Raw genomic sequence first — 72,089 nt, 5'->3', positions numbered from 1 at the left:
TTTAAGAACTTCAAATTTTAGCCTACACATATTTTTAACACACTGTAAATCACTTAAAAATTTTCTTTGTCTTTGTATCTCTGTTTACTCTATGTCTCTCTCTGTTTTTCTGACCACATGAGTCTTTCATTTACAAAGCAATCTCAGTAGGCCTAAAGCCGTGGCTTTGCTGGCCAGATGTAGCCCATTCCTTAGCTTTCTGCCATTCCAACCTTGTGGCTGAGGTACCGAACAGAGCCGCATTCAGTGCCACAAGTCTACAGTGTTTCAAGGTCCTTGCCATCAAAGAGGCTGCAACAGACAACACTCAAGCCCTCTTTCTGTAGCTGGCCCTCCTTCCTCAAACAGTCAGAGTTTGCCCAGGCAGGATGGCCCAGAAACCCGGCATTTTAAAACAACACAGTTTGCTTTCCTGCTACTGCTGAAAACATACAAGCATTCAGTTGGCTTTTATCAACACCATTTAAATGTTTTGTGACAGGACCTCTTAAGGGCTGCAGGGTTTTGCAGCTGAAGCTGAGTCAGCAAGCCTCTTTTAGATGAGAGCCCTTGCTTTCTTCTAGCAAGCAGAGCAGACCGAGAAATCGCTGCTACCAAGAAAACATGCTTTACTCTTTCCCAAGCTTTCTCAGGCTTTCAGTGGTTTCAGTTGTCCACAAGGCTGCAAGCCATTCTGTAGTTATTTGAGCAGCGAGGCTGTGTCCCCAGCACCATGGACGCATGAAGGTTAAGCCTGAAATAAATACACAAAAACTGTATTCTTTTAAATACTTCTGGCCCATTAGATTCAGCATTTTAACCCATTTCTAATAATCAGTGTAGTATAACGAGGTGCACTTACCAGGAAAAATTCAGCATGTCTGACATTGTGGCTGGCTGCATCAACATCTGCCTCAGAGAGCAGAGCTATGGCATCTGCCGGGGAGAGGGGAGCATGGCTTCTCTGAGCTCACTACCTCTTCCTCCCGGCATTCTATTTGGTTTTCTACACCTACCTATGTTCTAACCTATCAGCTGAAGCGGATTCTTTCTTTAATTAATCAATAAACTTCTTCTGTCACTTTATCCTTTCAACAGCTTGCCCATATAAATCTCCCATGTGTCTTCTGTTGTATAATCTTTCATTTGTAAAGAACTTGCACTCTCAGTGGAGGATTTTTCTGACATCTCTGTGGATGGAGATCATATGAGGAAGATCAGATGAGCAACCATGACAACTCTAATGCTGTAGAGTTAGGTGGACCAGAGATTGATGGCTGACATTCCTGTGCTATGCATCAGATGCCCTTGAACTCTGGCCCTGTTGACAGACAGGCAGACATCAAGTTGGTCACACATACTTATCTCATTCGGGTCCACAGATACTGTAAATGGAGTTTTAATTCTTCTCCTAAACTAATAAAGAAACAAAGATTAGGAGAAGAGAAGAGCCTGAAGTAAGGCCTCAAAATGGGTCATTTTGCAAAGGAAAGGTTACCTGCCTCCATGTATGCTGTCTCCCTTTCTTAGTCAATCCATCCTTCCAGTGTCTAGCTAACAGCTAACCATAGGATTGAACCCAACTGCCTTTGATTTCTGAAATAAGTGCTGTCCCCTTAAGGTCTCATAACAGCACAGGAAGGTTTGTAAGACTGTCCCAGCAACAATTTAAAGCAATTCTAGGACACCAAAGATGCAGCAAATTTGGTTAATTGGTAATATAGATCGTTCTGATGGGACAAAATAATTTAGAATTAAAAAAAAAAAACAGATTGGTGTACTCACGATGAATTTATGTGATATGGCACACACAGGCTTCTGGTTCTGAATACTTCATGCTCGGTGGGTTTTGGAGATTGTCGTGACCCTGAACCTAGCTGGAGGCTTTGGGGCCTTGAAAGGACAAGACTTAATATTTCAGGACATCCTTGTACTTGGTCCCCACTGTTTACTGATTTCCTTACAGATAATGACCAGCCATCTACTCTTGCTGCCATGCCTTCCCCACATGAACAGAGAGAAGACCCTATACACACAGGTCGCTTGTATCACATGTGAAGGCAAAAGTCACAAACAAACTCCCACAGCAGTATAGAATTGTGATTAATAGAATGATTAGTTCTTGAAAGGGGAAAAACTTAGAGATCACAATCCCTTACAAAAGCCCTCTGCAGGATCAGAAAAGGAGCCTAGTAGCCGGAAGGGAAGCTCAAGCAAGAGATCAAGCTGAAGGTAGAAGTTGCTTTTTAAAAGAGAGAGAGACCACAACTCAATGGGCTGGTATCTCAGTGGCTATTCAGGAAACATCACAGAGAAAGGATCTGCTTCATGCATGAGAGTCACCGATGATTTCCCTTTAAGAAAAAAACCCATCAAAACTCCCAATAACATCATCAGCATTCAACAACATGTCTATGATTTCTTTGCCTTGCCTTTGATTGTGCAGTAAATGATGCTGATAGTTAATCTGTGCAATTAATGCAAATTTCCTTGTAACTGACTAGACAGAATTGACAGGTTATCTTAAACACAGCAGGGACTTACTCTACGAAGGAACTGGTTCATCATCACCTGTGTGACAGTGACATAATTGAGATCTTTCCTTTGTCTATAAATCTCATTAAGTTCAACATGATATGTTGTCATACAGATTTCTTAGGGTTTTGTCCCACTGGTGGTTTCCTTGGTATGCTTACATAATTTTTGCCAGATCCAATCAGTTTTGGCATGCACTCTCAGCTCCACATCATTGTGTTCCCCTTATGTTCCAGTCCAGGCATTTTAGACCTCTTGTAACTGTTGTAAGAGTATCTCATGTTCCACCTAAATGATTTAGGGTTTAATTTAGGCTGGGTTTTATCTTCCATCACTGAGTTCATTGACTTTCCTTGGGCGTAATTCCTGGGACACTGAGCCTAACTCCTGGGGGATTCCTCCAGTTATTTCTCCTTTCTTAGATAGTTTACATTCTCACTATTACTGTGAGAGTGTTTCTGTAGCAAATATTCTTCTCAAGATGAGAAGAAACTTCAATATTACAATCCATTTGTTATTGTGATTTAAATACACACACATAAACACACACAAGTTAATGCACATACACTGATGATATCTCAATTTATGGGGCCATTCTGGGGATGTCAAGATCGATATCTCTCGAGTGGTTCTCAGAAGGCCATAGGGTGACCCTCTCTAGGTACTTAAGCAGGGAGGAGAAGTTGACCGCACTGTGACATGTCCCTAGGAACTATGTGTGCCTTGTCCCATAGTCAGACTGATGACTGACTATCTTGAAAACCACCATGGAACTTTTGTTTGGCAAATGATGGAGATCAAGTCAGGGTCAAAATCAGAAAACTAGATGGAGCTTCCAAGCTCCAGTGGAAGAGCAGATGGATGGAGAAAAAGAGCAAGGATGTCAGGAATATAAGGGCTTGGTCCACACTATGAGACACTGTGCCTGAACTAAGGGGATTTCAACTAATCCAGTGACCTGGGAATGAAAGAACATGGGAACAAACTGGAAGCTCTGAATGTGGCTGACAATTGGGGCAGACGGAGAAGCCAAAGATAATGGCACTTGCAATTGTCTGCATATCATACACTGGCTTTTTGTGATCATAATTTTTGTGGATGCATACCTTGCTAAATCTGGATGGATGAAGGGTGGGCTTGGACTTCCCACAGCTCTAAGTACCCTGCCCTCTATTTGGACTGGTGTTTGAGTGGAGAGGTTTATTTGCGGAGCAAGAAGAATGTGGGAGGAGGAAGAGAATTGGAAAGTTTGATAATTATTATTATGAAGTAATGGAAAAATCAATAGAAAATAACCAATGAGGACATTGGAGCTAGGAAAAAAAAACATTCATGTGTGTTGTTGACTCAGACCAAAAATTATTTTACAGAAAAAAAAAAAAAACACATAAAGGGGTTGAGTTACTTGGAAAATATGACTCAAGTAATTGGGAAGAAGATTGGGGTTTTTATTTTGGGTCTTCATGGGGCTGTATGAACAGCATTTTAGGACCTGTATGCTGGATATTTCTGGGGGTTAGTAGGGAAGAAACCTGGCTAGGAGGAGTTTTATGACATAAGTAGTGCCTTGATGATGTCACAAAGCTTTGGTTGGGGGTGGCAACTCTGTTCCACATGAAGCACTGGTCTTCTGTGAAGGTGGGCTTACTATCTTCACGGTGGCTGAGGAGGTCAGTTCAGCTATTGGGCTCCACAACTGTTCAACCGAATTTCCAGAAGTTGGAATCTAGAGAGCCAAGATATTTTCTTTTGGTAAATATGTTTAGGAAGCAACTAGGACCTCTGTAGTCAAAGAAAGGTTTCTTTCAAATCTACTCTGGGTCCAAAATTTATGTCGTTAACAGCTCCTATATTTGATAGCTGGGGGACGGTTAATGTCAGGTATTCTCCCCACTCTATCTTTGCTAAAAATGTCCAATTCCTCAGTCCACTTAAATGGCAAAGATCCTCTTTGTCCATATGTGTTTTTAAAGGTAATTATTTCTAATAGGTGCTGTTGCACAGATTAATGTTTCTTTCTTTTTGCAGTTTGACTCACAGTACTCACTTCTCTAATGAAGATACAGAATATCTTTATGTCATCAACCTGGATCTGGATCAGGAGACACAATAGAGAGAGCCAGTGGACTGGAGTGCCATGACCTTGGGCAGGTGGTTATAGATCAGCCAACTAACCAGTAGCTTGAGTGGTAAGGAGAGGAGTGGCTGTTCTTTGAATTCTTTGCCATCTGTTCAGATATTTCTTTCTCACTTTAGGTATAGGCATAGCTTCCTCTCTCATTGATATAGTAAGTCAGGAAGTAGGTTTCTCAGTAGAGGTCAATTGCATTTTGCAGCAGGAATATGTCTCTGATACACATATACTGAGCTGTAGACAAGAGTTTGATAATTTTCCTATTAATTTCTTAAGAACATATTCCATTTAGGTATGCAAATCTATTCAGCCCTGACTTTTTCACCTGGTCCAAAGTTATTCCTAAAAAGAGTCTTGACCTCACATGCTCACCCTCTTATCCTTGCAGGCACTTATGGTGGAGGAAACCACTTTGTGTCTGATTTAAACTGAAGAGTTCTTCCTATGCAGAGATTGGCAGCTATGAAGCCCAAGCACAGAAACAGAGCCAAGAGACAGTGGAACAGGAGTGCTGTGGCCTATCTCAGAAAGTCTCCCGCCATGATGAAGATGTCTCTTAGTATGAGTTGCATGCCACATCTCCAGAAGAAGAATGGGCCATCGCTACAGAAGCAAAATCTTAGTAAGCCTTTTGAGGCCCTGGAGAATATTGTTGGCCGCAGAATTTCTCATGGCTGGAAGGAAGCCAATGAACCAGTCACCCATTGGAAAGCCATCATTCTAGATCAACTGCCAACATATCCCTCTCTCTATTTGTTGAAATATGATGGGATTGATTGTGTCTATGGCTTGGAGCTTCATAGTGATGAAAGGATTTTAAACCTGAAGATCCTGCCTAATAATGTGCCATTTCCTCAGGTGACAGACACTCATCTCTCAAACACCATAGTTGGCAGAGCAGTGAAACATACATTCATGGGCACAAATGGCTCTAAGAATGACTGGAACGGGATGGTCCTAGAAGAGGTGCCAATCATGAAGACCTGGTTTTATATTACCTACAAGAAAGATCCGGTCTTGTACATTTACCACCTCCTGGATGACTACCTGGAAGGCAACCTCCACATCATGCCAGGCTCTAAGGAAGAGTGGAGTGGCGTGGTCTCAGGTGAGGTGCAGACAATAACGACCAGTTTCTACATTGTCAACGAGAATGATCCGGTCCTCTACCTTTACCACCATCATGATGATTCCATTGAAGGCAACCTCCACATCACGCCTGAATGTCCTCCAGTAGAGGTGACTTTGGAATTAGGCAGGGATTCCTTGGAGGGCAAAAGAGTGCAGTACAACAAAAAAGATGGAACCCAAGAGATAGGTAAAATTATTTGCCAAGTTCCCAACAAACCTTCTGTGTATTTCATCAAGTTTGATAATGACTTCCATATCTATGTCTATGATTTGGTGAAGATCTGTTAAAGTGAAATTCTCAAATTTTGAGGGGCAGACTTAATGCTCTCTTTGGGAATGTGTTTTTTCAGAGATACCTCAGGTCTTCTATGAATCCTGGTATCTTTTCCAATGGATTATTCTTTGTCAAAGAATAAAAATTTGTTAACATGTTGTGTTATTTGGTCAATGATGGATTGTGTTTGGTGGATGGGGCATCACAGAAATACATGCCTCAAAACAAAGCAGGATTTATGGTCTTTTCCCCTTGGAGAGTAAAGGACTGGGGATGCGTGGTGTGATATAGGACAAAATGGATGTCAAGGAAGCAGTGGAGAGGGGACAAAAAGTTGTATGATCTCGGGGCGGTATGAAGCTTGAGGGAAAACCATGTCAAATGAAAAGATGTGACCGCTATCAGCGTGAGGTATTGGGACTTAAGAGGATAAAGAGTAGATTAATCAGGAAGGGACACAAATGTATACTCCAAATCAGAGAAAATTAGGTTTCATTTGATGAATGGTTTAATTCATACTGGCTGTAAGTCAAAGGATGTTTGATCTCCACTAGAGCATGTTGCTTAGTGAAAAGTGTCTCCGCTCAGTTGCTCTTCTCCAGTAAGTTGGACATCAAGCTACCTACTTAGTTTTGCCAGAATTCTGTCTGCCACCTACTTTGTCATGCCTGGATTCGGTATGCCTTGAACTCTCATAGGTCTTATCCATGCCATCCAACCCTTGTCAGTTCATTTAAATAATTGCCCTGCCATATCTGGAAAACAGTGTTCCCATTCATTGATCATGTTCTGTAGTACTTGGGCTATAAAACTCATGAACACACTCACCCACACACAGGATAAACATGTACATATGATGCCCACTAGTGTGTGACATGCACACATATGATGAATGCACCGAACTCCATAATATCAGTAAAGTAGGGAATCCATGATGCTAGGTGGAGTCTGGCAAAGACCCCACACACTCATCAAATCGCCAAATACCAGTATGGTACTGATGTCTGACTCCCATCTTGTAAGGAACCTGCCATCCTATAACTGGGCTATTTTTGGTTCCTTCATCTTCACAAACTTGGTTAAAATGTTAGAGTTGTCAAACTGGGAGTTAGGGTCCAGCATGTAGATCAGCTGTCCCAGGTCAGGTGATTTGGCTACAATTTGGGTGAGAAATTGTACCAGGGAACTCTGGTACACCTTCTCCTCTTTTTCTCCCTGTCCTCATCATCACTCTTGTGGGTGGGCCTGGAGCACAAAGAAGGTAAAACGGAATAAGCCTCCTCCTTAGTGGAAAACCTTGTCAATCCTTAATTTGATCTGACTCTCTGAGGGAATGCAGCACATTTTTTCCTACTAGATCTCCTCATTCATTGGTTCACTCATTTTTCCAATGAATGATTGAATTCATCCTTTCTTCCCTGTCTCTCTCTCTTCTTTCTTCCCCTCTTCCATGTCCCCCTTGATTGTAGAAATTTGAGCAGCAGGGCTGCATCCCCATGGGGCCGCCTTGTAAGGTTATGCTCCGAAATAACAACACAAAACTATTTATTTCAACACTGCCTGCCCCATTATTTTCAGCCTCTTAACCCATGTCTAATAATGTATGTTGCAGCACGAGGTGCGCTTAGAAGGAAAGATTTAGCATGTCTGACCTGGTGGCTGGCTGTATCGCCATCTGCCTCAGAGTGCAGAGCTACCATTTCTGCCCATGGCAGAGGTGCATGGCATCTCTAAGCTCAATTCCTATTCCTCCCAGCATTCTCTTATGTTTATTCCACCCACCTATGTTCTAACCTTTCAGGCCAAACAGTTTCTTATTTAATTAACCAATGACCTATACTCCATCATTACTCCTATTTCTGTTTAAACAAGAACGGAATCTTTAACTTTAACATAGCAAAATTACATATAACAAAACAGTTATCAAGCAAGAATTACAGTTACAATATTTATATCTATTTTATCTTTTATCATAACAATGGAAAACTATAACTGTCTATCTATTCTTCAACTCCATCAGAGACTCCAGAATAATACAGTATTACCTAAGCAAACAAAAAGTAAGCCATTTTCAAACTCTAGAAATGACAGAGACATCTCGCTGCCTGGACAGTCACCCAAAGTTCCTCTGTACCGTTGGTGTTTCCATCCTCAGCCTACAGGCCCATAGTTTCCAGCAGACATTTCCATGAAGCAGGAAATTTCAAAGGCAGTCACTATCTGCTTGTCTTGAAGAATGTTTTGCTGACCCTTTCCTGAATCAGGAACACGAAAAGATCATCTCACCTTTAGGCAAGTTCAGTAGTCCTCTCTCTGAGTGTTTTCTGTGTACAGTTTATGCAACAATCCAGGCAAGAGCAGTTTCTTCCCCAAATGGCTATCAAACTCCATAAGGATCCTCTTTGATGCCCATCTTCTTCCTGAAGTAGATATGTGCTGCCAAGAGTAGAGTGTCTCACTGTCATGAAAAACCCTAAGGTACTAAAACATTAAATAGCCTATTTTGTAGTCTAGAGAGATATGAATAATGCCAATCTAACTGAAATATATATATATATATATATATATATATATATATATATATATATATATGTAGCTAGAAAATCTAACTAACATGACTACAAACTTGACTATTATGAATGATTATCCATTAATAACCTATATACATTATATTTTTAAATGAACTACACAATCACAATACCTTAATGAAGATCAAAATTGCATATACATATAACACAATTGACCTAAAATCTCTATCAGTAAAGCAAAATCTATACTAATGCAAATATTCATATCTACATCACATCCCACTTTAAATGTAAAAGAACGTTTATAAGCCATATTTGGGAACGTGGGTGCAGTTTTTTCTCTCCAAAATGCTTCCTGCTGAATGGTGGCATCATTATTGATTTATCTCAGTTGGCAGTTGAGCGAAGCAAATTTTTAAAGTTGTTCACAGCAACCTTTAAGTAGGGCGTGGTCCATCCTACCATATTAGGATAGAGGCATCCACAGACTATCACCCTCTGTGAAAACAAAATAGAAACTCCTTTCCAAAGCATCATGTCCTTAGATCCAAATTTCAAAGTCAAGGCATTTTCAAAATATCTATGTTGGATTATTTCAGCAGCTTTTATAAAGAAACATCTTTTAGCAGCTATTGCTACTGCCTCAAAATTCAAATGATTCAAAAAGAGCATAATAGCATACAATATCAAAATTCGCTGTGAATTTTCCATCTTTGTGCGCTTCCTTTAACCTCTATTTTGTTTATTTTTCCTTTTTATTTTTTGCCTTTTGAGACAGGTTCTCTGTATCTTTGACCTGGAATAACTCTGTATACCTGTCTGTCCTTGAAGTCTCAGAGATCTGCCTCTCTCTGCCTTTCAGGCATTGGGATTAAAGGTGTATGCTACTACACATTGAACTCACAAAGATCTGTTTGTCTCTGCCTTCAAGGCACTGGGATTAAAGGCGTGTGCTACCTCACCTTGAAGGTACAGAGGTCAATCTCCCTCTTCCTCCCATGTGTTGGGTTGACAGGTGTGTACTACCACACCCAACAACTCTCTTCCTTTTTTTAACCTTAAGAACTTCAAATTTTAGCCTGCACATATTTTTAACACACTGTAAATCATTTAAAAATTTTCTTTGTTGGGTATATTCCCAAGAGTGGTATTGCTGGGTCCAGGGGTAATTTGATCCCGAATTTCCTGAGAAACCGCCATACTGCCTTCCAAAGTGGTTGCACAAGTTTGCATTCCCACCAGCAATGGATGAGTGTACCCCTTTCTCCACAACCTCTCCAACAAAGGCTATCATTGGTATTTTTGATTTTAGCCATTCTGACAGGTGTAAGATGGTATCTTAAAGTTGTCTTGATTTGCATTTCCCTGATCGCTAAGGAGAGGCCTTATCATACAACAAAAGTATATGCTCTACAATGTTCATAGCAGCATTGTTTGTGATAGCCAGAACCTGGAAACAACCTAGATGCCCTTCAATGGAAGAATGGATGAAGAAAGTATGGAATTTATACATATTAGAGTACTACTCAGCAATAAAAAACAAGGACTTCATGAATTTTGCATACAAATGGATGGAAATAGAAAACACTATCCTGAGTGAGGTAAGCCAGACCCAAAAAGAGGAACATGGGATGTACTCACTCATATTTGGTTTCTAGCCATAAACCAAGGACATTGAGCTTATAACTAGTGATCCTAGAGAAGCTAAATAAGGAGAACCCAAAGAAAAACATATAGGCATCCTCCTGAATATTAACCTTCAGCAAGCGATGAAAGGAGACAGAGACCCAAATTGGAGCACAGGACTGAAATCTCAAGGTCCAAATCAGGAGCAGAAAGAGAGAGAGCACGAGCATGGAACTCAGGACCGCGAGGGGTGCACCCACACATTGAGACAATGGGGATGTTCTATTGGGAACTCACCAGGGCCAGCTAGCCTGGGTCTGGAAAAGCCTGGGATAAAACCAGACTCTCTGAACATAGCGGACAATGAGGACTACTGAGAACTCAAGAACAATGGCAATGGGTTTCTGATCCTACTGCACGCACTGGCTTTGTGGGAGCCTAGGCAGTTTGGATGCTCAACTTACTAGACCTGGATGGAGGTGGGGGTTCCTTGGACTTCCCACAGGACAGGGAACCCTGATTGCTTTTCGGGCTGGGGGGAATACTTAATTGGGGGAGGGGGAGGAAAATGGGAGGCGGTGGCGGGGAAGAGACAGAAATCTTTAATAAATAAATAAATTAAAAAAAATTTTTCTTTGTCTTTGAATCTCTCTTTACTCTATTTCTCTCTCTGTTTTTCTGACCACATGAGTCTTTCATTTACCAAGCAATCTCAGTAGGACTAAAGCCGTGGCTTTGCTGGCCAGATGTAGCCCATTCCTTAGCTTTCTGCCATTCCAACCTTGTGGCTGAGGTACCGAACAGAGCCGCATTCAGTGCCACAAGTCTACAGTGTTTCAAGGTCCTTGCCATCAAAGAGGCTGCAACAGACGACACTCAAGCCCTCTTTCTGTAGCTGGCCCTCCTTCCTCAAACAGTCAGAGTTTGCCCAGGCAGGATGGCCCAGAAAGCCGGCATTTTAAAACAACACAGTTTGTTTTCCTGCTACTGCTGAAAACATACAAGCATTCAGTTGGCTTTTATCAACACCATTTAAATGTTTTTTGGCAGGACCTCTTAAGGGCTGCAGGGTTTTGCAGCTGAAGCTGAGTCAGCAAGCCTCTTTTAGATGAGAGCCCTTGCTTTCTTCTAGCAAGCAGAGCAGACCGAGAAATCGCTGCTACCAAGAAAACATGCTTTACTCTTTCCCAAGCTTTCTCAGGCTTTCAGTGGATTCAGTTGTCCACAAGGCTGCAAGATCATTCTGTAGTTATTTGAGCAGCGAGGCTGTGTCCCCATCACCACGGCTGCATGAAGGTTATGCCTGAAATAAATACACCAAAACTGTATTCTTTTAAATACTGCTGGCCCATTAGATTCAGCATTTTAACCCATTTCTAATAATCAGTGTAGTATAACGAGTTGCACTTACCAGGAAAAATTCAGCATGTCTGACATGGTGGCTGGCTGCATCGACAACTGACTCAGAGAGCAGAGCTATGGCATCTGCCGGGGAGAGGGGAGCATGGCTTCTCTGAGCTCACTACCTCTTCCTCCCGGCATTCTATTTTGTTTACTCCACCTACCTATGTTCTAACCTATCAGCTGAAGCGGATTCTTTCTTTAATTAATCAATTAACTTCTTCTGTCACTTTATCCTTTCAACAGCTTGCCCATATAAATCTCCCATGTGTCTTCTGTTGTATAATCTTTCATTTGTAAAGAACTTGCACTCTCAGGGGAGGATTTTTCTGACATATATTTGGATGGAGGTCATATGAGGAAGATCAGATGAGCAACCATGACAACTCTAATGCTGTAGAGTTAGGTGGACCAGAGATTGATGGCTGACATCCCTGTGCTATGTATCAGATGCCCCTGAACTCTGGCCCTGTTGACAGACAGGCAGACATCCAGTTGGTCACACATACTTAACTCATTCAGGTTCACAGATACTGTAAATGGAGTTTTAATTCTTCTCCTAAACTAATAAAAAAAACCAAGATTAGGAGAAGAAAAGAGCCTGAAGTAAGGCCTCAAAATGGGTCATTTTGCAAAGGAAAGGTTACCTGCCTCCATGTATGCTGTCTCCCTTTCTTAGTCAAATCCATCCTTCCAGTGTCTAGCTAACAGCTAACCATAGGATTGAACCCAACTGCCTTTGATTTCTGAAATAAGTGCTCTCCCCTTAAGGTCTCATAACAGCACAGGAAGTTTTGTAAGACTGTCAGCCACAATTTAAAGCAATTCTGGGACACCAAAGATGCAGCAAATTTGGTTAATTGGTAATATAGATCGTTCTGATGGGACAAAATAATTTAGAATTGAAAAAAAAACAGATTGGTGTACTCACGATGAATTTATGTGATATGGCACACACAGGCTTCTGGTTCTGAATACTTCATGCTCGGTGGGTTTTGGAGATTGTCGTGACCCTGAACCTAGCTGGAGGCTTTGGGGCCTTGAAAGGACAAGACTTAATATTTCAGGACATCCTTGTACTTGGTCCCCACTGTTTACTGATTTCCTTACAGAGAATGAGCAGCCATCTACTCCTGCTGCCATGCCTTCCCCACATGAACAGAGAGAAGACCCTATACACACAGGTCGCTTGTATCACATGTGAAGGCATAAGTCACAAACAAACTCCCACAGCAGTTTAGAATTGTGATTAATAGAATGATTAGTTCTTGAAAGGGGAAAAACTTAGAGATCACAATCCCTTACAAAAGCCCTCTGCAGGATCAGAAAAGGAGCCTAGTAGCCGGAAGGGAAGCTCAAGCAAGAGATCAAGCTGAAGGTAGAAGTTGCTTTGTAAAAGAGAGAGAGACCACAACTCAATGGGCTGGTATCTCAGTGGCTATTCAGGAAACATCACAGAGAAAGGATCTGCTTCATGCAAGAGTCACCGATGATTTCCCTTTAAGAAAAAAACCAATCAAAACTCCCAATAACATCATCAGCATTCAACAACATGTCTATGATTTCTTTGCCTTGCCTTTGATTGTGCAGTAAATGATGCTGATAGTTAATCAGTGCAATTAATGCAAATTTCCTTGTAACCGACTAGACAGAATTGACAGGTTATTTTAAGCACAGCAGGGAGTCACTCTACGATGGAACTGTTTCATCATCACCTGTGTGACAGTGACATAATTGAGATCTTTCCTTTGTCTATAAATCTCATTATATTCAACGTGATATGTTGTCATACAGATTTCTTAGGGTTTTGTCCCACTGGTGGTTTCCTTGGTATGCTTACATAATTTTTGCCAGATCCAATCAGTTTTGCCATGCACTCTCAGCTCCACGTCATTGTGTTCCCCTTATGTTCCAGTCCAGGCTTTTTAGACCTCTTGTAACTGTTGTAAGAGTATCTCATGTTCCACCTAAATGATTTAGGGTTTTATTTAGGCTGGGTTTTATCTTCCATCACTGAGTTCATTGACTTTCCTTGGGCGTAATTCCTGGGACACTGAGCCTAACTCCTGGGGGATTCCTCCAGTTATTTCTCCTTTCTTAGATAGTTTACACTCTCACTATTACTGTGAGAGTGTTTCTGTAGCAATATTCTTCTCAAGATGAGAAGAAACTTCAATATTACAATCCATTTGTTATTGTGATTTAAATACACACACAAACACACACAAGTTAATGCATATACACTGATGATATCTCAATTTATGGGGCCATTCTGGGGATGTCAAGATCGATATCTCTCGAGTGGTTCTCAGAAGGCCATAGGGTGACCCTCTCTAGGTACTTAAGCAGGGAGGAGAAGTTGACCGCACTGTGACATGTCCCTAGGAACTATGTGTGCCTTGTCCCATAGTCAGACTGATGACTGACTATCTTGAAAACCACCATGGAACTTTTGTTTGGCAAATGATGGAGATCAAGTCAGGGTCAAAATCAGAAAACTAGATGGAGCTTCCAAGCTCCAGTGGAAGAGCAGATGGATGGAGAAAAAGAGCAAGGATGTCAGGAATATAAGTGCTTGGTCCACACTATGAGATACTGTGCCTGAACTAAGGGCATTTCAACTAATCCAGTGACCTGGGAATGAAAGAACATGGGATCAAACTGGAAGCTGTGAATGTGGCTGACAATTGGGGCAGACGGAGAAGCCAAAGATAATGGCACTTGCAATTGTCTGCATATCACTGGCTTTTTGTGATCATATTTTTTGTGGATGCATACCTTGCTAAATCTGGATGGATGAAGGGTGGGCTTGGACTTCCCACAGCTCAAAGTACCCTGCCCTCTATTTGGACTGGTGTTTGAGTGGAGAGGTTTATTTGCGGAGCAAGAAGAATGTGGGAGGAGGAAGAGAAGTGGAAAGTTTGATAATTATTATTATGAAGTAATGGAAAAATCAATAGAAAATAACCAATGAGGACATTGGAGCTAGGGAAAAAAAAACATTCATGTGAGTTGTTGACTCAGACCAAAAATTATTTTACAGAAGAAAAAAAAAAACACATAAAGGGGTTGAGTTACTTGGAAAATATGACTCAAGTAATTGGGAAGAAGATTGGGGTTTTTATTTTGGGTCTTCATGGGGCTGTATCAGCAGCATTTTAGGACCTGTATGCTGGATATTTCTGGGGGTTAGTAGGGAAGAAACCTGGCTAGGAAGAGTTTTATGACATAAGTAGAGCCTTGATGATGTCACAAAGCTTTGGTTGGGGTGGCAACTCTGTTCCACATGAAGCACTAGTCTTCTGTGAAGGTGGGCTTACTATCTTCACGGTGGCTGAGGAGGTCAGTTCAGCTCTTGGGCTCCACAACTGTTCAATCGAATTTCCAGAAGTGAGAATCTAGAGAGCCAAGATATTTTCTTTTGATACATATGTTTAGGAAGCAACTAGGACCTCTGTAGTCAAAGAAAGGTTTCTTTCAAATCTGCTCTGGGTCCAAAATTTATGTCGTTAACAGCTCCTATATTTGATAGCTGGGGGACGGTTAATGTCAGGTATTCTCCCCACTCTATCTTTGCTAAAAATGTCCAATTCCTCAGTCCACTTAAATGGCAAAGATCCTCTTTGTCCATATGTGTTTTAAAAGATAATTATTTCTAATAGGTGCTGTTGCACAGATTAATGTTTCTTTCTTTTTGCAGTTTGACTCACAGTACTCACTTCTCTAATGAAGATACAGAATATCTTTATGTAATCAACCTGGATCTGGATCAGGAGACACAATAGAGAGAGCCAGTGGACTGGAGTGCCATGACCTTGGGCAGGTGGTTATAGATCAGCCAACTAACCAGTAGCTTGAGTGGTAAGGAGAGGAGTGGCTGTTCTTTGAATTCTTTGCCATCTGTTCAGATATTTCTTTCTCACTTTAGGTATAGGCATAGCTTCCTCTCTCATTGATATAGTAAGTCAGGAAGTAGGTTTCTCAGTAGAGGTCAATTGCATTTTGCAGCAGGAATATGTCTCTGATACACATATACTGAGCTGTAGACAAGAGTTTGATAATTTTCTTATTAATTTCTTAAGAACATATTCCATTTAGGTATCCAAATCTATTCAGCCCTGCCTTTTTCACCTGCTCCAAAGTTATTCCTAAAAAGAGCCTTGACCTCACATCCTCACCTTCTTATCCTTGCAGGCACTTATGGTGGAGGAAACCACTTTGGGTCTGATTTAAACTGAAGAGATCTTCCTATGCAGAGATTGGCAGCTATGAAGCCCAAGCACAGAAACAGAGCCAAGAGACAGTGGAACAGGAGTGCTGTGGCCTATCTCAGAATGTCTCCCGCCATGATGAAGATGCCTCTTAGTATGAGTGGCATGCCACCTCTCCAGAAGAAGAATGGGCCATCGCTCCAGAAGCAAAAACTTAGTAAGCCTTTTGAGGCCCTGGAGAATATTGTTGGCCGCAGAATTTCTCATGGCTGGAAGGAAGCCAATGAACCTGTCACCCATTGGAAAGCCATCATTCTAGATCAACTGCCAACATATCCCTCTCTCTATTTGTTGAAATATGATGGGATTGATTGTGTCTATGGCTTGGAGCTTCATAGTGATGAAAGGATTTTAAACCTGAAGATCCTGCCTAATAATGTGCCATTTCCTCAGGTGACAGACACTCATCTCTCAAACACCATAGTTGGCAGAGCAGTGAAACATACATTCATGGGCACAAATGGCTCTAAGAATGACTGGAACGGGATGGTCCTAGAAGAGGTGCCAATCATGAAGACCTGGTTTTATATTACCTACAAGAATGATCCGGTCTTGTACATTTACCACCTCCTGGATGACTACCTGGAAGGCAACCTCCACATCATGCCAGGCTCTAAGGAAGAGTGGAGTGGCGTGGTCCCAGATGAGGTGCAGACCATAACGACCTGTTTCTTCATTGTCAACGAGAATGATCCGGTCCTGTACCTTTACCACCATCATGATGATTCCATTGAAGGCAACCTCCACATCACGCCTGAATGTCCTCCAGTAGAGGTGACTTTGGAATTAGGCAGGGATTCCTTGGAGGGCAAAAGAGTGCAGTACAACAAAAAAGATGGAACCCAAGAGATAGGTAAAATTATTTGCCAAGTTCCCAACAAACCTTCTGTGTATTTCATCAAGTTGATAATGACTTCCATATCTATGTCTATGATTTGGTGAAGATCTGTTAAAGTGAAATTCTCAAATTTTGAGGGGCAGACTTAATTCTCTCTTTGGGAATGTGTTTTTTCAGAGATACCTCAGGTCTTCTATGAATCCTGGTATCTTTTCCAATGGATTATTCTTTGTCAAAGAATAAAAATTTGTTAACATGTTGTGTTATTTGGTCAATGATGGATTGTGTTTGGTGGATGGGGCATCACAGAAATACATGCCTCAAAACAAAGCAGGATTTATGGTCTTTTCCCCTTGGAGAGTAAAGGACTGGGGATGCGTGGTGTTTTAAAGGACAAGATGGCTGTCAAGGAAGCAGTGGAGAGGGGACAAAAATTTGTATGATCTCGGGGTGGTATGAAGCTTGAGGGAAAACCATGTCAAATGGAAAGATGTGACCGCTATCAGCGTGAGGTATTGGGACTTAAGAGGATAAAGAGTAGATTAATCAGGAAGGGACACAAATGTATACTCAAAATCAGAGAAAATTAGGTTTCATTTGATGAATGGTTTAATTCGTACTGGCTGTAAGTCAAAGGATGTTTGATCTCCACTAGAGCATGTTGCTTAGTGAAAAGTGTCTCCGCTCAGTTGCTTTTCTCCAGTAAGTTGGACATCAAGCTACCTACTTAGTTTTGCCAGAATTCTGTCTGCCACCTACTTTGTCATGCCTGGATTCGGTATGCCTTGAACTCTCATAGGTCTTATCCATGCCATCCAACCCTTGTCAGTTCATTTAAATAATTGCCCTGCCATATCTGGAAAACAGTGTTCCCTTTCATTGATCATGTTCTGTAGTACTTGGGCTATAAAACTCATGAACACACTCACCCACACACAGGATAAACATGTACATATGATGCCCACTAGTGTGTGACATGCACACATATGATGAATGCACCGAACTCCATAATATCAGTAAAGTAGGGAATCCATGATGCTAGGTGGAGTCTGGCAAAGACCCCACACACCCATCAAACCGCCAAACACCAGTATGGTACTGATGTCTGACTCCCATCCTGTAAGGAACCTGCCATCCTGTAACTGGGCTATTTTTGGTTCCTTCATCTTCACAAACTTGGTTAAAATGTTAGAGTTGTCAAACTGGCAGTTAGGGTCCAGCATGTAGATCAGCTGTCCCAGGTCAGATGATTTGGCTACAATTTGGGTGAGAAATTGTACCAGGGAATTCTGGTACACACTCTCCTCTTCTTCTCCCTGTCCTCATCATCACTCTTGTGGGTGGGCCTGGAGCACAAAGAAGGTAAAATGAAATAAGCCTCCTCCTTAGTGGAAAACCTTGTCAATCCTTAATTTGACCCGACTCTCTGAGGGAATGCAGCACATTTTTTCCTACTAGGTCTCCTCATTCATTGGTTCACTCATTTATCCAAGGAATGATTGAATTCATCCATTCTTCCTTGTCTCTCTCTCTTCTTTCTTCCCTTCTTCCATTTCCCCCTTGATTGTAGAAATTTGAGCAGCAGGGCTGCATCCCCATGGGGCCGCCTTGTAAGGTTATGCTCCGAAATAACAACACAAAACTATTCATTTCAACACTGCCTGCCCCATTATTTTCAGCCTCTTAACCCATGTCTAATAATGTATGTTGCAGCACGAGGTGCGCTTAGAAGGAAAGATTTAGCATGTCTGACCTGGTGGCTGGCTGTATCGCCATCTGCCTCAGAGTGCAGAGCTACCATTTTTGCCCATGGGAGAGGTGCATGGCATCTCTATGCTCAATTCCTATTCCTCCCAGCATTCTCTTATGTTTATTCCACCCACCTATGTTCTAACCTTTCCGACCAAGCAGTTTCTTTATTTAATTAACCAATGACCTATACTCCATTATTACTCCTATTTCTGTTTAAACAAGAACGGAATCTTTAACTTTAACATAGCAAAATTACATATAACAAAACAGTTATCAAGCAAGAATTACAGTTACAATATTTATATCTATTTTATCTTTTATCATAACAATGGAAAACTATAACTGTCTATCTATTCTTCAACTCCATCAGAGACTCCAGAATAATACAGTATTACCTAAGCAAACAAAAAGTAAGCCATTTTCAAACTCTAGAAATGACAGAGACATCTCGCTGCCTGGACAGTCACCCAAAGTTCCTCTGTACCGTTGGTGTTTCCATCCTCAGCCTACAGGCCCATAGTTTCCAGCAGATATTTCCATGAAGCAGGAAATTTCAAAGGCAGTCACTATCTGCTTGTCTTGAAGAATGTTTTGCTGACCCTTTCCTGAATCAGGAACACGAAAAGATCATCTCGCCTTTAGGCAAGTTCAGTAGTCCTCTCTCTGAGTTTTTTCTGTGTACAGTTTATGCAAAAATCCAGGCAAGAGCAGTTTCTTCCCCAAATGGCTATCAAACTCCATAAGGATCCTGTTTGATGCCCATCTTCTTCCTGAAGTAGATATGTGCTGCCAAGAGTAGAGTGTCTCACTGTCATGAAAAACCCTAAGGTACTAAAACATTAAATAGCCTATTTTGTAGTCTAGAGAGATATGAATAATGCCTATCTAACTGAAATATATATATCTATGTAGCTAGAAAATCTAACTAACATGACTACAAACTTTACTATTATTAATGATTATCCATTAATAACCTATATACATTATATTTTTAAATGAACTACACAATCACAATACCTTAATTAAGATCAAAAATGCATATACATATAAGAAAATTGACCTAAAATCTCTATCAGTAAAGCAAAATCTATACTAATGCAAATATTCATATCTATATCACATCCCTCTTTAAATGTAAAAGAACGTTTATAAGCCATATTTGGGAACGTGGGTGCAGTTTTTTCTCTCCAAAATGCTTCCTCCTGAATGGTGGCATCATTATTGATTTATCTCAGTTGGCAGTTGAGCGAAGCAATTTTTTAAAGGTGTTCACAGCAACCTTTAAGTAGGGCATGGTCCATCCTACCATATTAGGATAGAGGCATCCACAGACTATCACCCTCTGTGAAAACAAAATAGAAACTCCTTTCCAAAGCATCATGTCCTTAGATCCAAATTTCAAAGTCAAGGCATTTTCAAAATATCTCTGTTGGATTATTTCAGCAGCTTTTATAAAGAAACATCTTTTAGCAGCTATTGCTACTGCCTCAAAATTCAAATGATTCAAAAAGAGCATAAGAGCATACAATATCAAAATTCGCTGTGAATTTTCCATCTTTGTGCGCTTCCTTTAACCTCTATTTTGTTTATTTTTCCTTTTTATTTTTTGCCTTTTGAGACAGGTTCTCTGTATCTTTGACCTGGAATAACTCTGTATACCTGTCTGTCCTTGAAGTCTCAGAGATCTGCCTCTCTCTGCCTTTCAGGCATTGGGATTAAAGGTGTATTCTACTACACATTGAACTCACAAAGATCTGTTTGTCTCTGCCTTCAAGGCACTGGGATTAAAGGCGTGTGCTACCTCACCTTGAAGGTACAGAGGTCAATCTCCCTCTGCCTCCCATGTGTTGGGTTGACAGGTGTGTACTACCACACCCAACAACTCTCTTCCTTTTTTTAACTTTAAGAACTTCAAATTTTAGCCTGCACATATTTTTAACACACTGTAAATCATTTAAAAATTTTCTTTGTCTTTGAATCTCTCTTTACTCTATTTCTCTCTGTGTTTTTCTGATCACATGAGTCTTTCATTTACCAAGCAATCTCAGTAGGACTAAAGCCGTGGCTTTGCTGGCCAGATGTAGCCCATTCCTTAGCTTTCTGCCATTCCAACCTTGTGGCTGAGGTACCGGACAGAGCCGCATTCAGTGCCACAAGTCTACAGTGTTTCAAGGTCCTTGCCATCAAAGAGGCTGCAACAGACAACACTCAAGCCCTCTTTCTGTAGCTGGCCCTCCTTCCTCAAACAGTCAGAGTTTGCCCAGGCATGATGGCCCAGAAAGCCGGCATTTTAAAACAACACAGTTTTTTTTCCTGCTACTGCTGAAAACATACAAGCATTCAGTTGGCTTTTATCAACACCATTTAAATGTTTTGTGGCAGGACCTCTTAAGGGCTGCAGGGTTTTGCAGCTGAAGCTGAGTCAGCAAGCCTCTTTTAGATGAGAGCCCTTGCTTTCTTCTAGCAAGCAGAGCAGACCGAGAAATCGCTGCTACCAAGAAAACATGCTTTACTCTTTCCCAAGCTTTCTCAGGATTTCAGTGGATTCAGTTGTCCACAAGGCTGCAAGCCATTCTGTAGTTATTTGAGCAGCGAGGCTGTGTCCCCAGCACCATGGCCGCATGAAGGTTATGTCTGAAAAAATACACTAAAAATGTATTCTTTTAAACACTGCTGGCCCATTAGATTCAGCATTTTAACCCATTTCTATTAATCAGTGTAGTATAACGAGGTGCACTTACCAGGAATAATTCAGCATGTCTGACATGGTGGCTGGCTGCATCGACATCTGCCTCAGAGAGCAGAGCTATGGCATCTGCCGGGGAGAGGGGAGCATGGCTTCTCTGAGCTCACTACCTCTTCCTCCCGGCATTCTATTTTGTTTACTCCACCTACCTATGTTCTAACCTATCAGCTGAAGCGGATTCTTTCTTTAATTAATCAATAAACTTCTTCTGTCACTGTATCCTTTCAACAGCTTGCCCATATAAATCTCCCATGTGTCTTCTGTTGTATAATCTTTCATTTGTAAAGAACTTGCACTCTCAGGGGAGGATTTTTCTGACATCTCTGTGGATGGAGATCATATGAGGAAGATCAGATGAGCAACCATGACAACTCTAATGCTGTAGAGTTAGGTGGACCAGAGATTGATGGCTGACATTCCTGTGCTATGCATCAGATGCCCCTGAACTCTGGCCCTGTTGACAGACAGGCAGACATCCAGTTGGTCACACATACTTAACTCATTCAGGTTCACAGATACTGTAAATGGTGTTTTAATTCTTCTCCTAAACTAATAAAAAAACCAAGATTAGGAGAAGAGAAGAGCCCGAAGTAAGGCCTCAAAATGGGTCATTTTGCAAAGGAAAGGTTACCTGCCTCCATGTATGCTGTCTCCCTTTCTTAGTCAAATCCATCCTTCCAGTGTCTAGCTAACAGCTAACCATAGGATTGAACCCAACTGCCTTTGATTTCTGAAATAAGTGCTGTCCCCTTAAGGTCTCATAACAGCACAGGAAGGTTTGTAAGACTGTCCCAGCAACAATTTAAAGCAATTCTAGGACACCAAAGATGCAGCAAATTTGGTTAATTGGTAATATAGACCATTCTGATGGGACAAAATAATTTAGAATTAAAAAAAAAACAGATTGGTGTACTCACGATGAATTTATGTGATATGGCACACACAGGCTTCTGGTTCTGAATACTTCATGCTCGGTGGGTTTTGGAGATTGTCGTGACCCTGAACCTAGCTGGAGGCTTTGGGGCCTTGAAAGGACAAGACTTAATATTTCAGGACATCCTTGTACTTGGTGCCCACTGTTTACTGATTTCCTTACAGAGAATGAGCAGCCATCTACTCCTGCTGCCATGCCTTCCCCACATGAACAGAGAGAAGACCCTATACACACAGGTCGCTTGTATCACATGTGAAGGCATAAGTCACAAACAAACTCCCACAGCAGTTTAGAATTGTGATTAATAGAATGATTAGTTCTTGAAAGGGGAAAAACTTAGAGATCACAATCCCTTACAAAAGCCCTCTGCAGGATCAGAAAAGGAGCCTAGTAGCCGGAAGGGAAGCTCAAGCAAGAGATCAAGCTGAAGGTAGAAGTTGCTTTGTAAAAGAGAGAGAGACCACAACTCAATGGGCTGGTATCTCAGTGGCTATTCAGGAAACATCACAGAGAAAGGATCTGCTTCATGCATGAGAGTCACCGATGATTTCCCTTTAAGAAAAAAACCCATCAAAACTCCCAATAACATCATAAGCATTAACAACATGTCTATGATTTCTTTGCCTTGCCTTTGATTGTGCAGTAAATGATGCTGATAGTTAATCTGTGCAATTAATGCAAATTTCCTCGTAACTGACTAGACAGAATTGACAGGTTATCTTAAACACAGCAGGGAGTCACTCTACGATGGAACTGGTTCATCATCACCTGTGTGACAGTGACATAATTAAGATCTTTCCTTTGTCTATAAATCTCATTATGTTCAACATGATATGTTGTCATACAGATTTCTTAGGGTTTTGTCCCACTGGTGGTTTCCTTGGTATGCTTACACAATTTTTGCCAGATCCAATCAGTTTTGCCATGCACTCTCAGCTCCACGTCATTGTGTTCCCCTTATGTTCCTGTCCAGGCATTTTAGACCTCTTGTAACTGTTGTAAGAGTATCTCATGTTCCACCTAAATGATTTAGGGTTTTATTTAGGCTGGGTTTTATCTTCCATCACTGAGTTCATTGACTTTCCTTGGGCGTAATTCCTGGGACACTGAGCCTAACTCCTGGGGGATTCCTCCAGTTATTTCTCCTTTCTTAGATAGTTTACACTCTCACTATTACTGTGAGAGTGTTTCTGTAGCAAATATTCTTCTCAAGATGAGAAGAAACTTCAATTTCCAACCCATTTGTTATTGTGATTTAAATACACACACACAAACACACACAAGTTAATGCACATACACGGGTGATATCTCAATTTATGGGGCCATTCTGGGGAAGCCAAGAACGATATCTCTCGAGTGGTTCTCAGAAGGCCATAGGGTGACCCTCTCTAGGTCCTTAAGCTGGGAGGAGAATTTGACCGCACTGTGACATGTCTCTAGGAACTATGTGTGCCTTGTCCCATAATCAGACTGATGACTGACTATCTTGAAAACCACCATGGAACTTTTGTTTGGCAAATGATGGAGATCAAGTCAGGGTCAAAATCAGAACCTAGATGGAGCTTCCAAGCTCCAGTGGAAGAGCAGATGGATGGAGAAAAAGAGCCAGGATGTCAGGAATATAAGGGCTTGGTCCACACTATGAGACACTGTGCCTGAACTAAGGGGATTTCAACTAATCCAGTGACCTGGGAATGAAAGAACCTGGGATCAACCTGGAAGCTCTGAATGTGGCTGACAATTGGGGTAGACAGAGAAGCCAAAGATAATGGCACTTACAATTGTCTGCATATCATACACTGGCTTTTTGTGATCATATTTTTTGTGGATGCATACCTTGCTAAATCTGGATGGATGAAGGGTGGGCTTGGATTTCCCACAGCTCAAAGTACCCTGCCCTCTATTTGTACTGGTGATTGAGTGAAGAGTTTTATTTGCGGAGCAAGAAGAATGTGGGAGGAGGAAGAGAAGTGGAACGTTTGATAATTATCATTATGAAGTAATGGAAAAATCAATAGAAAAAAACCAATGAGGACATTGGAGCTGGGAAGAAAAAACATTCATGTGAGTTGTTGACTCAGACCAAAAATTATTTTACAGAAAAAAAAACACATATAGGCGTTGAGTTACTTGGAAAATATGACTCAAGTAATTGGGAAGAAGATTGAGGTTTTTATTTTGGGTCTTCATGGGGCTGTATGAGCAGCATTTTAGGACCTGTATGCTGGATATTTCTGGGGGTTAGTAGGGAAGAAACCTGGCTAGGAGGAGTTTTATGACATAAGTAGAGCCTTGATGATGTCACAAAGCTTTGGTTGGGGGTGGCAACTCTGTTCCACATGAAGCACTAGTCTTCTGTGAAGGTGGGATTACTATCTTCACGGTGGCTGAGGAGGTCATTTCAGCTCTTGGGCTCCACAACTGTTCAACCGAATTTCCAGAAGTTGGAATCTAGAGAGCCAAGATATTTTCTTTTGGTAAATATGTTTAGGAAGCAACTAGGACCTCTGTAGTCAAAGAAAGGTTTCTTTCATATCTGCTCTGGGTCCAAAATTTATGTCGTTAACAGCTCTTATATTTGATAGCTGGGGGACGGTTAATGTCGGGTATTCTCCCCACTCTGTCTTTGCTAAAAATGTCCAATTCCTCAGTCCACTTAAATGGCAAAGATCCTCTTTGTCCATATGTGTTTTAAAAGATAATTATTTCTAATAGGTGCTGTTGCACAGATTAAGGTTTCTTTCTTTTGGCAGTTTGACTCACAGTACTCACTTCTCTAATGAAGATACAGAATATCTTTATGTAATCAACCTGGATCTGGATCAGGAGACACAATAGAGAGAGCCAGTGGACTGGAGTGCCATGACCTTGGGCAGGTGGTTATAGATCAGCCAACTAACCAGTAGCTTGAGTGGTAAGGAGAGGAGTGGCTGTTCTTTGAATTCTTTGCCATCTGTTCAGATATTTCTTTCTCACTTTAGGTATAGGCATAGCTTCCTCTCTCATTGATATAGTAAGTCAGGAAGTAGGTTTCTCAGTAGAGGTCAATTGCATTTTGCAGCAGGAATATGTCTCTGATACACATATACTGAGCTGTAGACAAGAGTTTGATAATTTTCTTATTAATTTCTTAAGAACATATTCCATTTAGGTATCCAAATCTATTCAGCCCTGCCTTTTTCACCTGCTCCAAAGTTATTCCTAAAAAGAGCCTTGACCTCACATGCTCACCTTCTTATCCTTGCAGGCAATTATGGTGGAGGAAACCACTTTGTGTCTGATTTAAACTGAAGAGTTCTTCCTATGCAGAGATTGGCAGCTATGAAGCCCAAGCACAGAAACAGAGCCAAGAGACAGTGGAACAGGAGTGCTGTGGCCTATCTCAGAAAGTCTCCCGCCATGATGAAGATGCCTCTTAGTATGAGTTGCATGCCACCTCTCCAGAAGAAGAATGGGCCATTGCTCCAGAAGCAAAAACTTAGTAAGCCTTTTGAGGCCCTGGAGAATATTGTTGGCCGCAGAATTTCTCATGGCTGGAAGGAAGCCAATGAACCAGTCACCCATTGGAAAGCCATCATTCTAGATCAACTGCCAACATATCCCTCTCTCTATTTGTTGAAATATGATGGGATTGATTGTGTCTATGGCTTGGAGCTTCATAGTGATGAAAGGATTTTAAACCTGAAGATCCTGCCTAATAATGTGCCATTTCCTCAGGTGACAGACACTCATCTCTCAAACACCATAGTTGGCAGAGCAGTGAAACATACATTCATGGGCACAAATGGCTCTAAGAATGACTGGAACGAGATGGTCCTAGAAGAGGTGCCAATCATGAAGACCTGGTTTTATATTACCTACAAGAAAGATCCCGTCTTGTACATTTACCACCTCCTGGATGACTACCTGGAAGGCAACCTCCACATCATGCCAGGCTCTAAGGAAGAGTGGAGTGGCGTGGTACCAGATGAGGTGCAGACCATAACGACCTGTTTCTACATTGTCAACGAGAATGATCCGGTCCTGTACCTTTACAACCATCATGATGATTCCATTGAAGGCAACCTCCACATCACGCCTGAATGTCCTCCAGTAGAGGTGACTTTGGAATTAGGCAGGGATTCCTTGCAGGGCAAAAGAGTGCAGTACAACAAAAAAGATGGAACCCAAGAGATAGGTAAAATTATTTGCCAAGTTCCCAACAAACCTACTGTGTATTTCATCAAGTTTGATAATGACTTCCATATCTATGTCTATGATTTGGTGAAGATCTGTTAAAGTAAAATTCTCAAATTTTGAGGGGCAGACTTAATTCTCTCTTTGGGAATGTGTTTTTTCAGAGATACCTCAGGTCTTCTATGAATCCTGGTATCTTCTCCAATGGATTATTCTTTCTCAAAGAATAAAAATTTGTTAACATGTTGTGTTATTTGATCAATGATGGATTGTGTTTGGTGGATGGGGCATCACAGAAATACATGCCTCAAAACAAAGCAGGATTTATGGTCTTTTCCCCTTGGAGAGTAAAGGACTGGGGATGCGTGGTGTGGTAAAGGACAAGATGGATGTCAAGGAAGCAGTGGAGAAGGGACAAAAAGTTGTATGATCTCGGGGCGGTATGAAGCTTGAGGGAAAACCATGTCAAATGGAAAGATGTGACCGATATCAGCGTGAGGTATTGGGACTTAAGAGGATAAAGAGTAGATTAATCAGGAAGGGACACAAATGTATACTCAAAATCAGAGAAAAATAGGTTTCATTTGATGAATGGTTTAATTCGTACTGGCTGTAAGTCAAAGGATGTTTGATCTCCACTAGAGCATGTTGCTTAGTGAAAAGTGTCTCCGCTCAGTTGCTCTTCTCCAGTAAGTTGGACATCAAGCTACCTACTTAGTTTTGCCAGAATTCTGTCTGCCACCTACTTTGTCATGCCTGGATTCGGTATGCCTTGAACTCTCATAGGTCTTATCCATGCCATTTAACCCTTGTCAGTTCATTTAAATAATTGTCCTGCCATATCTGGAAAACAGTGTTCCCTTTCATTGATCATGTTCTATAGTACTTGGGCTATAAAACTCATGAACACACTCACCCACACACAGGATAAGCATGTACATATGATGCCCACTAGTGTGTGACATGCACATATATGATGAATGCACCGAACTCCATAATATCAGTAAAGTAGGGAATCCATGATGTTAGGTGGAGTCTGGCAAAGACCCCACACACCCATCAAACCACCAAATACCAGTATGGTACTGATGTCTGACTCCCATTCTGGAAGGAACCTGCCATCCTGTAACTGGTCTATTTTTGGTTCCTTCATCTTCACAAACTTGGTTAAAATGTTAGAGTTGTCAAACTGGGAGTTAGGGTCCAGCATGTAGATCAGCTGTCCCAGGTCAGGTGATTTGGCTACAATTTGGGTGAGAAACTGTACCAGGGAATTCTGGCACACCCTCTCCTCTTCTTCTCCCTGTCCTCATCATCATTCTTGTGGGTGGGCCTGGAGCACAAAGAAGGTAAAATAGAATAAGCCTCCTCCTTAGTGGAAAACCTTGTCAATCCTTAATTTGACCTGACTCTCTGAGGGAATGCAGCACATTTTTTCCTACTAGGTCTCCTCATTCATTGGTTCACTCATTTTTCCAAGGAATGATTGAATTCATCCATTCTTCCTTGTCTCTCTCTCTTCTTTCTTCCCTTCTTCCATGTCCCCCTTGATTATAGAAATTTGAGCGCAGGGCTGCATCCCCATGGGGCCGCCTTGTAAGGATATGTTACGAAATAACAACACAAAACTATTCATTTCAACACTGCCTGCCCCATTATTTTCAGCCTCTTAACCCATGTCTAATAATGTATGTTGCAGCACGAGGTGCGCTTAGAAGGAAAGATTTAGCATGTCTGACCTGGTGGCTGGCTGTATCGCCATCTGCCTCAGAGTGCAGAGCTACCATTTCTGCCCATGGGAGAAGTGCATGGCATCTCTAAGCGCAATTCCTATTCCTCCCAGCATTCTCTTATGTTTATTCCACTCACCTATGTTCTAACCTTTCAGGCCAAACAGTTTCTTTATTTAATTAACCAATGACCTATACTCCATCATTACTCCTATTTCTGTTTAAACAAGAACAGAATCTTTAACTTTAACATGGCAAAATTACATATAACAAAACAGTTATCAAGCAAGAATTACAGTTACAATATTTATATCTATTTTATCTTTTATCATAACAATGGAAAACTATAACTATCTATCTATTCTTCAACTCCATCAGAGACTCCAGAATAATACATTATTACCTAAGCAAACAAAAAGTAAGCCATTTTCAAACTCTAGAAATGACAGAGACATCTCGCTGCCTGGACAGTCACACAAAGTTCCTCTGTACCGTTGGTGTTTCCATCCTCAGCCTACAGGCCCATAGTTTCCAGCAGACATTTCCATGAAGCAGGAAATTTCAAAGGCAGTCACTATCTGCTTGTCTTGAAGAATGTTTTGCTGACACTTTCCTGAATCAGGAACATGAAAAGATCATCTCGCCTTTAGGCAAGTTCAGTAGTCCTCTCTCTGAGTTTTTTCTGTGTACAGTTTATGCAACAATTCAGGCAAGAGCAGTTTCTTCCCCAAATGGCTATCAAACTCCATAAGGATCCTCTGTGATGCCCATCTTCTTCCTGAAGTAGATATGTGCTGCCAAGAGTAGAGTGTCTCACTGTCATGAAAAACCCTAAGGTACTAAAACATTTAATACCCTATTTTGTAGTCTAGAGAGATATGAATAATGCCTATCTAACTGAAATATATATATATATATATATATATATATATATATATATATATATATATATATATGTAGCTAGAAAATCTAACTAACATGACTACAAACTGGACTATTATTAATGATTATCCATTAATAACTTATATACATTATATTTTTTTAATGAACTACACAATCACAATACCTTAATTAAGATCAAAAATGCATATACATGTAACAAAATTGACCTAAAATCTCTATCAGTAAAGCAAAATCTATACTAATGCAAATATTCATATCTATATCACATCCGTCTTTAAATGTAAAAGAACGTTTATAAGCCATATTTGGGAACGTGGGTGCAGTTATTTTCTCTCCAAAATGCTTCCTCCTGAATGGTGGCATCATTATTGATTTATCTCAGTTGGCAGTTGAGCGAAGCAATTTTTTAAAGGTGTTCACAGCAACCTTTAAGTAGGGCATGGTCCATCCTACCATATTAGGATAGAGGCATCCACAGACTATCACCCTCTGTGAAAACAAAATAGAAACTCCTTTCCAAAGCATCATGTCCTTAGATCCAAATTTCAAAGTCAAGGCATTTTCAAAATATCTATGTTGGATTATTTCAGCAGCTTTTATAAAGAAACATCTTTTAGCAGCTATTGCTACTGCCTCAAAATTCAAATGATTCAAAAAGAGCATAATAGCATACAATATCAAAATTCGCTGTGAATTTTCCATCTTTGTGCGCTTCAATTTAACCTCTATTTTATTTATTTTTCCTTTTTATTTTTTGCCTTTTGAGACAGGTTTTCTGTATCTTTGACCTGGAATAACTCTGTATACCTGTCTGTCCTTGAAGTCTCAGAGATCTGCCTCTCTCTGCCTTTCAGGCATTGGGATTAAAGGTGTATGCTACTACACTTTGAACTCACAAAGATCTGTTTGTCTCTGCCTTCAAGGCACTGGGATTAAAGGCGTGTGCTACCTCACCTTGAAGGTACAGAGGTCAATCTCCCTCTGCCTCCCATGTGTTGGGTTGACAGGTGTGTACTACCACACCCAACAACTCTCTTCCTTTTTTTAACTTTAAGAACTTCAAATTTTACCCTGCACATATTTTTAACACACTGTAAATCATTTAAAAATTTTCTTTGTCTTTGAATCTCTCTTTACTCTATTTCTCTCTCTGTTTTTCTGACCACATGAGTCTTTCATTTACCAAGCAATCTCAGTAGGACTAAAGCCGTGGCTTTGCTGGCCAGATGTAGCCCATTCCTTAGCTTTCTGCCATTCCAACCTTGTGGCTGAGGTACCGAACAGAGCCGCATTCAGTGCCACAAGTCTACAGTGTTTCAAGGTCCTTGCCATCAAAGAGGCTGCAACAGACAACACTCAAGCCCTCTTTCTGTAGCTGGCCCTCCTTCCTCAAACAGTCAGAGTTTGCCCAGGCAGGATGGCCCAGAAAGCCGGCATTTTAAAACAACACAGTTTTTTTTCCTGCTACTGCTGAAAACATACAAGCATTCAGTTGGCTTTTATCAACACCATTTAAATGTTTTGTGGCAGGACCTCTTAAGGGCTGCAGGGTTTTGCAGCTGAAGCTGAGTCAGCAAGCCTCTTGTAGATGAGAGCCTTTGCTTTCTTCTAGCAAGCAGAGCAGACCGAGAAATCCCTGCTACCAAGAAAACATGCTTTACTCTTTCTCAAGGTTTCTCAGGCTTTCAGTGGATTCAGTTGTCCACAAGGCTGCAAGCCATTCTGTAGTTATTTGAGCAGCGAGGCTGTGTCCCCAGCACCACGGCCGCATGAAAGTTATGCCTGAAATAAATACACAAAAACTGTATTCTTTTAAACACTGCTGGCCCATTAGATTCAGCATTTTAACCCATTTCTAATAATCAGTGTAGTATAACGAGGTGCACTTACCAGGAAAAATTCAGCATGTCTGACATGGTGGCTGGCTGCATCGACATCTGCCTCAGAGAGCAGAGCTATGGCATCTGCCGGGGAGAGGGGAGCATGGCTTCTCTGAGCTCACTACCTCTTCCTCCCGGCATTCTATTTTGTTTACTCCACCTACCTATGTTCTAACCTATCAGCTGAAGCTGATTCTTTCTTTAATTAATCAATAAACTTCTTCTGTCACTTTATCCTTTCAACAACTTGCCCATATAAATCTCCCATGTGTCTTCTTTTGTATAATCTTTCATTTGTAAAGAACTTGCACTCTCAGGGGAGGATTTTTCTGACATCTCTGTGGATGGAGATCATATGAGGAAGATCAGATGAGCAACCATGACAACTCTAATGCTGTAGAGTTAGGTGGACCAGAGATTGATGGCTGACATTCCTGTGCTATGCATCAGATGCCCCTGAACTCTGGCCCTGTTGACAGACAGGCAGACATCCAGTTGGTCACACATACTTAACTCATTCAGGTTCACAGATACTGTAAATGGAGTTTTAATTCTTCTCCTAAACTAATAAAGAAACAAAGATTAGGAGAAGAGAAGAGCCTGAAGTAAGGCCTCAAAATGGGTCATTTTGCAAAGGAAAGATTACCTGCCTCCATGTATGCTGTCTCCCTTTCTTAGTCAAATCCATCCTTCCAGTGTCTAGCTCACAGCTAACCATAGGATTGAACCCAACTGCCTTTGATTTCTGAAATAAGTGCTGTCCCCTTAAGGTCTCATAACAGCACAGGAAGGTTTGTAAGACTGTCCCAGCAACAATTTAAAGCAATTCTAGGACACCAAAGATGCAGCAAATTTGGTTAATTGGTAATAGAGATCGTTCTGATGGGACAAAATTATTTAGAATTAAAAAAAAAACAGATTGGTGTACTCACGATGAATTTATGTGATATGGCACACACAGACTTCTGGTTTCGAATACTTCATGCTCGGTGGGTTTTGGAGATTGTCGTGACCCTGAACCTAGCTGGAGGCTTTGGGGCCTTGAAAGGACAAGACTTAATATTTCAGGACATCCTTGTACTTGGTGCCCACTGTTTACTGATTTCCTTACAGAGAATGAGCAGCCATCTACTCCTGCTGCCATGCCTTCCCCACATGAACAGAGAGAAGACCCTATACACACAGGTCGCTTGTATCACATGTGAAGGCATAAGTCACAAACAAACTCCCACAGCAGTTTAGAATTGTGATTAATAGAATGATTAGTTCTTGAAAGGGGAAAAACTTAGAGATTACAATCCCTTACAAAAGCCCTCTGCAGGATCAGAAAAGGAGCCTAGTAGCCGGAAGGGAAGCTCAAGCAAGAGATCAAGCTGAAGGTAGAAGTTGCTTTGTAAAAGAGAGAGAGACCACAACTCAATGGGCTGGTATCTCAGTGGCTATTCAGGAAACATCACAGAGAAAGGATCTGCTTCATGCATGAGAGTCACCGATGAGAGTCACCCTTTAAGAAAAAAACCCATCAAAACTCCCAATAACATCATCAGCATTCAACAACATGTCTATGATTTCTTTGCCTTGCCTTTGATTGTGCAGTAAATGATGCTGATAGTTAATCTGTGCAATTAATGCAAATTTCCTTGTAACTGACTAGACAGAATTGACAGGTTATCTTAAACACAGCAGGGAGTCACTCTACGATGGAACTGGTTCATCATCACCTGTGTGACAGTGACATAATTAAGAACTTTCCTTTGTCTATAAATCTCATTATGGTACATGATATGTTGTCATACAGATTTCTTAGGGTTTTGTCCCACTGGTGGTTTCCTTGGTATGCTTACATAATTTTTGCCAGATCCAATCAGTTTTGCCATGCACTCTCAGCTCCACGTCATTGTGTTCCCCTTATGTTCCAGTCCAGGCATTTTAGACCTCTTGTAACTGTTGTAAGAGTATCTCATGTTCCACCTAAATGATTTAGGGTTTTATTTAGGCTGGGATTTATCTTCAATCACTGAGTTCATTGACTTTCCTTGGGCGTAATTCCTGGGACACTGAGCCTAACTCCTGGGGGATTCCTCCAGTTATTTCTCCTTTCTTAGATAGTTTACACTCTCACTATTACTGTGAGAGTGTTTCTGTAGCAAATATTCTTCTCAAGATGAGAAGAAACTTCAATATTACAATCCATTTGTTATTGTGATTTAAATACACACACAAACAAACACAAGTTAATGCACATACACTGATGATATCTCAATTTATGGGGCCATTCTGGGGATGTCAAGATCGATATCTCTCGAGTGGTTCTCAGAAGGCCATAGGGTGACCCTCTCTAGGTACTTAAGCAGGGAGGAGAAGTTGACCGCACTGTGACATGTCCCTAGGAACTATGTGTGCCTTGTCCCATAGTCAGACTGATGACTGACTATCTTGAAAACCACCATGGAACTTTTGTTTGGCAAATGATGGAGATCAAGTCAGGGTCAAAATCAGAAAACTAGATGGAGCTTCCAAGCTCCAGTGGAAGAGCAGATGGATGGAGAAAAAGAGCAAGGATGTCAGGAATATAAGGGCTTTGTCCACACTATGAGACACTGTGCCTGAACTAAGGGGATTTCAACTAATCCAGTGACCTGGGAATGAAAGAACTTGGGATCAAACTGGAACCTCTGAATGTGGCTGACAATTGGGGCAGACGGAGAAGCCAAAGATAATGGCACTTGCAATTGTCTGCATATCATACACTGGCTTTTTGTGATCATATTTTTTGTGGATGCATACCTTGCTAAATCTGGATGGATGAAGGGTGGGCTTGGACTTCCCACAGCTCAAAGTACCCTGCCCTCTATTTGGACTGGTGTTTGAGTGGAGAGGTTTATTTGCAGAGCAAGAAGAATGTGGGAGGAGGAAGAGAAGTGGAACGTTTGATAATTATTATTATGAAGTAATGGAAAAATCAATAGGAAATAACCAATGAGGACATTGGAGATAGGAAAAAAAAACATTCATGTGAGTTGTTGATTCAGACCAAAAGTTATTTTACAGAAAAAAAAAAAAACACATAAAGGGGTTGTGTTACTTGGAAAATATGTCTCAAGTAATTGGGAAGAAGATTGGGGTTTTTATTTTGGGTCTTCATGGGGCTGTATGAGCAGCATTTTAGGACCTGTATGCTGGATATTTCTGGGGGTTAGTAGGGAAGAAACCTGGCTAGGAGGAGTTTTATGACATAAGTAGAGCCTTGATGATGTCACAAAGCTTTGGTTGGGGGTGGCAACTCTGTTCCACATGAAGCACTGGTCTTCTGTGAAGGTGGGCTTACTATCTTCACGGTGGGTGAGGAGGTCAGTTCAGCTCTTGGGCTCCACAACTGTTCAACCGAATTTCCAGAAGTTGGAATCTAGAGAGCCAAGATATTTTCTTTTGGTAAATATGTTTAGGAAGCAACTAGGACATCTGTAGTCAAAGAAAGGTTTCTTTCAAATCTGCTCTGGGTCCAAAATTTATGTCGTTAACAGCTCCTATATTTGATAGCTGGGGGACGGTTAATGTCAGGTATTCTCCCCACTCTATCTTTGCTAAAAATGTCCAATTCCTCAGTCCACTTAAATGGCAAAGATCCTCTTTGTCCATATGTGTTTTAAAAGATAATTATTTCTAATAGGTGCTGTTGCACAGATTAATGTTTCTTTCTTTTGGCAGTTTGACTCACAGTACTCACTTCTCTAATGAAGATACAGAATATCTTTATGTAATCAACCTGGATCTGGATCAGGAGACACAATAGAGAGAGCCAGTGGACTGGAGTGCCATGACCTTGGGCAGGTGGTTATAGATCAGCCAACTAACCAGTAGCTTGAGTGGTAAGGAGGGGAGTGGCTGTTCTTTGAATTCTTTGCCATCTGTTCAGATATTTCTTTCTCACTTTAGGTATAGGCATAGCTTCCTCTCTCATTGATATAGTAAGTCAGGAAGTAGGTTTCTCAGTAGAGGTCAATTGCATTTTGCAGCAGGAATATGTCTCTGATACACATATACTGAGCTGTAGACAAGAGTTTGATAATTTTCCTATTAATTTCTTAAGAACATATTCCATTTAGGTATGCAAATCTATTCAGCCCTGTCCTTTTCACCTGCTCCAAAGTTATTCCTAAAAAGAGCCTTGACCTCACATCCTCACCTTCTTATCCTTGCAGGCACTTATGGTGGAGGAAACCACTTTGTGTCTGTTTTAAACTGAAGAGTTCTTCCTATGCAGAGGTTGGCAGCTATGAAACCCAAGCACAGAAACAGAGCCAAGAGACAGTGGAACAGGAGTGCTGTGGCCTATCTCCGAAAGTCTCCCGCCATGATGAAGATGTGTCTTAGTATGAGTTGCATGCCACCTCTCCAGAAGAAGAATGGGCCATCACTCCAGAAGCAAAAACTTAGTAAGCCTTTTGATGCCCTGGAGAATATTGTTGGCCGCAGAATTTCTCATGGCTGGAAGGAAGCCAATGAACCAGTCACCCATTGGAAAGCCATCATTCTAGATCAACTGCCAACATATCCCTCTCTCTATTTGTTGAAATATGATGGGATTGATTGTGTCTATGGCTTGGAGCTTCATAGTGATGAAAGGATTTTAAACCTGAAGATCCTGCCTAATAATGTGCCATTTCCTCAGGTGACAGACACTCATCTCTCAAACACCATAGTTGGCAGAGCAGTGAAACATACATTCATCGGCACAAATGGCTCTAAGAATGACTGGAACGGGATGGTCCTAGAAGAGGTGCCAATCATGAAGACCTGGTTTTATATTACCTACAAGAAAGATCCCGTCTTGTACATTTACCACCTCCTGGATGACTACCTGGAAGGCAACCTCCACATCATGCCAGGCTCTAAGGAAGAGTGGAGTGGCGTGGTCCCAGATGAGGTGCAGACCATAACGACCTGTTTCTACATTGTCAACGAGAATGATCCAGTCCTGTACCTTTACCACCGTCATGATGATTCCATTGAAGGCAACCTCCACATCACGCCTGAATGTCCTCCAGTAGAGGTGACTTTGGAATTAGGCAGGGATTCCTTGGAGGGCAAAAGAGTGCAGTACAACAAAAAAGATGGAACCCAAGAGATAGGTAAAATTATTTGCCAAGTTCCCAACAAACCTTCTGTGTATTTCATCAAGTTTGATAATGACTTCCATATCTATGTCTATGATTTGGTGAAGATCTGTTAAAGTGAAATTCTCAAATTTTGAGGGGCAGACTTAATGCTCTCTTTGGGAATGTGTTTTTTCAGAGATACCTCAGGTCTTCTATGAATCCTGGTATCTTTTCCAATGGATTATTCTTTGTCAAAGAATAAAAATTTGTTAACATGTTGTGTTATTTGGTCAATGATGGATTGTGTTTGGTGGATGGGGCATCACAGAAATACATGCCTCAAAACAAAGCAGGATTTATGGTCTTTTCCCCTTGGAGAGTAAAGGACTGGGGATGCGTGGTGTGGTAAAGGACAAGATGGCTGTCAAGGAAGCAGTGGAGAGGGGACAAAAAGTTGTATGATCTCGGGGCGGTATGAAGCTTGAGGGAAAACCATGTCAAATGGAAAGATGTGACCGCTATCAGCGTGAGGTATTGGGACTTAAGAGGATAAAGAGTAGATTAATCAGGAAGGGACACAAATGTATACTCAAAATCAGAGAAAATTAGGTTTCATTTGATGAATGGTTTAATTCGTACTGGCTGTAAGTCAAAGGATGTTTGATCTCCACTAGAGCATGTTGCTTAGTGAAAAGTGTCTCCGCTCAGTTGCTCTTCTCCAGTAAGTTGGACATCAAGCTACCTACTTAGTTTTGCCAGAATTCTGTCTGCCACCTACTTTGTCATGCCTGGATTCGGTATGCCTTGAACTCTCATAGGTCTTATCCATGCCATCCAACCCTTGTCAGTTCATTTAAATAATTGCCCTGCCATATGTGGAAAACAGTGTTCCCTTTCATTGATCATGTTCTGTAGTACTTGGGCTATAAAACTCATGAACACACTCACCCACACACAGGATAAACATGTACATATGATGCCCACTAGTGTGTGACATGCACACATATGATGAATGCACCGAACTCCATAATATCAGTAAAGTAGGGAATCCATGATGCTAGGTGGAGTCTGGCAAAGACCCCACACACCCATCAAACCGCCAAATACCAGTATGGTACTGATGTCTGACTCCCATCCTGGAAGGAACCTGCCATCCTGTAACTGGGCTATTTTTGGTTCCTTCATCTTCACAAACTTGGTTAAAATGTGAGAGTTGTCAAACTGGGAGTTAGGGTCCAGCATGTAGATCAGCTGTCCCAGGTCAGGTGATTTGGCTACAATTTGGGTGAGAAATTGTACCAGGGAATTCTGGTACACCCTCTCCTCTTCTTCTCCCTGTCCTCATCATCATTCTTGTGGGTGGGCCTGGAGCACAAAGAAGGTAAAATGGAATAAGCCTCCTCCTTAGTGGAAAACCTTGTCAATCCTTAATTTGACCTGACTCTCTGAGGGAATGCAGCACATTTTTTCCTACTAGGTCTCCTCATTCATTGGTTCACTCATTTTTCCAAGGAATGATTGAATTCATCCATTCTTCCTTGTCTCTCTCTCTTCTTTCTTCCCTTCTTCCATTTCCCCCTTGATTGTAGAAATTTGAGCAGCAGGGCTGCATCCCCATGGGGCCGCCTTGTAAGGTTATGCTCCGAAATAACAACACAAAACTATTCATTTCAACACTGCCTGCCCCATTATTTTCAGCCTCTTAACCCATGTCTAATAATGTATGTTGCAGCACGAGGTGCGCTTAGAAGGAAAGATTTAGCATGTCTGACCTGGTGGCTGGCTGTATCGCCATCTGCCTCAGAGTGCAGAGCTACCATTTCTGCCCATGGGAGAGGTGCATGGCATCTCTAAGCTCAATTCCTATTCCTCCCAGCATTCTCTTATGTTTATTCGACCCACCTATGTTCTAACCTTTCAGGCCAAACAGTTTCTTTATTTAATTAACCAATGACCTATACTCCATCATTACTCCTATTTCTGTTTAAACAAGAACGGAATCTTTAACTTTCACATAGCAAAATTACATATAACAAAACAGTTATCAAGCAAGAATTACAGTTACAATATTTATATCTATTTTATCTTTTATCATAACAATGGAAAACTATAACTATTTATTCTTCAACTCCATCAGAGACTCCAGAATAATACAGTATTACCTAAGCAAACAAAAAGTAAGCCATTTTCAAACTCTAGAAATGACAGAGACATCTCGCTGCCTGGACAGTCACACAAAGTTCCTCTGTACCGTTGGTGTTTCCATCCTCAGCCTACAGGCCCATAGTTTCCAGCAGACATTTCCATGAAGCAGGAAATTTCAAAGGCAGTCACTATCTGCTTGTCTTGAAGAATGTTTTGCTGACCCTTTCCTGAATCAGGAACACGAAAAGATCATCTCACCTTTAGGCAAGTTCAGTAGTCCTCTCTCTGAGTGTTTTTTGTGTACAGTTTATGCAACAATCCAGGCAAGAGCAGTTTCTTCCCTAAATGGCTATCAAACTCCATAAGGATCCTCTTTGATGCCCATCTTCTTCCTGAAGTAGATATGTGCTGCCAAGAGTAGAGTGTCTCACTGTCATGAAAAACCCTAAGGTACTAAAACATTAAATAGCCTATTTTGTAGTCTAGAGAAATATGAATAATGCCTATCTAACTGAAATATATATATATATATATATATATACATATATATATCTATGTAGCTAGAAAATCTAACTAACATGACTACAAACTTGACTATTATTAATGATTATCCATTAATAACCTATATACATTATATTTTTAAATGAACTACACAATCACAATGCCTTAATTAAGATCAAAAATGCACATACATATAACAAAATTGACCTAAAATCTCTATCAGTAAAGCAAAATCTATACTAATGCAAATATTCATATCTATATCACATCCCACTTTAAATGTAAAAGAACGTTTATAAGCCATATTTGGGAACGTGGGTGCAGTTATTTTCTCTCCAAAATGCTTCCTGCTGAATGGTGGCATCATTATTGATTTATCTCAGTTGGCAGTTGAGCGAAGCAATTTTTTAAAGGTGTTCACTGCAACCTTTAAGTAGGGCGTGGTCCATCCTACCATATTGGGATAGAGGCATCCACAGACTATCACCCTCTGTGAAAACAAAATAGAAACTCCTTTCCAAAGCATCATGTCCTTAGATCCAATTTTCATTGACAAGGCATTTTCAAAATATCTATGTTGGATTATTTCAGCAGCTTTTATAAAGAAACATCTTTTAGCAGCTATTGCTACTGCCTCAAAATTCAAATGATTCAAAAAGAGCATAATAGCATACATTATCAAAATTCGCTGTGAATTTTCCATCTTTGTGCGCTTCAATTTAACCTCTATTTTGATTATTTTCCTTTTTATTTTTTTGCCTTTTGAGACAGGTTCTCTGTATCTTTGACCTGGAATAACTCTGTATACCTGTCTGTCCTTGAAGTCTCAGAGATCTGCCTCTCTCTGCCTTTCAGGCATTGGGATTAAAGGTGTATGATACTACACATTGAACTCACAAAGATCTGTTTGTCTCTGCCTTCAAGGCACTGGGATTAAAGGCGTGTGCTACCTCACCTTGAAGGTACAGAGGTCAATCTCCCTCTGCCTCCCATGTGTTGGGTTGACAGGTGTGTACTACCACACCCAACAACTCTCTTCCTTTTTTTACCTTTAAGAACTTCAAATTTTAGCCTGCACATATTTTTAACACACTGTAAATCATTTAAAAATTTTCTTTGTCTTTGAATCTCTCTTTAGTCTATTTCTCTCTCTGTTTTTCTGACCACATGAGTCTTTCATTTACCAAGCAATCTCAGTAGGACTAAAGCCGTGGCTTTGCTGGCCAGATGTAGCCCATTCCTTAGCTTTCTGCCATTCCAACCTTGTGGCTGAGGTACCGAACAGAGCCGCATTCAGTGCCACAAGTCTACAGTGTTTCAAGGTCCTTGCCATCAAAGAGGCTGCAACAGACAACACTCAAGCCCTCTTTCTGTAGCTGGCCCTCCTTCCTCAAACAGTCAGAGTTTGCCCAGGCAGGATGGCCCAGAAAGCCGGCATTTTAAAACAACAGTTTGTTTTCCTGCTACTGCTGAAAACATGCAAGCATTCAGTTGGCTTTTATCAACACCAGTTAAATGTTTTGTGGCAGGACCTCTTAAGGGCTGCAGGGTTTTGCAGCTGAAGCTGAGTCAGCAAGGCTCTTTTAGATGAGAGCCCTTGCTTTCTTCTAGCAAGCAGAGCAGACTGAGAAATCGCTGCTACCAAGAAAACATGCTTTACTCTTTCCCAAGCTTTCTCAGGCTTTCAGTGGATTCAGTTGTTCACAAGGCTGCAAGATCATTCTGTAGTTATTTGAGCAGCGAGGCTGTGTCCCCAGCACCACGGCCGCATGAAGGTTATGCCTGAAATAAATACACAAAAACTGTATTCTTTTAAACACTGCTGGCCCATTAGATTCAGCATTTTAACCCATTTCTAATAATCAGTGTAGTATAACGAGTTGCACTTACCAGGAAAAATTCAGCATGTCTGACATGGTGGCTGGCTGCATCGACATCTGCCTCAGAGATCAGAGCTATGGCATCTGCCAGGGAGAGGGGAGCATGGCTTCTCTGAGTTCACTACCTCTTCCTCCCGGCATTCTATTTTGTTTACTCCACCTACCTATGTTCTAACCTATCAGCTGAAGCGGATACGTTCTTTAATTAATCAATAAACTTCTTCTGTCACTTTATCATTTCAACAGCTTGCCCATATAAATCTCCCATGTGTCTTCTGTTGTATAATCTTTCATTTGTAAAGAACTTGCACTCTCAGGGGAGAATTTTTCAGACATCTCTGTGGATGGAGGTCATATGAGGAAGATCAGATGAGCAACCATGACAACTCTAATGCTGTAGAGTTAGGTGGACCAGAGATTGATGGCTGACATTCCTGTGCTATGCATCAGATGCCCCTGAACTCTGGCCCTGTTAACAGACAGGCAGACATCCAGTTGGTCACACATTCTTAACTCATTCAGGTTCACAGATACTGTAAATGGAGTTTTAATTCTTCTCCTAAACTAATAAAAAAACCAAGATTAGGAGAAGAGAAGAGCCTGAAGTAAGGCCTCAAAATGGGTCATTTTGCAAAGGAAAGGTTACCTGCCTCCATGTATGCTGTCTCCCTTTCTTAGTCAAATCCATCCTTCCAGTGTCTAGCTAACAGCTAACCATAGGATTGAACCCATCTGCCTTTGATTTCTGAAATAAGTGCTGTCCCCTTAAGGTCTCATAACAGCACAGGAAGGTTTGTAAGACTGTCAGCAACAATTTAAAGCAATTCTAGGACACCAAAGATGCAGCAAATTTGGTTAATTGGTAATATAGATCGTTCTGATGGGAAAAAATAATTTAGAATTAAAAAAAAAAACAGATTGGTGTACTCACGATGAATATGTGATATGGCACACACAGGCTTCTGGTTCTGAATACTTCATGCTCGGTGGGTTTTAGAGATTGTTGTGACCCTGAAACTAGCTGGAGTCTTTGGGGCCTTGAAAGGACAAGACTTAATATTTCAGGACATCCTTGTACTTGGTGCCCACTGTTTACTGATTTCCTTACAGAGAATGAGCAGCCATCTACTCCTGTTGCCATACCTTCACCACATGAACAGAGAGAAGACCCTATACACACAGGTCGCTTGTATCACATGTGAAGGCATAAGTCACAAACAAATTCCCACAGCAGTTTAGAATTGTGATTAATAGAATGATTAGTTCTTGAAAGGGGAAAAACTTAGAGATCACAATCCCTGACGAAAGCCCTCTGCAGGATCAGAAAAGGAGCCTAGTAGCCGGAAGGGAAGCTCAAGCAAGATATCAAGCTGAAGGTAGAAGTTGCTTTTTAAAAGAGAGTAAGACCACAACTCAATGGGCTGGTATCTCAGTGGCTATTCAGGAAACATCACAGAGAAAGGATCTGCTTCATGGAAGAGTCACCGATGATTTCCCTTTAAGAAAAAAACCCATCAAAACTCCCAATAACATCATCAGCATTCAACAACATGTCTATGATTTCTTTGCCTTGCCTTTGATTGTGCAGTAAATGATGCTGATAGTTAATCTGTGCAATTAATGCAAATTTCCTTGTAACCGACTAGACAGAATTGACAGGTTATCTTAAACACAGCAGGTAGTCACTCTACGATGGAACTAGTTCATCATCACCTGTGTGACAGTGACATAATTAAGATCTTTCCTTTGTCTATAAATCTCATTATGTTCAACATGATATGTTGTCATACAGATTTCTTAGGGTTTTGTCCCACTGGTGGTTTCCTTGTTATGCTTACATAATTTTTGCCAGATCCAATCAGTTTTGCCATGCACTCTCAGCTCCACGTCATTGTGTTCCCCTTAGGTTCCAGTCCAGGCATTTTAGACCTCTTGTAACTGTTGTAAGAGTATCTCATGTTCCACCTAAATGATTTAGGGTTTTATTTAGGCTGGGTTTTATCTTCCATCACTGAGTTCATCGACTTTCCTTGGGCGTAATTCCTGGGACACTGAGCCTAACTCCTGGGGGATTCCTCCAGTTATTTCTCCTTTCTTAGATAGTTTACACTCTCACTATTACTGTGAGAGTGTTTCTGTAGCAAATATTCTTCTCAAGATGAGAAGAAACTTCAATATTACAATCCATTTGTTATTGTGATTTAAATACACACACAAACACACACAAGTTAATGCATATACACTGATGATATCTCAATTTATGGGGCCATTCTGGGGATGTCAAGATCGATATCTCTCGAGTGGTTCTCAGAAGGCCATAGGGTGACCCTCTCTAGGTACTTAAGCAGGGAGGAGAAGTTGACCGCACTGTGACATGTCCCTAGGAACTATGTGTGCCTTGTCCCATAGTCAGACTGATGACTGACTATCTTGAAAACCACCATGGAACTTTTGTTTGGCAAATGATGGAGATCAAGTCAGGGTCAAAATCAGAAAACTAGATGGAGCTTCCAAGCTCCAGTGGAAGAGCAGATGGATGGAGAAAAAGAGCCAGGATGTCAGGAATATAAGGGCTTGGTCCACACTATGAGACACTGTGCCTGAACTAAGGGGATTTCAACTAATCCAGTGACCTGGGAATGAAAGAACATGGGATCAAACTGGAAGCTGTGAATGTGGCTGACTATTGGGGCAGACAGAGAAGCCAAAGATAATGGCACTTGCAATTGTCTGCATATCATACACTGGCTTTTTGTGATCATATTTTTTGTGGATGCATACCTTGCTAAATCTGGATGGATGAAGGGTGGGCTTGGACTTCCCACAGCTCAAATACCCTGCCCTCTATTTGGACTGGTGTTTGAGTGGAGAGGTTTATTTGAGGAGCAAGAAGAATGTGGGAGGAGGAAGAGAAGTGGAAAGTTTGATAATTATTATTATGAAGTAATGGAAAAATCAAGAGAAAATAACCAATGATAACATTGGAGCTAGGAAAAAAAAACATTCATGTGAGTTGTTGACTCAGACCAAAAATTATTTTACAGAAGAAAAAAAAAACACATAAAGGGGTTGAGTTACTTGGAAAATATGACTCAAGTAATTGGGAAGAAGATTGGGGTTTTTATTTGGGTCTTCATGGGGCTACATGAGCAGCATTTTAGGACCTGTATGCTGGATATTTCTGGGGGTTAGTAGGGAAGAAACCTGGCTAGGAGGAGTTTTATGACATAAGTAGAGCCTTGATGATGTCACAAAGCTTTGGTTGGGGGTGGCAACTCTGTTCCATATGAAGCACTAGTCTTCTGTGAAGGTGGGCTTACTATCTTCACGGTGGCTGAGGAGGTCAGTTCAGCTCTTGTGCTCCACAACTGTTCAATCGAATTTCCAGAAGTGAGAATCTAGAGAGCCAAGATATTTTCTTTTGATAAATATGTTTAGGAAGCAACTAGGACCTCTGTAGTCAAAGAAGGGTTCTTTCAAATCTGCTCTGGGTCCAAAATTTATGTCGTTAACAGCTCCTATATTTGATAGCTGGGGGACGGTTAATGTCGGGTATTCTCCCCACTCTATCTTTGCTAAAAATGTCCAATTCCTCAGTCCACTTAAATGGCAAAGATCCTCTTTGTCCATATGTGTTTTAAAAGATAATTATTTCTAATAGGTGCTGTTGCACAGATTAATGTTTCTTTCTTTTGGCAGTTTGACTCACAGTACTCACTTCTCTAATGAAGATACAGAATATCTTTATGTAATCAACCTGGATCTGGATCAGGAGACACAATAGAGAGAGCCAGTGGACTGGAGTGCCATGACCTTGGGCAGGTGGTTATAGATCAGCCAACTAACCAGTAGCTTGAGTGGTAAGGAGAGGAGTGGCTGTTCTTTGAATTCTTTGCCATCTGTTCAGATATTTCTTTCTCACTTTAGGTATAGGCATAGCTTCCTCTCTCATTGATATAGTAAATCAGGAAGTAGGTTTCTCAGTAGAGGTCAATTGCATTTTGCAGCAGGAATATGTCTCTGATACACATATACTGAGCTGTAGACAAGAGTTTGATAATTTTCCTATTAATTTCTTAAGAACATATTCCATTTAGGTATCCAAATCTATTCAGCCCTGCCTTTTTCACCTGCTCCAAAGTTATTCCTAAAAAGAGCCTTGACCTCACATCCTCACCTTCTTATCCTTGCAGGCACTTATGGTGGAGGAAACCACTTTGTGTCTGATTTAAACTGAAGAGTTCTTCCTATGCAGAGATTGGCAGCTATGAAGCCCAAGCACAGAAACAGAGCCAAGAGACAGTGGAACAGGAGTGCTGTGGCCTATCTCAGAATGTCTCCCGCCATGATGAAGATGCCTCTTAGTATGAGTGGCATGCCACCTCTCCAGAAGAAGAATGGGCCATCGCTCCAGAAGCAAAAACTTAGTAAGCCTTTTGATGCCCTGGAGAATATTGTTGGCCGCAGAATTTCTCATGGCTGGAAGGAAGCCAATGAACCAGTCACCCATTGGAAAGCCATCATTCTAGATCAACTGCCAACATATCCCTCTCTCTATTTGTTGAAATATGATGGGATTGATTGTGTCTATGGCTTGGAGCTTCATAGTGATGAAAGGATTTTAAACCTGAAGATCCTGCCTAACAATGTGCCATTTCCTCAGGTGACAGACACTCATCTCTCAAACACCATATTTGGCAGAGCAGTGAAACATACATTCATGGGCACAAATGGCTCTAAGAATGACTGGAACGGGATGGTCCTAGAAGAGGTGCCAATCATGAAGACCTGGTTTTATATTACCTACAAGAAAGATCCGGTCTTGTCCATTTACCACCTCCTGGATGACTACCTGGAAGGCAACCTCCACATCATGCCAGGCTCTAAGGAAGAGTGGAGTGGCATGGTCCCAGATGAGGTGCAGACCAGAACGACCTGTTTCTACATTGTCAACGAGAATGATCCGGTCCTGTACCTTTACAACCATCATGATGATTCCATTGAAGGCAACCTCCACATCACGCCTGAATGTCCTCCAGTAGAGGTGACTTTGGAATTAGGCAGGGATTCCTTGGAGGGCAAAAGAGTGCAGTACAACAAAAAAGATGGAACCCAAGAGATAGGTAAAATTATTTGCCAAGTTCCCAACAAACCTTCTGTGTATTTCATCAAGTTTGATAATGACTTCCATATCTATGTCTATGATTTGGTGAAGATCTGTTAAAGTGAAATTCTCAAATTTGAGGGGGAGACTTAATTCCCTCTTTGGGAATGTGTTTTTTCAGAGATACCTCAGGTCTTCTATGAATCCTGGTATCTTTTCCAATTGATTATTCTTTCTCAAAGAATAAAAATTTGTTAACATGTTGTGTTATTTGGTCAATGATGGATTGTGTTTGGTGGATGGGGCATCACAGAAATACATGCCTCCAAACAAAGCAGGATTTATGGTCTTTTCCCCTTGGAGAGTAAAGGACTGGGGATGCGTGGTGTGGTAAAGGACAAGATGGCTTTCAAGGAAGCAGTGGATAGGGGACAAAAAGTTGTATGATCTCGGGGCGGTATGAAGCTTGAGGGAAAACCATGTCAAATGGAAAGATGTGACCGATATCAGCGTGATGTATTGGGACTTAAGAGGAAAAAGAGTAGATTAATCAGGAAGGGACACAAATGTATACTCAAAATCAGAGAAAATTAGGTTTCATTTGATGAATGGTTTAATTCGTACTGGCTGTAAGTCAAAGGATGTTTGATCTCCACTAGAGCATGTTGCTTAGTGAAAAGTGTCTCCGCTCATTTGCTCTTCTCCAGTAAGTTGGACATCAATCTACCTACTTAGTTTTGCCAGAATTCTGTCTGCCACCTACTTTGTCATGCCTGGATTCGGTACGCCTTGAACTCTCATAGGTCTTATCCCTGCCATCCAACCCTTGTCAGTTCATTTAAATAATTGCCCTGCCATATCTGGAAAACAGTGTTCCCTTTCATTGATCATGTTCTGTAGTACTTGGGCTATAAAACTCATGAACACACTCACCCACACACAGGAGAAACATGTACATATGATGCCCACTAGTGTGTGACATGCACACATATGATGAATGCACCGAACTCCATAATATCAGTAAAGTAGGGAATCCATGATGCTAGGTGGAGTCTGGCAAAGACCCCACACACCCATCAAACTGCCAAATACCAGTATGGTACTGATGTCTGACTCCCATTCTGGAAGGAACCTGCCATCCTGTAACTGGGCTATTTTTGGTTCCTTCATCTTCACAAACTTGGTTAAAATGTTAGAGTTGTCAAACTGGGAGTTAGGGTCCAGCATGTAGATCAGCTGTCCCAGGTCAGGTGATTTGGCTACAATTTGGGTGAGAAATTATACCAGGGAATTCTGGTACACCCTCTCCTCTTCTTCTCCCTGTCCTCATCATCACTCTTGTTTGTGGGCCTGGAGCACAAAGAAGGTAAAATGGAATAAGCCTCCTCCTTAGTGGAAAACCTTGTCAATCCTTAATTTGACCTGACTCTCTGAGGGAATGCAGCACATTTTGTCCTACTAGGTCTCCTCATTCATTGGTTCACTCATTTTTCCAAGGAATGATTGAATTCATCCATTCTTCCTTGTCTCTCTCTCTTCTTTCTTCCCTTCTTCCATTTCCCCCTTGATTGTAGAAATTTGAGCAGCAGGGCTGCATCCCCATTGGGCCGCCTTGTAAGGTTATGCTCCGAAATAACAACACAAAACTATTCATTTCAACACTGCCTGCCCCATTATTTTCAGCCTCTTAACCCATGTCTAATAATGTATGTTGCAGCACGAGGTGCGCTTAGAAGGAAAGATTTAGCATGTCTGACTTGGTGGCTGGCTGTATCGCCATCTGCCTCAGAGTGCAGAGCTACCATTTCTGCCCATGGGAGAGGTGCATGGCATCTCTAAGCTCAATTCCTTTTCCTCCCAGCATTCTCTTATGTTTATTCCACCCACCTATGTTCTAACCTTTCAGGCCAAACAGTTTCTTTATTTAATTAACCAATGACCTATACTCCATCATTACTTTTATTTTTTTTTAAACAAGAACATAATCTTTAAATTTAACATAGCAAAATTACATATACCAAAACAGTTATCAAGCAAGAATTACAGTTACAATATTTATATCTATTTTATCTTTTATCATAACAATGGAACATTATAACTATCTATCTATTCTTCAACTCCATCAGAGACTCCAGAATAATACAGTATTAACTAAGCAAACAAAAAGTAAGCCATTTTCAAACTCTAGAAATGACAGAGACATCTCGCTGCCTGGACATTCACCCAAAGTTCCTCTGTACCGTTGGTGTTTCCATCCTCAGCCTACAGGCCCATAGTTTCCAGCAGACATTTCCATGAAGCAGGAAATTTCAAAGGCAGTCACTATCTGCTTGTCTTGGAGAATGTTTTGCTGACCCTTTCCTGAATCAGGAACACGAAAAGATCATCTCACCTTTAGGCAAGTTCAGTAGTCCTCTCTCTGAGTGTTTTCTGTGTACAGTTTATGCAACAATCCAGGCAAGAGCAGTTTCTTCCCCAAATGGCTATCAAACTCCATAAGGATCCTCTGTGATGCCCATCTTCTTCCTGAAGTAGATATGTGCTGCCAAGAGTAGAGTGTCTCACTGTCATGAAAAACCCTAAGGTACTAAAACATTAAATAGCCTATTTTGTAGTCTAGAGAGATATGAATAATGCCTATCTAACTGAAATATATATATCTATGTAGCTAGAAAATCTAACTAACATGACTACAAACTTGACTATTATTAATGATTATCCATCAATAACCTATATACATTATATTTTTAAATGAACTACACAATCACAATACCTTAATTAAGATCAAAAATGCATATACATATAACACAATTGACCTAAAATCTCTATCAGTAAAGCAAAATCTATACTAATGCAAATATTCATATCTATATCACATCCCACTTTAAATGTAAAAGAACGTTTATAAGCCATATTTGGGAATGTGGGTGCAGTTTTTTCTCTCCAAAATGCTTCCTGCTGAATGGTGGCATCATTATTGATTTATCTCAGTTGGAAGTTGAGCGAAGCAATTTTTTAAAGGTGTTCACAGCAACCTTTAAGTAGGGCGTGGTCCAGCCTACCATATTAGTATAGAGGTATCCACAGACTATCACCCTCTGTGAAAACAAAATAGAAATTCCTTTCCAAAGCATCATGTCCTTAGATCCAAATTTCAAAGTCAAGGCATTTTCAAAATATCTATGTTGGATTATTTCAGCAGCTTTTATAAAGAAACATCTTTTAGCAGCTATTGCTACTGCCTCAAAATTCAAATGATTCAAAAAGAGCATAATAGCATACAATATCAAAATTCGCTGTGAATTTTCCATCTTTGTGTGCTTCAATTTAACCTCTATTTTGTTTATTTTTCCTTTTTATTTTTTGCCTTTTGAGACAGGTTCTCTGTATCTTTGACCTGGAATAACTCTGTATACCTGTCTGTCCTTGAAGTCTCAGAGATCTGCCTCTCTCTGCCTTTCAGGCATTGGGATTAAATTTGTATGCTACTACACATCGAACTCACAAAGATCTGTTTGTCTCTGCTTTCAAGGCACTGGGATTAAAGGCATGTGCTACCTCACCTTGAACGTACAGAGGTCAATCTCGCTCTGGCTCCCATGTGTTGGGTTTACAAGTGTGTACTACCACACCCAACAACTCTCTTCCTTTTTTTAACTTTAAGAACTTCAAATTTTAGCCTGCACATATTTTTAAAACACTGTAAATCATTTAAAAATTTTCTTTGTCTTTGAATCTCTCTTTAGTCTATTTCTCTCTCTGTTTTTCTGACCACATGAGTCTTTCATTTACCAAGCAATCTCAGTAGGACTAAAGCCGTGGCTTTGCTGGCCGGATGTAGCCCATCCTTAGCTTTCTGCCATTCCAACCTTGTGGCTGAGGTACCGAACAGAGCCGCATTCAGTGCCACAAGTCTACAGTGTTTCAAGGTCCTTGCCATCAAAGAGGTAGCAACAGACAACACTCAAGCCTTCTTTCTGTAGCTGGCCCTCCTTCCTCAAACAGTCAGAGTTTGCCCAGGCAGGATGGCCCAGAAAGCCGGCATTTTAAAACAACACAGTTTTTTTTTTCCTGCTACTGCTGAAAACATACAAGCATTCAGTTGGCTTTTATCAACACCATTTAAATGTTTTGTGGCAGGACCTCTTAAGGGCTGCAGGGTTTTGCAGCTGAAGCTGAGTCAGCAAGCCTCTTTTAGATGAGAGCCCTTGCTTTCTTCTAGCAAGCAGAGCAGACCGAGAAATCGCTGCTACCAAGGAAACATGCTTTACTCTTTCCCAAGCTTTCTCAGGCTTTCAGTGGATTCAGTTGTCCACAAGGCTGCAAGCCATTCTGTAGTTATTTGAGCAGCGAGGCTGTGTCCCCAGCACCACGGCCACATGAAAGTTATGCCTGAAATAAATACACAAAAACTGTATTCTTTTAAACACTGCTGGCCCATTAGATTCAGCATTTTAACCCATTTCTAATAATCAGTGTAGTATAACGAGTTGCATTTACCAGGAAAAATTCAGCATGTCTGACATGGTGGCTGACTGCATCGACATCTGCCTCAGAGAGCAGAGCTATGGCATCTGCCGGGGAGAGGGGAGCATGGCTTCTCTGAGTTCACTACCTCTTCCTCCCGGCATTCTATTTTGTTTACTACACCTACCTATGTTCTAACCTATCAGCTGAAGCGGATTCTTTCTTTAATTAATCAATAAACTTCTTCTGTCACTTTATCCTTTCAACAGCTTGCCCATATTAATCTCCCATGTGTCTTCTGTTGTATAATCTTTCATTTGTAAAGAACTTGCACTCTCAGGGGAGGATTTTTCTGACATATATTTGGATGGAGATCATATGAGGAAGATCAGATGAGCAACCATGACAACTCTAATGCTGTAGAGTTAGGTGGACCAGAGATTGATTGCTGACATTCCTGTGCTATGCATAAGATGCCCCTGAACTCTGGCCCTGTTGACAGACAGGCAGACATCCAGTTGGTCACACATACTTATCTCATTCAGGTTCACAGATACTGTAAGTGGAGTTTTAATTCATCTCCTAAACTAATAAAAAAACCAAGATTAGGAGAAGAGAAGAGCCTGAAGTAAGGCCTCAAAATGGGTCATTTTGCAAAGGAAAGGTTACCTGCCTCCATGTATGCTGTCTCCCTTTCTTAGTCAAATCCATCCTTCCAGTGTCTAGCTAACAGCTAACCATAGGATTGAACCCAACTGCCTTTGATTTCTGAAATAAGTGCTGTCCCCTTAAGGTCTCATAACAGCACAGGAAGGTTTGTAAGACTGTCCCAGCAACAATTTAAAGCAATTCTAGGACACCAAAGATGCAGCAAATTTGGTTAATTGGTAATATAGATCGTTCTGATGGGAAAAAATGATGTAGCATTAAAAAAAAAACAGATTGGTGTACTCACGATGAATATGTGATATGGCACACACAGGCTTCTGGTTCTGAATACTTCATGCTCGGTGGGTTTTAGAGATTGTCGTGACCCTGAAACTAGCTGGAGGCTTTGGGGCCTTGAAAGGACAAGACTTAATATTTCAGGACATCCTTGTACTTGGTGCCCACTGTTTACTGATTTCCTTACAGAGAATGAGCAGCCATCTACTCCTGCTGCCATGCCTTCCCCACATGAACAGAGAGAAGACCCTATACACACAGGTCGCTTGTATCACATGTGAAGGCATAAGTCACAAAGAAACTCCCACAGCAGTTTAGAATTGTGATTAATAGAATGATTAGTTCTTGAAAGGGGAAAAACTTAGAGATCACAATCCCTTACAAAAGCCCTCTGCAGGATCAGAAAAGGAGCCTAGTAGCCGGAAGGGAAGCTCAAGCAAGAGATCAAGCTGAAGGTAGAAGTTGCTTTTTAAAAGAGAGAGAGACCGCAACTCAATGGGCTGGTATCTCAGTGGCTATTCAGGAAACATCACAGAGAAAGGATCTGCTTCATGCATGAGAGTCACCGATGATTTCCCTTTAAGAAAAAAACCCATCAAAACTCCCAATAACATCATCAGCATTCAACAACATGTCTATGATTTCCTTGCCTTGCCTTTGATTGTGCAGTAAATGATGCTGATAGTTAATCTGTGCAATTAATGCAAATTTCCTTGTAACTGACTAGACAGAATTGACAGGTTATCTTAAACACAGCAGGGAGTCACTCTATGATGGAACTGGTTCATCATCACCTGTGTGACAGTGACATAATTGAGATCTTTCCTTTGTCTATAAATCTCATTATGTTCAATATGATATGTTGTCATACAGATTTCTTAGGGTTTTGTCCCACTGGTGGTTTCCTTGTTATGCTTACATAATTTTTGCCAGATCCAATCAGTTTTGCCATGCACTCTCAGCTCCACGTCATTGTGTTCCCCTTAGGTTCCAGTCCAGGCATTTTAGACCTCTTGTAACTGTTGTAAGAGTATCTCATGTTCCACCTAAATGATTTAGGGTTTTATTTAGGCTGGGTTTTATCTTCCATCACTGAGTTCATTGACTTTCCTTGGGCATAATTCCTGGGACACTGAGCCTAACTCCTGGGGGATTCCTCCAGTTTTTTCTTCTTGCTGAGTCAGTTTACACTCACACTATTACTGTGAGAGTGTTTCTGTAGCAAATATTCTTCTCAAGATGAGAAGAAACTTCAATATTACAATCCATTTGTTACTGTGATTTAAATACACACACACAAACACACACAAGTTAATGCACATACCCTGATGATATCTCAATTTATGTGGCCATTCTGGGGATGTCAAGATCGATATCTCTCGAGTGGTTCTCAGAAGGCCATAGGGGGACCCTCTCTAGGTACTTAAGCAGGGAGGAGAAGTTGAAAGCACTGTGACATGTCCCTAGGAACTATGTGTGCCTTGTCCCATAGTCAGCCTGATGACTGACTATCTTGAAAACCACCATGGAACTTTTGTTTGGCAAATGATGGAGATCAAGTCAGGGTCAAAATCAGAAAACTAGATGGAGCTTCCAAGCTCCAGTGGAAGAGCAGATGGATGGAGAAAAAGAGCAAGGATGTCAGGAATATAAGGGCTTGGTCCACACTATGAGACACTGTGCCTGAACTAAGGGGATTTCAACTAATCCAGTGACCTGGGAATGAAAGAACATGGGATCAAACTGGAGGCTCTGAATGTGGCTGACAATTGGGGCAGACGGAGAAGCCAAAGATAATGGCACTTGCAATTGTCTGCATATCATACACTGGCTTTTTGTGATCATATTTTTTTGGATGCATACCTTGCTAAATCTGGATGGATGAAGGGTGGGCTTGGACTTCCCACAGCTCAAAGTACCCTGCCCTCTATTTGGACTGGTGTTTGAGTGGAGAGGTTTATTTGCGGAGCAAGAAGAATGTGGGAGGAGGAAGAGAATTGGAAAGTTTGATAATTATTATTATGAAGTAATAAGTAATAGAAAAATCAATAGAAAATAACCAATGAGGACATTGGAGCTGGGAAAAAAAAACATTCATGTGAGTTGTTGACTCAGACCAAAAATTATTTTACAGAAAAAAAAAAACACATAAAGGGGTTGAGTTACTTGGAAAATATGACTCAAGTAATTGGGAAGAAGATTGGGGTTTTTATTTTGGGTCTTCATGGGGCTGTATGAGCAGCACTTTAGGACCTGTATGCTGGATATTTCTGGGGGTTAGTAGGGAAGAAACCTGGCTAGGAGGATTTTTATGACATAAGTAGAGCCTTGATGATGTCACAAAGCTTTGGTTGGGGGTGGCAACTCTGTTCCACATGAAGCACTAGTCTTCTGTGAAGGTGGGCTTACTATCTTCACGGTGGCTGAGGAGGTCAGTTCAGCTCTTGGGCTCCACAACTGTTCAACCGAATTTCCAGAAGTTGGAATCTAGAGAGCCAAGATATTTTCTTTTGATAAATATATTTAGGAAGGAACTAGGACCTCTGTAGTCAAAAAAGGTTTCTTTCAAATCTGCTCTGGGTCCAAAATTTATTTCGTTAACAGCTCCTATATTTGATAGCTTGGGGACGGTTAATGTCGGGTTTCTCCCCACTCTATCTTTGCTAAAAATGTCCAATTCCTCAGTCCACTTAAATGGCAAAGATCCTCTTTGTCCATATGTGTTTTAAAAGATAATTATTTCTAATAGGTGCTGTTGCACAGATTAATGTTTCTTTCTTTTGGCAGTTTGACTCACAGTACTCACTTCTCTAATGAAGATACAGAATATCTTTATGTAATCAACCTGGATCTGGATCAGGAGACACAATAGAGAGAGCCAGTGGACTGGAGTGCCATGACCTTGGGCAGGTGGTTATAGATCAGCCAACTAACCAGTAGCTTGAGTGGTAAGGAGAGGAGTGGCTGTTCTTTGAATTCTTTGCCATCTGTTCAGATATTTCTTTGTAGTAATAAGGAGCAGCGGCGGGGCTGCATCCCCAACACCCCAGCCGCCTGGCTCGGCTAGCTTATGCCCCGAAATAATTACACAGACACTGTATTCATTTAAACATTGCTTTGGCCCTTAGCTCTAGCCCTTACTGGCTAATTCTCACATATTAATTTAGCCCATTTCTAATCATCTGTGTAGCGCCCCTAGGTGCGCTTATCGGGAAGATTCTAGCCTAAGTCCATCCTGGGTCGGAGCTTCATAGCGTGCGTCTTCCCTGGAGCAGGTAGCATGGCGTCTCTCTTGCGTCTGCTCTGGAGAGGAGAGCTGCGGAGTCTGACCTCACTTCCTCTTCCTCCCAGTGTTCTGTTCTGTTTACTCCACCCACCTAAGATGGGCCTATCCAATGGGCCTAGCAGTTTCTTTATTGCTTAGCCAATGAAATCAACAGATTGTTATGACACTCCCACATCACTTCCCCTTTTTCTGTTTAAACAAAAAAAGGAAGGCTTTAACTTTAACATAGCAAAATTACATATAACAAAACAGTTATCAAGTAAAAGTTACATCAGAAACATTTATACATATAACAAAATTGACCGTAAATCTCTATCAATAAAGCAAAATCTATACTAATGCAAATTATTCATGTCTATATCATATCCCCCTTTAAATGTAAAAGAACATTTATAAACCATATTTGGGAACATGGGCGCAGTTTTTTCTCTCCAAACTGCTTCCTGCTGAATGGGGGCGTCGTTAATTAGGTCTTTCATGGTATAACCTGTGTGCTAGTTTCATCTCAGTTGGCAGTTGAGCAAAGCAATTTTCTGAAGATGTTCACAGCAACCCTTCAGGAGGACGTGGTCCATCATACCAAATCGGAATAGAAGAAATCCATAGAGTCTCATCCTCTGTGAAAACAAAAGAAGAATCTCTTTTCCAAAGTATCATATCCTTAGATCCAAATTCTGAAATCATACCCTCATGATATCCGTACTGGTTCCAATTGGCAGCCCATATAATGAAATGTCTCTCTGTACTTAGCTCCTTCACATTCAAAAATTTTAAAGAAAACACAATAATACAAAGAATCCAGACTCTCTGTGAATTTTTCATCTTTACGCGGCTTATATTTCTTTATTTCTTTTAATCTCTTAACTATCTGCACTCTAAAGACTTTACCTTTTTTTTAAAACCATTAACTTTATTCTCTATATTCTTTTTCTTCTCTTTCCCAAGCCTACGTACATTCATCCAACAGTGTGACTCATTTAGTGGTCTGAATCTGTCCTATTGTGAATCTGCAATTTTTTACCATCCAGGAGCACTTTTGATTTGTGCCTTTAAATCACTAGGCGCTTAAGAAGCTAAGCTGTGACAGTCCTAAGTTAACCCTTTGCTTTTTGAGCGTATATCTGTAGACCAGGCTGTCTTTGAACTCTCGGAGATCCGCCTGTCTCTGCCTCCCAGGCATTGGGATTAAAGGCGTACACTACTACACCTTGAACTCACAGAGATCTGTTTGTCTCTGCCTTTTAGGCACTGGGATTAAAGGAGTGTGCTATCACACCTTGAAGTCACAGAGGTTTACTTTAAGAATTTTAACTTTTAGTCTGCATATATTTTAACACTGTAAATCATTTAAAATTTTTCTTTGTCTTTGAATCTCTCTTTACTGTATATCTCTCTTTTACTGATCACATGAGTCCTTAATTTACCAAGCAATCTTGGTAGGACTAAAGGCGTGGGTTTGCCGGCTAGATGTAGCCCATTCCTTAGCTTTCCAGCCTCATGGCTGAGGTACTGGCTGTAGCCATGTTTATAGCATTTCAAGGTCCCTGCCAGCCAGCGAGCTACAACAGACAACACTCAAGTCAAGTCCTCTCTCGGTAGCTGGCCCTCCTGCCTCAAACAGTCAGAGTTTGCCCTGGCAGGATGGACCAGAAAGCCGGCATTTTTAAACGGCACAGCTTTTTTCCTGCTACGGCTGAAAACCGAAAAGCATGTGTTCAGCTTTTTGTCAACACCATTTAAATGTTTCGTGGCAGGACCTCTTAATGAGCTACAGGCTTTGCAGCTAAAGCTGAGTCAGGAAGCCTCTCTTAGATGAGGCGCTTGCTTGCCTCTGGCAAGCAGAGTAGGCCCGAGAAATTGCCATAATCAAGAAAACATGCTTCACACTTTCCCAAGCTTTCTCAGGCTTTCAGTGGGTTCAGTTAGCCACACGTCTGGGCGTCATTTGTAGTAATAAGGAGCAGCGGCGGGGCTGCATCCCCAACACCCCAGCCGCCTGGCTCGGCTAGCTTATGCCCCGAAATAATTACACAGACACTGTATTCATTTAAACATTGCTTTGGCCCTTAGCTCTAGCCCTTACTGGCTAATTCTCACATATTAATTTAGCCCATTCCTAATCATTTGTGTAGCGCCCCTAGGTGCGCTTACCGGGAAGATTCTAGCCTAAGTCCATCCTGGGTCGGAGCTTCATAGCGTGCGTCTTCCCTGGAGCAGGTAGCATGGAGTCTCTCTTGTGTCTGCTCTGGAGAGGAGAGCTGCGGAGTCTGACCTCACTTCCTCTTCCTCCCAGTGTTCTGTTCTGTTTACTCCACCCACCTAAGATGGGCCTATCCAATGGGCCTAGCAGTATCTTTATTGCTTACCCAATGAAATCAACAGATTGTTATGACACTCCCACATCATTTCTTTCTCACTTTAGGTATAGGCATAGCATCCTCTCTCATTGATATAGTAAGTCAGGAAGTAGGTTTCTCAGTAGAGGTCAATTGCATTTTGCAGCAGGAATATGTCTCTGATACACATATACTGAGCTGTAGACAAGAGTTTGATAATTTTCCTATTAATTTCTTAAGAACATATTCCATTTAGGTATCCAAATATATTCAGCCCTGCCTTTTTCACCTGCTCCAAAGTTATTCCTAAAAAGAGCCTTGACCTCACATCCTCACCTTCTTATCCTTGCAGGCACTTATGGTGGAGGAAACCACTTTGTGTCTGATTTAAACTGAAGAGTTCTTCCTATGCAGAGATTGGCAGCTATGAAGCCCAAGCACAGAAACAGAGCCAAGAGACAGTGGAACAGGAGTGCTGTGGCCTATCTCAGAAAGTCTCCCGCCATGATGAAGATGCCTCTTAGTATGAGTTGCATGCCACCTCTCCAGAAGAAGAATGGGCCATCGCTCCAGAAGCAAAAACTTAGTAAGCCTTTTGAGGCCCTGGAGAATATTGTTGGCCGCAGAATTTCTCATGGCTGGAAGGAAGCCAATGAACCTGTCACCCATTGGAAAGCCATCATTCTAGATCAACTGCCAACATATCCCTCTCTCTATTTGTTGAAATATGATGGGATTGATTGTGTCTATGGCTTGGAGCTTCATAGTGATGAAAGGATTTTAAACCTGAAGATCCTGCCTAACAATGTGCCATTTCCTCAGGTGACAGACACTCATCTCTCAAACACCATATTTGGCAGAGCAGTGAAACATACATTCATGGGCACAAATGGCTCTAAGAATGACTGGAACGGGATGGTCCTAGAAGAGGTGCCAATCATGAAGACCTGGTTTTATATTACCTACAAGAAAGATCCGGTCTTGTACATTTACCACCTCCTGGATGACTACCTGGAAGGCAACCTCCACATCATGCCAGGCTCTAAGGAAGAGTGGAGTGGCATGGTCCCAGATGAGGTGCATACCATAACGACCTGTTTCTACATTGTCAACGAGAATGATCCGGTCCTGTACCTTTACCACCATCATGATGATTCCATTGAAGGCAACCTCCACATCACGCCTGAATGTCCTCCAGTAGAGGTGACTTTGGAATTAGGCAGGGATTCCTTGCAGGGCAAAAGAGTGCAGTACAACAAAAAAGATGGAACCCAAGAGATAGGTAAAATTATTTGCCAAGTTCCCAACAAACCTTCTGTGTATTTCATCAAGTTTGATAATGACTTCCATATCTATGTCTATGATTTGTTGAAGATCTGTTAAAGTGAAATTCTCAAATTTTGAGGGGCAGACTTAATGCTCTCTTTAGGAATGTGTTTTTTCAGAGATACCTCAGGTCTTCTATGAATCCTGGTATCTTTTCCAATGGATTATACTTTCTCAAAGAATAAAAATTTGTTAACATGTTGTGTTATTTGGTCAATGATGGATTGTTTTTGGTGGATGGGGCATCACAGAAATACATGCCTCAAAACAAAGCAGGATTTATGGTCTTTTCCCCTTGGAGAGTAAAGGACTGGGGATGCGTGGTGTGGTAAAGGACAAGATGGCTGTCAAGGAAGCAGTGGAGAGGGGACAAAAAGTTGTATGATCTCGGGGCGGTATGAAGCTTGAGGGAAAACCATGTCAAATGGAAAGATGTGACCGATATCAGCGTGAGGTATTGGGACTTAAGAGGATAAAGAGTAGATTAATCAGGAAGGGACACAAATGTATACTCAAAATCAGAGAAAATTAGGTTTCATTTGATGAATGGTTTAATTCGTACTGGCTGTAAGTCAAAGGATGTTTGATCTCCACTAGAGCATGTTGCTTAGTGAAAAGTGTCTCCGCTCAGTTGCTCTTCTCCAGTAAGTTGGACATCAAGCTACCTACTTAGTTTTGCCAGAATTCTGTCTGCCACCTACTTTGTCATGCCTGGATTCGGTATGCCTTGAACTCTCATAGGTCTTATCCATGCCATCCAACCCTTGTCAGTTCATTTAAATAATTGCCCTGCCATATGTGGAAAACAGTGTTCCCTTTCATTGATCATGTTCTGTAGTACTTGGGCTATAAAACTCATGAACACACTCACCCACACACAGGATAAACATGTACATATGATGCCCACTAGTGTGTGACATGCACACATATGATGAATGCACCGAACTCCATAATATCAGTAAAGTAGGGAATCCATGATGCTAGGTGGAGTCTGGCAAAGACCCCACACACCCATCAAACCGCCAAATACCAGTATGGTACTGATGTCTGACTCCCATCCTGGAAGGAACCTGCCATCCTGTAACTGGGCTATTTTTGGTTCCTTCATCTTCACAAACTTGGTTAAAATGTTAGAGTTGTCAAACTGGGAGTTAGGGTCCAGCATGTAGATCAGCTGTCCCAGGTCAGGTGATTTGGCTACAATTTGGGTGAGAAATTGTACCAGGGAATTCTGGTACACCCTCTCCTCTTCTTCTCCCTGTCCTCATCATCATTCTTGTGGGTGGGCCTGGAGCACAAAGAAGGTAAAATGGAATAAGCCTCCTCCTTAGTGGAAAACCTTGTCAATCCTTAATTTGACCTGACTCTCTGAGGGAATGCAGCACATTTTTTCCTACTAGGTCTCCTCATTCATTGGTTCACTCATTTTTCCAAGGAATGATTGAATTCATCCATTCTTCCTTGTCTCTCTCTCTTCTTTCTTCCCTTCTTCCATTTCCCCCTTGATTGTAGAAATTTGAGCAGCAGGGCTGCATCCCCATGGGGCCGCCTTGTAAGGTTATGCTCCGAAATAACAACACAAAACTATTCATTTCAAAACTGCTTGCCCCATTATTTTCAGCCTCTTAACCCATGTCTAATAATGTATGTTGCAGCACGAGGTGCGCTTAGAAGGAAAGATTTAGCATGTCTGACCTGGTGGCTGGCTGTATCGCCATCTGCCTCAGAGTGCAGAGCTACCATTTCTGCCCATGGGAGCAGTGCATGGCATCTCTAAGCACAATTCCTATTCCTCCCAGCATTCTCTTATGTTTATTCCACCCACCTATGTTCTAACCTTTCAGGCCAAACAGTTTCTTTATTTAATTAACCAATGACCTATACTCCATCATTACTCCTATTTCTGTTTAAACAAGAACGGACTCTTTATCTTTAACATAGCAAAATTACATATAACAAAACAGTTATCAGGCAAGAATTACAGTTACAATATTTATATCTATTTTATCTTTTATCATAACAATGGAAAACTATAACTATCTATCTCTTCTTAAATTTCATCAGAGACTCCAGAATAATACAGTATTACCTAAGCAAACAAAAAGTAAGCCATTTTCAAACTCTAGAAATGACAGGGACATCTCGCTGCCTGGACAGTCACCCAAAGTTCCTCTGTACCGTTGGTGTTTCCATCCTCAGCCTACAGGCCTATAGTTTCCAGCAGACATTTCCATGAAGCAGGAAATTTCAAAGGCAGTCACTATCTGCTTGTCTTGAAGAATGTTTTGCTGACCCTTTCCTGAATCAGGAACACAAAAAGATCATCTCACCTTTAGGCAAGTTCAGTAGTCCTCTCTCTGAGTGTTTTCTGTGTACAGTTTATGCAACAATCCCTGCAAGAGCAGTTTCTTCCCCAAATGGCTATCAAACTCCATAAGGATCCTCTGTGATGCCCATCTTCTTCCTGAAGTAGATATGTGCTGCCAAGAGTAGAGTGTCTCACTGTCATGAAAAACCCTAAGGTACTAAAACATTAAATAGCCTATTTTGTAGTCTAGAGAGATATGAATAATGCTTATCTAACTGAAATATATATATCTATGTAGCTAGAAAATCTAACTAACATGACTACAAACTTGACTATTATTAATGATTATCCATTAATAACCTATATACATTATATTTTTAAATGAACTACACAATCACAATACCTTAATTAAGATCAAAAATGCATATACATATAACACAATTGACCTAAAATCTCTATCAGTAAAGCAAAATCTATACTAATTCAAATATTCATATCTATATCACATCCCACTTTAAATGTAAAAGAACGTTTATAAGCCATATTGGGAACGTGGGTGCAGTTTTTTTCTGCAAATGCTTCCTGCTGAATGGTGGCATCATTATTGATTTATCTCAGTTGGCAGTTGAGTGAAGCAATTTTTTAAAGGTTTTCAGAGTCACCTTTAAGTAGGGCGTGGTCCATCCTACCATATTAGGATAGAGGCATCCACAGACTATCACCCTCTGTGAAAACAAAATAGAAACTCCTTTCCAAAGCATCATGTCCTTAGATCCAAATTTCAAAGTCAAGGCATTTTCAAAATATCTATGTTGGATTATTTCAGCAGCTTTTATAAAGAAACATCTTTTAGCAGCTATTGCTACTGCCTCAAAATTCAAATGATTCAAAAAGAGCATAATAGCATACAATATCAAAATTCGAGGTGAATTTTCCATTTTTGTGCGCTTCAATTTAACCTCTATTTTGTTTATTTTCCTTTTTATTTTTGGCCTTTTGAGACAGGTTCTCTGTATCTTTGACCTGGAATAACTCTGTATACCTGTCTGTCCTTGAAGTCTCAGAGATCTGCCTCTCTCTGCCTTTCAGGCATTGGGATTAATGGTGTATGCAACTACACATTGAACTCACAAAGATCTGTTTGTCTCTGCCTTCAAGGCACTGGGATTAAAGGAGTGTGCTACCTCACCTTGAAGGTACAGAGGTCAATCTCCCTCTGGCTCCCATGTGTTGGGTTTACAAGTGTGTACTATCACACCCAACAACTCTCTTCCTTTTTTTACCTTTAAGAACTTCAAATTTTAGCCTGCACATATTTTTAACACACTGTAAATCATTTAAAAATTTTCTTTGTCTTTGAATCTCTCTTTACTCTATTTCTCTCTCTGTTTTTCTGACCACATGAGTCTTTCATTTACCAAGCAATCTCAGTAGGACTAAAGCCTTGGCTTTGCTCGTCAGATGTAGCCCATTCCTTAGCTTTCTGCCATTCCAACCTTGTGGCTGAGGTACCGAACAGAGCCACATTCACTGCCACAAGTCTACAGTGTTTCAAGGTCCTTGCCATCAAAGAGGCTGCAACAGACAACACTCAAGCCCTCTTTCTGTAGCTGGCCCTCCTTCCTCAAACAGTCAGAGTTTGCCCAGGCAGGATGGCCCAGAAAGCCGTCATTTTAAAACAACACAGTTTTTTCCCTGCTACTGCTGAAAACATACAAGCATTCAGTTGGCTTTTATCAACACCATTTAAATGTTTTGTGTCAGGACCTCTTAAGGGCTGCAGGGTTTTGCAGCTGAAGCTGAGTCTGCAAGCCTCTTTTAGATGAGAGCCCTTGCTTTCTTCTAGCAAGCAGAGCAGACCGAGAAATCGCTGCTACCAAGAAAACATGCTTTACTCTTTCCCAAGCTTTTTCAGACTTTCAGTGGATTCAGTTGTCCACAAGGCTGCAAGCCATTCTGTAGTTATTTGAGCAGCGAGGCTGTGTCCCCAGCACCACGGCTGCATGAAGGTTATGCCTGAAATAAATACACAAAAACTGTATTCTTTTAAACACTGCTGGCCCATTAGATTCAGCATTTTAACCCATTTCTAATAATCAGTGTAGTATAACGAGTTGCACTTACCAGGAAAAATTCAGCATGTCTGACATGGTGGCTGGCTGCATCGACATCTGCCTCAGAGAGCAGAGCTATGGCATCTGCCGGGGAGAGGGGAGCATGGCTTCTCTGAGCTCACTACCTCTTCCTCCCGGCATTCTATTTTGTTTACTCCACCTACCTATGTCCTAACCTATCAGCTGAAGCGGATTCTTTCTTTAATTAATCAATAAACTTCTTCTGTCACTTTATCCTTTCAACAGCTTGCCCATATAAATCTCCCATGTGTCTTCTGTTGTATAATCTTTCATTTGTAAAGAACTTGCACTCTCAGGGAAGGATTTTTCAGACATCTCTGTGGATGGAGATCATATGAGGAAGATCAGATGAGCAACCATGACAACTCTAATGCTGTAGAGTTAGGTGGACCAGAGATTGATGGCTGACATTCCTGTGCTATGCATCAGATGCCCCTGAACTCTGGCCCTGTTGACAGACAGGCAGACATCAAGTTGGTCACACATACTTAACTCATTCGGGTTCACAGATACTGTAAATGGAGTTTTAATTCTTCTCCTAAACTAATAAAAAAACCAAGATTAGGAGAAGAGAAGAGCCTGAAGTAAGGCCTCAAAGTGGGTCATTTTGCAGAGGAAAGGTTACCTGCCTCCATGTATGCTGTCTCCCTTTCTTAGTCAAATCCATCCTTCCAGTGTCTAGCTAACAGCTAACCATAGGATTGAACCCAACTGCCTTTGATTTCTGAAATAAATGCTGTCCCCTTAAGGTCTCATAACAGCACAGGAAGGTTTGTAAGACTGTCAGCAACAATTTAAAGCAATTCTAGGACACCAAAGATGCAGCAAATTTGGTTAATTGGTAATATAGATCGTTCTGATGGGACAAAATAATTTAGAATTGAAAAAAAAAAACAGATTGGTGTACTCAAGATGAATTTACGTGATATGGCACACACAGGCTTCTGGTTCTGAATACTTCATGCTCGGTGGGTTTTGGAGATTGTCGTGACCCTGAACCTAGCTGGAGGCTTTGGGGCCTTGAAAGGACAAGACTTAATATTTCAGGACATCCTTGTACTTGGTGCCCACTGTTTACTGATTTCCTTACAGAGAATGAGCAGCCATCTACTCCTGCTGCCATGCCTTCCCCACATGAACAGAGAGAAGACCCTATACACACAGGTCGCTTGTATCACATGTGAAGGCATAAGTCACAAACAAACTCCCACAGCAGTTTAGAATTGTGATTAATAGAATGATTAGTTCTTGAAAGGGGAAAAACTTAGAGATCACAATCCCTTACAAAAGCCCTCTGCAGGATCAGAAAAAAAGCCTAGGAGCCGGAAGGGAAGCTCAAGCAAGAGATCAAGCTGAAGGTAGAAGTTGCTTTTTAAAAGAGAGAGAGACCACAACTCAATGGGCTGGTATCTCAGTGGCTATTCAGGAAACATCACAGAGAAAGGATCTGCTTCATGCATGAGAGTCACCGATGATTTCCCTTTAAGAAAAAAACCCATCAAAACTCCCAATAACATCATCAGCATTCAACAACATGTCTATGATTTCTTTGCCTTGCCTTTGATTGTGCACTAAATGATGCTGATCGTTAATCTGTGCAATTAATGCAAATTTCCTTGTAACTGACTAGACAGAATTGACAGGTTATCTTAAACACAGCAGGGAGTAACTCTACGATGGAACTGGTTCATCATCACCTGTGTGACAGTGACATAATTGAGATCTTTCCTTTGTCTATAAATCTCATTATGTTCAACATGATATGTTGTCATACAGATTTCTTAGGGTTTTGTCCCACTGGTGGTTTCCTTGGTATGCTTACATAATTTTTGCCAGATCCAATCAGTTTTGCCATGCACTCTCAGCTCCACGTCATTGTGTTCCCCTTATGTTCCAGTCCAGGCATTTTAGACCTCTTGTAACTGTTGTAAGAGTATCTCATGTTCCACCTAAATGATTTAGGGTTTTATTTAGGCTGGGTTTTATCTTCCATCACTGAGTTCATTGACTTTCCTTGGGCGTAATTCCTGGGACACTGAGCCTAACTCCTGGGGGATTCCTCCAGTTATTCCTCCTTTCTTAGATAGTTTACACTCTCACTATTACTGTGAGAGTGTTTCTGTAGCAAATATTCTTCTCAAGATGAGAAGAAACTTCAATATTACAATCCATTTGTTATTGTGATGTAAATACACACACACAAACACACACAAGTTAATGCATATACACTGATTGTATCTCAATTTATGGGGCCATTCTGGGGATGTCAAGATCGATATCTCTCGAGTGGTTCTCAGAAGGCCATAGGGTGACCCTATCTAGGTACTTAAGCAGGGAGGAGAATTTGACCGCACTGTGACATGTCCCTAGGAACTATGTGTGCCTTGTCCCATAGTCAGACTGATGACTGACTATCTTGAAAACCACCATGGAACTTTTGTTTGGCAAATGATGGAGATCAAGTCAGGGTCAAAATCAGAAAACTAGATGGAGCTTCCAAGCTCCAGTGGAAGAGCAGATGGATGGAGAAAAAGAGCAAGGATGTCAGGAATATAAGGGCTTTGTCCACACTATGAGACACTGTGCCTGAACTAAGGGGATTTCAACTAATCCAGTGACCTGGGAATGAAAGAACATGGGATCAAACTGGAAGCTGTGAATGTGGCTGACAATTGGGGCAGACGGAGAAGCCAAAGATAATGGCACTTGCAATTGTCTGCATATCATACACTGGCTTTTTGTGATCATATTTTTTGTGGATGCATACCTTGCTAAATCTGGATGCATGAAGGGTGGGCTTGGACTTCCCACAGCTCAAAGTACCCTGCCCTCTATTTGGACTGGTGTTTGAGTGGAGAGGTTTATTTGCGGAGCAAGAAGAATGTGGGAGGAGGAAGAGAAGTGGAAAATTTGATAATTATTATTATGAAGTAATGGAAAAATCAATAGAAAATAACCAATGAGGACATTGGAGATAGGAAAAAAAAAACATTCATGTGAGTTGTTGACTCAGACCAAAAATTATTTTACAGAAAAAAAAAACACATAAAGGGGTTGAGTTACTTGGAAAATATGACTCAAGTAATTGGGAAGAAGATTGGGGTTTTTATTTTGGGTCTTCATGGGGCTGTATGAGCAGCACTTTAGGACCTGTATGCTGGATATTTCTGGGGGTTAGTAGGGAAGAAACCTGGCTAGGAGGAGTTTTATGGCATAAGTAGAGCCTTGATGATGTCACAAAGCTTTGGTTGGGGGTGGAAACTCTGTTCCACATGAAGCACTAGTCTTCTGTGAAGGTGGGCTTACTATCTTCACGGTGGCTGAGGAGGTCAGTTCAGCTCTTGGGCTCCACAACTGTTCAACCGAATTTCCAGAAGTTGGAATCTAGAGAGCCAAGATATTTTCTTTTGGTAAATATATTTAGGAAGCAACTAGGACCTCTGTAGTCAAAGAAAGGTTTCTTTCAAATCTGCTCTGGGTCCAAAATTTATGTCGTTAACAGCTCCTATATTTGATAGCTGGGGGACGATTAATGTCGGGTATTCTCCCCACTCTATCTTTGCTAAAAATGTCCAATTCCTCAGTCCACTTAAATGGCAAAGATCCTCTTTGTCCATATGTGTTTTAAAAGATAATTATTTCTAATAGGTGCTGTTGCACAGATTAATGTTTCTTTCATTTGGCAGTTTGACTCACAGTACTCACTTCTCTAATGAAGATACAGAATATCTTTATGTAATCAACCTGGATCTGGATCAGGAGACACAATAGAGAGAGCCAGTGGACTGGAGTGCCATGACCTTGGGCAGGTGGTTATAGATCAGCCAACTAACCAGTAGCTTGAGTGGTAAGGAGAGGAGTGCCTGTTCTTTGAATTCTTTGCCACCTGTTCAGATATTTCTTTCTCACTTTAGGTATAGGCATAGCTTCCTCTCTCATTGATATAGTAAGTCAGGAAGTAGGTTTCTCAGTAGAGGTCAATTGCATTTTGCAGCAGGAATATGTCTCTGATACACATATACTGAGCTGTAGACAAGATTTTGATAATTTTCCTATTAATTTCTTAAGAACATATTATATTTAAGTATCCAAATCTATTCAGCCCTGCCTTTTTCACCTGCTCCAAAGTTATTCCTAAAAAGAGCCTTGACCTCACATCCTCACCTTCTTATCCTTGCAGGCACTTATGGTGGAGGAAACCACTTTGTGTCTGATTTAAACTGAAGAGTTCTTCCTATGCAGAGATTGGCAGCTATGAAGCCCAAGCACAGAAACAGAGCCAAGAGACAGTGGAACAGGAGTGCTGTGGCCTATCTCAGAAAGTCTCCCGCCATGATGAAGATGCCTCTCAGTATGAGTGGCATGCCACATCTCCAGAAGAAGGATGGGCCATCGCTCCAGAAGCAAAAACTTAGTAAGCCTTTTGAGGCCCTGGAGAATATTGTTGGCCGCAGAATTTCTCATGGCTGGAAGGAAGCCAATGAACCTGTCACCCATTGGAAAGCCATCATTCTAGATCAACTGCCAACATATCCCTCTCTCTATTTGTTGAAATATGATGGGATTGATTGTGTCTATGGCTTGGAGCTTCATAGTGATGAAAGGATTTTAAACCTGAAGATCCTGCCTAATAATGTGCCATTTCCTCAGGTGACAGACACTCATCTCTCAAACACCATAGTTGGCAGAGCAGTGAAACATACATTCATGGGCACAAATGGCTCTAAGAATGACTGGAATGGGATGGTCCTAGAAGAGGTGCCAATCATGAAGACCTGGTTTTATATTACCTACAAGAAAGATCCGGTCTTGTCCATTTACCACCTCCTGGATGACTACCTGGAAGGCAACCTCCACATCATGCCAGGCTCTAAGGAAGAGTGGAGTGGCGTGGTCCCAGATGAGGTGCAGACCATAACGACCTGTTTCTACATTGTCAACGAGAATGATCCGGTCCTGTACCTTTACCACCATCATGATGATTCCATTGAAGGCAACCTCCACATCACGCCTGAATGTCCTCCAGTAGAGGTGACTTTTGAATTAGGCAGGGATTCCTTGGAGGGCAAAAGAGTGCAGTACAACAAAAAAGATGGAACCCAAGAGATAGGTAAAATTATTTGCCAACTTCCCAACAAACCTTCTGTGTATTTCATCAAGTTTGATAATGACTTCCATATCTATGTCTATGATTTGGTGAAGATCTGTTAAAGTGAAATTCTCAAATTTTGAGGGGCAGACTTAATTCTCTCTTTGGGAATGTGTTTTTCAGAAATACCTCAGGTCTTCTATGAATCCTGGTATCTTTTCCAATTGATTATACTTTCTCAAAGAATAAAAATTTGTTAACATGTTGTGTTATTTGGTCAATGATGGATTGTTTTTGGTGGATGGGGCATCACAGAAATACATGCCTCAAAACAAAGCAGGATTTATGGTCTTTTTCCCTTGGAGAGTACAGGACTGGGGATGCGTGGTGTGGTAAAGGACAAGATGGCTGTCAAGGAAGCAGTGGAGAGGGGACAAAAAGTTGTATGATCTCGGGGCGGTATGAAGCTTGAGGGAAAACCATGTCAAATGGAAAGATGTGACCGATATCAGTGTGAGGTATTGGGACTTAAGAGGATAAAGAGTAGATTAATCAGGAAGGGACACAAATGTATACTCAAAATCAGAGAAAATTAGGTTTCATTTGATGAATGGTTTAATTCGTACTGGCTGTAAGTCAAAGGATGTTTGATCTCCACTAGAGCATGTTGCTTAGTGAAAAGTGTCTCCGCTCAGTTGCTCTTCTCCAGTAAGTTGGACATCAAGCTACCTACTTAGTTTTGCCAGAATTCTGTCTGCCACCTACTTTGTCATGCCTGGATTCGGTATGCCTTGAACTCTCATAGGTCTTATCCATGCCATCCAACCCTTGTCAGTTCATTTAAATAATTGCCCTGCCATATGTGGAAAACAGTGTTCCCTTTCATTGATCATGTTCTGTAGTACTTGGGCTATAAAACTCATGAACACACTCACCCACACACAGGATAAACATGTACATATGATGCCCACTAGTGTGTGACATGCACACATATGATGAATGCACCGAACTCCATAATATCAGTAAAGTAGGGAATCCATGATGCTAGGTGGAGTCTGGCAAAGACCCCACACACCCATCAAACCGCCAAATACCAGTATGGTACTGATGTCTGACTCCCATCCTGGAAGGAACCTGCCATCCTGTAACTGGGCTATTTTTGGTTCCTTCATCTTCACAAACTTGGTTAAAATGTGAGAGTTGTCAAACTGGGAGTTAGGGTCCAGCATGTAGATCAGCTGTCCCAGGTCAGGTGATTTGGCTACAATTTGGGTGAGAAATTGTACCAGGGAATTCTGGTACACCCTCTCCTCTTCTTCTCCCTGTCCTCATCATCATTCTTGTGGGTGGGCCTGGAGCACAAAGAAGGTAAAATGGAATAAGCCTCCTCCTTAGTGGAAAACCTTGTCAATCCTTAATTTGACCTGACTCTCTGAGGGAATGCAGCACATTTTTTCCTACTAGGTCTCCTCATTCATTGGTTCACTCATTTTTCCAAGGAATGATTGAATTCATCCATTCTTCCTTGTCTCTCTCTCTTCTTTCTTCCCTTCTTCCATTTCCCCCTTGATTGTAGAAATTTGAGCAGCAGGGCTGCATCCCCATGGGGCCGCCTTGTAAGGTTATGCTCCGAAATAACAACACAAAACTATTCATTTCAACACTGCCTGCCCCATTATTTTCAGCCTCTTAACCCATGTCTAATAATGTATGTTGCAGCACGAGGTGCGCTTAGAAGGAAAGATTTAGCATGTCTGACCTGGTGGCTGGCTGTATCGCCATCTGCCTCAGAGTGCAGAGCTACCATTTCTGCCCATGGGAGAGGTGCATGGCATCTCTAAGCTCAATTCCTATTCCTCCCAGCATTCTCTTATGTTTATTCCACCCACCTATGTTCTAACCTTTCAGGCCAAACAGTTTCTTTATTTAATTAACCAATGACCTATACTCCATCATTCCTCCTATTTCTGTTTAAACAAGAACGGACTCTTTAACTTTAACATAGCAAAATTACATATAACAAAACAGTTATCAGGCAAGAATTACAGTTACAATATTTATATCTATTTTATCTTTTATCATAACAATGGAAAACTATAACTATCTATCTCTTCTTAAATTCCATCAGAGACTCCAGAATAATACAGTATTACCTAAGCAAACAAAAAGTAAGCCATTTTCAAACTCTAGAAATGACAGGGACATCTCGCTGCCTGGACAGTCACCCAAAGTTCCTCTGTACCGTTGGTGTTTCCATCCTCAGCCTACAGGCCCATAAATTCCAGCAGACATTTCCATGAAGCAGGATATTTCAAAGGCAGTCACTATCTGCTTGTCTTGAAGAATGTTTTGCTGACCCTTTCCTGAATCAGGAACACAAAAAGATCATCTCACCTTTAGGCAAGTTCAGTAGTCCTCTCTCTGAGTGTTTTCAGTGTACAGTTTATGCAACAATCCAGGCAAGAGCAGTTTCTTCCCCAAATGGCTATCAAACTCCATAAGGATCCTCTGTGATGCCCATCTTCTTCCTGAAGTAGATATGTGCTGCCAAGAGTAGAGTGTCTCACTGTCATGAAAAACCCTAAGGTACTAAAACATTAAATAGCCTATTTTGTAGTCTAGAGAGTTATGAATAATGCCTATTTGACTGAAATATATATATCTATGTAGCTAGAAAATCTAACTAACATGACTACAAACTTGACTATTATTAATGATTATCCATTAATAACCTATATACATTATATTTTTAAATGAACTACACAATCACAATACCTTAATTGAGATCAAAAATGCATATACATATAACAAAATTGACCTAAAATCTCTATCAGTAAAGCAAAATCTATACTAATGCAAATATTCATATCTATATCACATCCCACTTTAAATGTAAAAGAACGTTTATAAGCCATATTTGCGAACGTGGGTGCAGTTTCTTCTCTCCAAAATGCTTCCTGCTGAATGGTGGCATCATTATTGATTTATCTCAGTTGGCAGTTGAGCGAAGCAATTTTTTAAAGGTGTTCACAGCAACCTTTAAGTAGGGCGTGGTCCATCCTACCATATTAGGATAGAGGCATCCACAGACTATCACCCTCTGTGAAAACAAAATAGAAACTCCTTTCCCAAGCATCATGTCATTAGATCCAAATTTCAAAGTCAAGGCATTTTCAAAATATCTATGTTGGATTATTTCAGCAGCTTTTATAAAGAAACATCTTTGAGCAGCTATTGCTACTGCCTCAAAATTCAAATGATTCAAAAAGAGCATAATAGCATACAATATCAAAATTCGAGGTGAATTTTCCATTTTTGTGCGCTTCAATTTAACCTCTATTTTGTTTATTTTTCCTTTTTATTTTTTGCCTTTTGAGACAGGTTCTCTGTATCTTTGACCTGGAATAACTCTGTATACCTGTCTGTCCTTGAAGTCTCAGAGATCTGCCTCTCTCTGCCTTTCAGGCATTGGGATTAAAGGTGTATGCTACTACACATTGAACTCACAAAGATCTGTTTGTCTCTGCCTTCAAGGCACTGGGATTAAAGGCGTGTGCTACCTCACCCTGAAGGTACAGATGTCAATCTCCCTCTGCCTCCCATGTGTTGGGTTTACAGGTGTGTACTACCACACCCAACAACTCTCTTCCTTTTTTTAACTTTAAGAACTTCAAGTTTTAGCCTGCACATATTTTTAACACACTGTAAATCATTTAAAAATTTTCTTTATCTTTGAATCTCTCTTTACTCTATTTCTCTCTCTGTTTTTCTGAACACATGAATCTTTCATTTACAAAGTAATCTCAGTAGGACTAAAGCCGTGGCTTTGCTGGCCAGATGTAGCCCATTCCTTAGCTTTCTGCCATTCCAAAATTGTGGCTGAGGTACCGAACAGAGCCGCATTCAGTGCCACAAGTCTACAGTGTTTCAAGGTCCTTGCCATCAAAGAGGCTGCAACAGACAACACTCAAGCCCTCTTTCTGTAGCTGGCCCTCCTTCCTCAAACAGTCAGAGTTTGCCCAGGCAGGATGGCCCAGAAAGCTGGCATTTTAAAACAACACAGTTTTTTTTCCTGCTACTGCTGAAAACATACAAGCATTCAGTTGGCTTTTATCAACACCATTTAAATGTTTTTTGGCAGGACCTCTTAAGGGCTGCAGGGTTTTGCAGCTGAAGCTGAGTCAGCAAGCCTCTTTTAGATGAGAGCCCTTGCTTTCTTCTAGCAAGCAGAGCAGACCGAGAAATCCCTGCTACCAAGAAAACATGATTTACTCTTTCCCAAGCTTTCTCAGGCTTTCAGTGGATTCAGTTGTCCACAAGGCTGCAAGCCATTCTGTAGTTATTTGATCAGCGAGGCTGTGTCCCCAGCACCATGACCGGATGAAGGTTATGCCTGAAATAAATACACCAAAACTTCATTCTTTTAAACACTGCTGGCCATTAGATTCAGCATTTTAACCCATTTCTAATAATCAGTGTAGTATAACGAGGTGCACTTACCAGGAAAAATTCAGCATGTCTGACATGGTGGCTGGCTGCATCGACATCTGCCTCAGAGAGCAGAGCTATGGCATCTGCCGGGGAGAGGGGAGCATGGCTTCTCTGAGCTCACTACCTCTTCCTCCTGGCA

The sequence above is a fragment of the Microtus pennsylvanicus genome, chromosome Y, assembly GCF_037038515.1.
Source record: "Microtus pennsylvanicus isolate mMicPen1 chromosome Y, mMicPen1.hap1, whole genome shotgun sequence".
NCBI classification, from domain to species: Eukaryota; Metazoa; Chordata; class Mammalia; order Rodentia; family Cricetidae; genus Microtus; species Microtus pennsylvanicus.
The sequence above is the reverse complement of the archived record's forward strand: the minus strand, read 5'-3'. Positions refer to the sequence as shown.